The following is a 72089-nucleotide window of genomic DNA, read 5'->3' on the forward strand; positions in this document are numbered from 1 at the left end:
TGTCAATTAACATAGAAATAGAAATGTGAAAAACAATGTAGTATTCTTTTTGAGTCATGAATTGTTGCTGTTTCTTTTTCTGGAATGAAAGTGCACACAGAGATACGCTATGAGCACTAACAATTGGAGTACATAGCCTTTGTATGGACAGACGATCAAGTTGGATTACTATTTCTGGTGACTCAATGATAAACCTTCCAAGTCCTAGAATTGAGTCATGACACTCTGGAAGCTGCCATTGTTGTTATAACCATCGACTCACACTTGTAGAAGAACTATTTGTGGCAGTGATGGTGCACATGTGCGTAGTAGCATTTGAAAAGTTCCAGAAATCGTTTTCAGAAAGTTGTGTTTTGAGTGGTTTGGGCTTCTGTGGATCGTTTTGACTCCTGTTTTACCATTTGTCTTTGTTTTACCTCAGATATCAAGCAGTTTGGCCTACACACTTCCAAGCAGACTGGACCCTTGATGGCCCTGGACTACACAAACAACATCATGGTGATGTTCCGCTGCCATGGCCCTCCGATCCGTTTTAGCAACGTCCCGATCGGTGGTCTGCGCTACATAGCCAATGAGCTGGAGCGTGTCATTGGAGGCCCCGACACCGTCATAGTTCTTGGCATATGGTCACACTTCAGCACTTTTCCCATGGAGGTCTACATCCGACGGTTGATGAGCATCCGCATTGCGGTTGTAAAGCTGCTAGCCAGAGCTCCGCAGACTCTGGTCATCGTCCGAACTGCAAACCTCAAAGCTCTGACACTCTACGAGACGCTAACCAACAGTGATTGGTACTCAATGCAGCGTGACAAGGCACTCCGAGCCGTGTTCAAAGGTACCGGCGTTCGTCTAGTGGACGCCTGGGAGATGACGCTCGCTCACAACCTGCCACACAACCTCCACCCAGATCGTCCCATCATTAAAAACATGATCAATGTGCTTTTATCATATGTCTGTCCAGCAAAGGGTCGCTAAAAGCAGTTAATGCAATTAAAGTGAATACCTCTCATTGTTTAAACAAAACATAAAAACTTAGGCTATACTGGGCAGTATCTGTCTGTGTGGAGTTTGCATGATTGCTCTGCGCGTTTGTGGGATTCCTCCGAATTTTCTGGTTTTAATAATGACATTAACATTGGGTGTGTGTACCCTGAACTGACTGGGTGAAATGGAAAAGGAGATAGATGGATGTTTTGTTTGAAGTCAGTCAACTCCCAAAATTATGAAGTTGTGATTGCTGTACTATACTTAATATCAAACATCTTAACATTCTGATGAATGCTTAAATTTTAGTAATCTAAAGACCAAAAGCAATGCAATGCTGATGTAGGTCAGAATGAATGTACTCTTTTATTTGTGTGTGTGTGTGTGTGTGTGGGTGTGTGTGTGTGGTGTGTGTGTGTGTGTATGTGTGTGTGTTTTACTTTTTGCTTTGTTGTTGTCAGGAAACATCTTTTTAAATGTGTATTTATATTCTAGAATCTCTTTTCTGAGAGAGCAGTCCTTTGCATGGAATGCGACTAAGGATTAAATACAATTAAGTGACTTTTAGAAAGTAAGAGTGAGGATTTACTGTTGTGTCTGAACACTGCTCCGTAAGTGGGATGAGCAAAATATAATATAGGTAATGATGATGAGTAACGTTGTTTCATCTGTGTTTTCTGATCGTTGATGGCTTTGGCCATGGGTGGAAAAACACAAACACACACACACACACACACACACACACACACACACACACACACACACACACACACACACACACACACACTAAATATTGGATTGAGTTATGCATTACTGTCAACTGAAACACTACATGCACTATATGTGAAATCTGAACTCAGAATGTAAATTTTACCTTCTATCTATTGACTTGTGGGTTGTCTATTAGCTTTGTGGTTATTTAAATGTATGAAAGTTTGAGAGTATATAATCGATTGAAAAAGAAAGAACACAGGTTAACTGTTTGCAATAAAAAAAAGGAACAATCGAATGAACACCTGGACAACATTAGATTGGGTTGATGTTTAACTCACACACCTGAAGTAATTAGGTTACAGTGTGTTCACATGCTGAGTCTATGTGGACATGATCACACAAGCTCAAAGTGCAAACGGTCAGAATTTGGATCCTTCTGCACCTGTTCACTGTCGTTAACAATACGCGGATGTTTTTGCCAAAAGCGCTTCATTTTTCAGATAAATAGGTTACGCATTCATTTGTAAAAATGCTCTCTGTTCAACGGGAAGCGGCGACTTCAAAGGCTAAAGCATGCACTTGACTGAATCAGGCCGCTGGCTTTTAGGAAAATATATTAAAAAGTAAATAAATGTTTTATCCATTTATTTAATAATTAAAACCAGGCAACAATTTCTCGTATTCACTCTCTCTCTCTCTCTTTCTGACGGCGCGCATTCGTGCACATTCCTGAACTATTCGTGAACTAGCCGTGAACAGTGCGGGAGCCTGCCAGTTCGGTGACTCCAGATTGGCACGCCTTGCCACGACAACATCGTGGCAAAATTCGTGCAAGTGTAAACACTGGTTTAGGCTGTTTAGGAGGGGAGACGGTGCTCAGCAGCTGCAGGCTCTACAGTGGCTAATCCGCTGTGAGTCTCCCAGGAAGACATAGTATCAAGAGGATGAGAAGAGGTGCCGATCTAGGTCCTTGGCCTTCAAGGTGAATAGATCTGGTCAGACAAGGCTCCACATGGAGCGGCGCCTGACATCTTTGGCACCCCGCCAGGAAAGACTTTCAGGATTCTGGTCCTGGTTTGATCTAAGGATTTAGTGATTCGCTGTGATCTTTATAGTAGCAGTGATGATGTCAGCCTCCAGCCTGCAACTGGCCAACCACTGTGCACATTCTGAGGTTACCTGCTGTTTGGAGCAGGCGTCATGTGTCGTATTGCACCACTGTATTGGACTCCAGCTGTGACCGCATGGGAACAAACGCCATTGTTCTTTGTTCTTTGAGGAACTCAGCTGGCCACATGTTCACCGTGTGTGGACTCTTTATGTCCTTTCTCTTTGTGCCAAAATGAAGAGAACCCATGTATGATTTGTCCATCATGCTTCACCATGTGCTTGGTCCCAACAGACATGTATGGGACACCCTAAGCTTCGGCCCAGCCATACAGATTGTTCCGTTAAATGATGAGCACAACCTACAAACATCTTGCCCCAAGCTACCAGAAGAGGAACAACACTGACCACCCATACATCATTGAGGAGACCCCCCCCCCAACAGAAACAGACTAGCTTCGACCGAGTGCTGGGCCACAGTCAGGACATCACATTCCACTTCACTGAGGTCAATTTAAGTTCATCATTAACCGTCATCAATTAACCTCAGATGCATGTTTATGGACTACTGGAGGAAACTAGAGTGTCTGGAGGAAAATCCACCCCACCCAGGGAGAACAGGAAACTTCATATAGACAAGGGAATGGCCAGTATTCTAACCTGAACCTTCCCACTGTGATGTGAGAGTACTGACCACTGCACTACTGTGTAACAATAATCTTTTTCATTTTGTATCATGTTAAAAAAGATTCAGCACAATTTTTTTTGTGCTCAACTGAGGCTGAATATCAATTTATGACAAGAATTGCCTTCCTTCTTATTATATTTCAAGGATCTTCACACTTTAACTATTCTCCAAAGATTTGTTCATATTTACTTTGTCAGAGGGTTTGATCGTTGTTCTTAGAGTCTGTTTTGTTGCCTTGGAGTTGCTGATCACTGCTAGTATCGTGAGAAAGAGGACATTATGATAGAGGGTGGTTCCAGAAGCACTGCTGTCTGCGTCTGCCTCCATTCTACATCTGGCTTCTTTTATCTGATATTAAAATTTCATTAGCATGATAAACTCTTGGACTTCATCGCTTGCTTTCCACCACGTTCTGGTTAGGTAACACACACTGTATTCTTTTAACCTTCATAGATCTTGAAAATGAATTGTTGTTTTGAATATTGTCAAAATTGACAAAATCAATTTACTATTCTGAACCTTGACACTGATGTGGCAGAAGTAGGTTGCGTGATTATATAATTTTATTAATTTACAGGATTTTGTGTAAAGTATAAAGCTTGCGTATAAAATAAAACACCACAGAAGGAATTATCTGTTTAAAAAGCAATATGCACATGTCTTCTCAAACAAAAGTAAAATAGCATCATAATATATGGCAACTAACGATAAACCGCACTGAACTTGATGAAAAGTCTGAGTAATACAACACACTGATGCAAATTAGATGTTAGAGTTCAATGAATGATGAATATTAACACATGACACTTATCAAGCAAGTTAAAAACTACTCATAAATTGATATTTGTTGTAACGAAGAGATCTTTAACTTCAATGTTGTTTATGATGGTGGTACTTCAGTTTTATATGAAACTGTAAAAGTGTGTTTTATGTTTACTTATCAGAACAATGAGATAACTGGATATCAGGTGCGGATCATGTTGCCAGGTCCAGATTAGCACATTTTCGCTTGTTCCCTTTTTTTCCTGGAAAGCTGCTTGTAAATAATTCGAGATTGCAAAATGTATTCTGTAAAATGTGACTGCTTACTTTATGGCGGAGTTTCTCTCTTTAATACTTCACCACACCTGTCCAAAGTGCAACCATTAACATGTCTCAGGTCGAGTCATAAACTTCACTCTGGGAGGGCTCAAAGTGCTCAAAGTGATGTGCCATGCTAACCAGCACGCCTGTGAAACACACCACACACACACACACCACACACACACACAACACACACACACCACACACACACACCTTGTCAATGTCACCTGTGACCCCTGGGTGACCCTCAAAAGTATTAACTGCCGATGTCAAAAATAGATTCAGCTCCGACAGAATCCTAGCATTCTAAGTGACAGTGCGCTCTGATGGTCATCTGGGATTTATAGAATAAACTCATAACTTTCAATCAGTTTTATCCCTACTGACCACCAGAAGGCAGCGCTGAAAGCATGGAATGACTAATCCCAGTTTGGTCCCTTAATCCCAGGAAAACCAACTCACTGAGAAGCCTCTGCAGGGCGCGAGGACCATGCCTAGTGGATAGTGAGTGGTCAGGTTCCCTGTAAAACCTGGAACAAATGTTGGGGGCTCATCCGAGGTAATAAAGGTCACTTTCTGAAGATCATCCAGACAAGAATTTTGAGGATTAACCCTGAGGCCCGGCCGATGTACCTGGGCAAGGAGTCCTGGACAGTCTGCATTTGTAACGGTGCACAAATCAGCCAGTCGTCCAGGTATGGGAGCATTTTCATTCCCTGTGACTGCAGGAGGGAAGAGCAGCCTTCACGACTCGGGTGAAAACCCTTGGCGAGAGGGAGAGCCTGAAAGAGAGCACTGGAACTGCCAGTGAGAAACTGCCTGTACTGAGGTGCAATGGGGAAGATTTCTTACTGGTTCAGCTACACAACCGGACACTTGAAGCAAGTCTGGCAGGTCAAGTGGTGGGCCATCTTAATGGCACCTACTCTGCTGTGTTTTCTGTGTTTTCCTGTGTTTTTGCCAAATGTTAGTTTGGAAAAATATACGCAAAATATACTGAAATATGTTATTTATCCAGGATGAGGAGGATGAAACCGTGTCTGCTGCCCTCACAGAGGATCCAGAAAGTCATATCGAGGTACGTTACTGATTGTTCTCTTCCCATTAAAATTCTGAATACTCCTGTGGAACATAGAGCTCGACATTTAGCGACACTGAAATATTCACATTGTCCATCCTTTTTAACAGATCATGGCTGGTCAGCAGCAGGATGGTCCCTCAACTTCCACATCAAAGATCAAACTGTGAGATGATGTTCAGTAAACACCAGAGGTTCATTGCATTCAATTCATGTGCAGCTGTATAAGTTAATGTCCTCTATGTATTCCCAGTTACCAGTCAAAGAAATTTACAAAATCCACTTAACAAGATAGAGAAATCCCTTAAAGAACAGCAGCATCTGGACCTCCAGATGAAGAAGATGAAATTGGAAATTGAGATACTGGAGCACAGTTGCAGGTGGGTTCATGGTCACAGGTGAATTATGTTCACTATTGAAACATGAACTAAGAGACAAAATGGAATGTGTGTCATGTCTTTTATTTGCTGTGGTGGTAATGATGGTGGTGATTTAAACTCCTCAGTGCTCTGCATCTCCAGTGTTATATAAAAACTCCAATTTGCAAAGAACCGCAGCGCAACACACAATATCTGCTGGGATGTGAGTGCAACAACTACGTTTGATTATGTTGCAAATATGGACGGAAACGATTGTGAATGTAGCGGATGAGACGTGAAGCGGTACTGTTCATAAGGTAACTGTCCGGAAACGCCAAAACTATGCGCTGTCTGTAATAATCTCCCCACGAATATTCAGTTCACGCCGCAGTAATGCTGCTCCTTCATCAGCAGGATCGCTGATAAAAGGACATGAAATTTTGACAGCTACACAAAAACTCGCCTGCTGACTGAAAGAATGAAGAAATGGATCAGCGCGGTGTGGCTGAAAGGGGAGGAGAGCCGAGAGAAACTTCAGGGTTGACAGAAAAACCTGCTCCCGACCAGGTTAGAGTCACGGAGTGTGTTACTGCGGTAACTGAGGCGAAAGTTTAAGTTACCTCTCCTATGGAACAGGCTGGAGTTACTCCTCTGTCTCTGGTTTGAGTTCACTCCCTTTGTGTAATTGAAATCTCAGAGTTTCCTTCATTTCCGGGTTGTTCAACACAGAATTTTCTTAAAACCTGCTTGGTGAAATAGAACCCCTGATCTATAAAGCCAATTCTCTGTTTACTGGTTAATCTTAAGAGGGGCCCGTGCCCCGCTATCTGGGTCCGGCCCCGAGTGTGTGAGAAACTGTGCTCGCTGACAGGCCCGCCACTAGGGTGCGCGCTGCACTGAGGGGCCCCGGGGGGTCCGCCGCCAGACCTCCGGAACCAACTCGGTGCAACGCCCGGGGTGGGCCCACTGGGTACGACCGCTTGTCTCGGTCCCGCTGCTGAGCGGGTCGGCGGGGGGTTGGAGAGGCGGGGGGCGGCCAGTGGTGTGATCTGCGGTCGCCCGCCGCCAAAGCCCGACCGGGCCTGGAGGCTGGGCCGCCGGATCGGGGGAACCCACTGCCACAGCGCTGGGCGCCGTGCCGGACGGGGGGGTCCCCGCGTGGCAGGTCCCGGGGTTCGTGTGTGCGGTGCTTCTCTCCTGCTTCTCTGCTCTCTGACTAAATTTCGCCGAATTTGTCCAAACAAAATCATAAACGGTTGGTACTTGGACAAATAAACGACACACTTGGGCTCTATACGACCACTTTGTCGCCTAATTTTTAAAAAAAAAAATCTTGATGAAGTTATACATTGAAGAGTTTAGAGCGAAAGTGAAATCAGCTTTAGCAGGTCGATTTCGGCTCGGGGAGGAGTGCAATGCATTGTGGGTTATTATGTAGTATGCTGTAGTGTAAACGCTTTTCATACTGTCTGATGGAATGAGTATGCAGGATGCAGTATGTGCAGTATGAGTAGTATGGAAGGATGTAATAGGCAGTATGCGGTTTCGAACACAGCCATAGTTTTCCTTGAAGACACACGAGACAAAGAAATTGATGCATGTGTTGATGAACACATCTACAAATTGATGATTGAACTGTCAATGAAACTAATATTGATAACACAATGATGAAACAATGTCATCTTTTGATAGGTCAACTTACAGCAAAGTTCAACAGGGACATATCTGGACCTGCTGGTTACTATTACAAATTTATTTACAAATTTACTATTACAACTATTATTACTATTCACTAAGTGGCTCCACAGTGAAACTGTTCAATGTGCCTCTGCCATCAGCCAGTGCCTCAAAGACAAGGTGGTGCACATGTAGGAGGCTCTACAGTAAGGCAGAGGTTGGACTTCCTCTCTCAAGAACTATCAGGTAATTTCCCTGCTTTCAATTTAGTTGGTGATCTTAACTTTTATCTTCTCTGTTCTAATTCTTTTAGATCTCAGGGTCTATAACCTGCACAACATGAAGCAGTCTGGACTTTACGTGGCAATGGACTATGCCAAAAACATCTTTGTGATGTACTGCTGCCATGGCCTTCCTGTTCGTATGGCCCATTCACCAGTGACAGAGCTACATTATGTTGCCAAAGAACTCAATGGAATAACTGGAGGGAAGACCACAGAGGTAGTTTTTTGTGTCTGGGCACATTTTACCACTTTCCCAATCAAGAACTACATCCGTCAGATAATGAGCATCCAGAAGGCAGTGTTCCAACTGCTAACCCAGAGCTCCAGAGACTAGAATTATTATCCAGGACAGCAAACCTGAACAAGTACTGTATTCAAGGCCCTTTTCAGCACTGTTGTGGTGATTAGCCTTTCTGCAACTTGACAAGATACTCAAGACCATGTTTAAGGAATGAATGCTTATTTCATGGGTGCCTGGAACCTGGGAGATGACTGTGGCTCACTATCTAAAGCATAACATTCTGATCATTAAGAATATGATTTATGTTCTCATAGTGTCTTCAGAAGTTGTCTGATGGCTTCCTCAATGATCAAATGTTGACCTAATGACCAAATAGAGTCTACCTGAGTGAGATCCAATCTCAGAAACAAATGTAGCTGGTCTGTAATGGTCCCAATGGTCTGTAAGAGAAACAAATGCATTTCTTGTGTATTTGCGATACCGACAACCCCGCTCTCCGAGTCAATGGGTTTTTGTGCATTGACAGTCTATAAGATGATTTTGGCGCAGGGCCCCGGCAGATGTGGAAGCCCAGATGATCTGGTGCATACACCCTGCCGAACAGATGTGCATATGAGACACACGTGGTGGTTATTGTGCATATTGGACCACCTGTGTTGTCTGCACTACGATTCCAATAATGCCTTGGGGACCGGTCACATGAGCAAACAGTCGCTGTGCCCTTATAGCTAAGCTAGTCGGTTCAAACAGAATGGCAACATGAAGCTCCAGGCACATTATCCACCTCTAACCTGTCAGTCACCATAATCACACAGTTTGTCCTCCAGTCTCCCAAACAGGGAGCACGGCGTGCAAGTGTGCTTGCACAGCCAGCTGGCCATCCGCCTGCCTGCCATGTGGGAGCAGTGGCACAGCCGGCACGAAAAAAACTGTGCAAATCATGATTAAAAGAGGCTTTTGGCTAAGTTGGTAAGCAGCTTACAGTCAAGTCGGCACTGACCAACTCGGCCCTTTGAGAGCCCCCCACGTGAGTTTGCATGTGGCCGACTTGACTATGTGCCGACTTCAATATGTGTCGACTTTACTGTATTCCATTGGGCGGTGCCAAGTTGGATTTGGGGCCAACTTGACTGTGTTCCGTGTTGGAGGCATCACAGGTGACAAACGTGGGGCTCTCCAGGTCAAAATGAGCAAGCACAGGTGGAGAAGTCAGTTGTGACTTGAGCTGGCATACTGCGGCAGAGCATGCAGCAGACCAGGCTGGGGGGTTATCCTGTTTAAGGAGGGAACATAATGGTGCAGTGTTCTCGGAGTACAGGGGATGGAAGTGCAGGTAGTAAGCAGTCATCATCAGGAATGAAGACAGCTGTACAGGACAGGAGGGCTTGCACAGGCACAGGATGGCGTCAACATTGCAGTGTAGGACTCAGAACTGAGTGGAGGACTCAGACCTTCTGCAGTCAAGCAGAACCCCACAAACTTGATGACAGCAGAAGCGAAGCTGCACTTCTTACTACTGAGTGTGAGGTTATGACCTGCGAGCACTTCCAGTGCCCTGGAGAGGCGGCTATCATGTAGAGCAGATGGTGCTCCATGCACCACAATGTCATTCAGGTAAACAGCCAGACCAGAAATGCCTGCAAAGATGGTGGCCATACATTTCTGGAAGCAGCTGGGAGCAGAGCTGAGTCCGAAGGGCATGTGGGTGTAGCGTACGAGGGTGGACCCAAAAGTTCCCGGACTGTAGTTATAACTTTTTATTTTTAATCTTCGCAATTATTTGAAACTGTCACCTTCAAAATACTCCCCTTTGCTTGAATACAACGCTGCACCCGAGATTTTCACTGTTCAGAAGAGTCGCTATGACCGTGCGTAACTGTGTCGGAAAGATAGAACTTCGATTTTCCCTCCCCCGCCTGTATGCCTGTCTTACCTTTCCGCTGCCGCTCCAGTTTCACCTTTGACAACAAAAGCAGTCGTCTGGGGCCAGATCAGGTGAATATGGCGATGGGGAGGCTGGCTGGTCGCGGTTTTAGTCCAAAAATATGCTTACCGCACAACATTTGGTGCTATTTCTGTGCGTAACGGGCGTCCTGTGGTCTGCTGTCTGCGATGATGCGGCCATTTCCGGGTGCCTTCGTCTCCCTGCTTCTAATAACCGCCTGAGGATCATCTGTCTGGATCTCCACAACACCTCCCATCAGATCTGCATGTCATCAAAAGTCCTGCGTGGATCTACCAGGATGTCTTCTTCAGTTTTGTGACGTTTTCCTCTGTTCTGGAAGTGGATCGTTGTCCTCTGTGTGCCTGGTCTTCGTGATGTAATCTGATCGCTCTTAAAGGGCCCAAACCACTAAGACAACCCTAAGAATCCTTCTTAAAGAATGTCTGCAACATGGTGAGTGTTTCGGCCGCTGTTTTCCCAATAAAAAACAAAATGTTTTGACAGAGCGCATATCCTGGATATCCGCCATCTTGAAAAATCGAAGAGCGGGGTGTCACTCTGTCAACATAAATAGTGATTGTCAGCTGACCGCATCACGGGGGAAGACCAAACCTGGCACAGTTATGCATGAGGCTATCCTGTAGCGACCTCTAGCGGCCAAAGTCGGAAATTCATTGTATTTTTTTATTAATAGAATCAGTCCGAAACTTTTGGGTCCCCACCTCGTAAGACCCCAGTGTGGGTCACAAAGGCGATAAGGCTACAGCTGTCAGGGCGTAGAAGAGGAGTGTCCAAACACAGCTGATTGCAATGAGACTCGTTATTTGGCTTTCTGCTGGACTTGGCCATGAATCTCACGAGATTCAGGTGTGCTGAAGCTGGGAGACAAGGAAAACATGCAGGGCTGTGACCCCCAGGACCAACTTTGGACTACCCTTGTGAAGAGGAACCATGCAGGTAGCCCTGGTAAAAATCAAGCTTAGAGAAGATTGCTGAGCCATAGAACTGCACAACTGCACAGAGAGCTCCTCCACAGTGAGTAGTGGATAATTACCTTGGACCACAGCTTTGTGCACCTATCTGATATCAACGCAGAGGTGCAGACCACGCTTCTTCTTAGCCACCGCCAGATTGGAAGTCAAGGGCAGCGCGTCGACCTGTTTAAAGGGGAACGGTCATTTTTACAATCTGGACCTTATTTCACATTTGTCACAACAACATTTACTCACCCCTTTGCTTTCGTGTGATTTGCAGTTGGTTCGGAGATAATTAGATGCTCCCATATCCATATAACGGCAGTGGGCGGGCACCGACATGCAGCCGTATACAGACGCTCTTTTCTCTTATGTTTGTTGTGGGGTGGTAGATACATGTACATTTATTAAGTCAGCATCACTTAGCGCTATTGGAAGTCTGTAAAACGGCTAGATTGAGCAACTCTCCGGGAGCGCTGAAGCGATGATGTCATCACACTGTCGCCGCGGCGCACATTCATTCTGTTTGTTTACATGGAAGTAGCGTCTCTGCTCTGCAGTCAGACCACAGGCAATCTCCGATCGCTTTTTTAGGCAGTCAGAGTATATTTTAGCTGGTTGTAACTTTGGTACAATGGTTCCAGTGTGCATATATCCTGGCTGTGAAAGTGAAATGACAAGCTGGACGTCACTGAGCTCACAGGCTCCCACTTCGTGACCGGGATTTATTGAAGCTATGGCTAATAGCGCTCAACATGGAACTCAGCATCAAAGTTCCAACTTACCACATTTGGATTATCGGGGGTGTAGTGCCCACTTCACATCTGAGGACTTCTTCCCAGTTCAGGAATGAAATGAAGGCAGAAGATCCAGAGAATGAACCTCAAAAAGAATGCCATTCAGCGGCTGCAGGAGGAGGACAGGTTGAGGTAACGTGATGCTAATAATATTCATTTTTTTCTTTACTAATGTCTAGAGTTGGCTAGAATGTTATAAACTTGTTCCTACTTCTTTTGAGCAACAGTGTACAGAATAGTTTACTGTTTATGTACAACACTTGTCATTGACAAATATACTTGTATCATCCTATGTTGTTGCTCAAATGAACTAAACAGTAAACATCCCAGCCTCTAGACATTAGTAAAGAAAAAAATGAAGACCATAATAAGACCATAAGATAACAAATGATAATGAGCTTGCGAAAGGTTTTTTGAGGTTTCTGAGGTGCCTAACAAAATTATAACTGGTCAGGCTCTATTTGCACTTTTATAAAAAAGGAGAAAATGTCCAACCAAACCCTTGTAATCTTGCGCACAGGACATAACTATGCAATAGATTGGCTTCTGCGCTGTTACATTTATTACATATGGGTGACAGATCTTGATAAATTTTGCTCAGTTTCACCTTTGAATAATGTAATCTGTGAATAATTTTGAACTGTATTAATGTCAAAATTAAGAAAACTTTTTTGCTAAGTTTCATGAAAAATTGTCTTACTATAGCCTTACCACTTTTTCTAAGTCAAAATTAAGAAAACGTGTTTTGCTAATTTTCATGAAAAATGGTCTTACTATAGCCTCACGACTTTTTTAAATGGTGTCTTGCATTGAGGCTACATTGATTAACAAACTAAAATGCTCTTTCCCACATATCTCCCAAGATCCTCAACCCCAGTTCCTTTTCCCATTTCACTTTAATTGGTTCGATGTTCACTTGATCTAGATCCTCCATTCTCAAACTGTGGTACACGTACCACTGGTGGTACATGAGCTCCCTCTAGTGGTACGCAGGGGAATCAAAGAAATGTATCTATTCTTTGAAGATTAGTTAAAAGTCAGAACTTTCAGAAACAAATAAAACCACCAAAATACATAATTATTTCAAATTAAAACACGTCAAATCCACTGCAATTCACATTCAGTTTTTCTCTTCCAATATAATGTGTTGGACTGCGACGTGGTCACGTTCAGTCACGTAGTAGTCATCGACGATTAAACTAGCTTAGCTTCACCGTCATGAGCGTGCAGAGGTGAAATGAGAGGTCCGAAAACTCCACAAATGTGGCTCCAAACAGGAGCTATTAGGAAAAGAAGTGCAGAACAGGAGGAGAATACAACTAGCAGCCCTGCTGAAACTGAAGTTGACGACACTGAAGTGAACACGAGGGCTATCAGGTGGCAACGTAGCCTAAGCGTCACCGGCATCTGCTAGCGTTAGCAACAAATGACGCTGCATGAGTGCGCATGTGCGTGAGAGAGAGAGAGAGAGTGAGTGAGTGAGTGAGGATGTAAGTGAGAAGGAGAGTTGCCCCTTTTTGTGTGACAGTTTTAGTGTTATGCCTTTGCTAACTGTGGCTGACAGAATTAACAAAAGCAAAAAGACCAAGACTATTAGAAATATACCTGCTTCCTATGAGTGTTTTTTTTTTTTTTTTTTTTTTTTTTACTTTGGTCATAATGGTGGTGACTTGGAAAGCCTAATTTTTTCTGAGGTGGTACTCGGTTAAAAAAGTTGAGAAACACTGATCTAGATCCTGTAATCTTCCATATACAAATGAAATGGAATGCTTTTCCAGTACACTTTCACTAATGCAAACATCCAACTTATCTGGTTGAGCATATGACGAAATTGTGAAGGTGTGTTTTGACAAAATTCTGGACCTGAAGATACCTAAAGAAATCTGTCTTTGGGATTTCATAAATCTCCTGGAGCTGCTGAAATGATGCAAAGAGTGCCCTGAGACTAAAAATCTCCCACCCTACACAGTCCCATTTCCTTCCACTGATCAAAGCCTCCATCTGTAAGAGAGGGTGGGAATGCTGGGTTGGACGTTAAGGGCAGTATAAATGATAGAGATGTAAGCTTAAGTTGTTTGGAGATCTGTCGCCAATTGAAATAGTATTATGTATGATTAGGTTGTGATTATAAAGTGATTTTTTGAGACGGATGGGAGACAGCAATACAGCCCCGAGTGAATAAGGTAGCAATCTTCATGTTCTATAAACAACCAGTTATCAGAGGATTGTCTCGTCCAGAGCCAATAAGAAATGTAACAAATCTTTGAGGCCCAGTAATAATGAGTAAAGTCTGGCAAAGCCAATCCTCATTTTTCCTTCTGTTTACATAGGTGACCTTTTTTGATTCTGTGGGGCTTATTAATTCCAAATGAAAGGAAGAATTACAGCATCCAATTCTTTAAAGTGAACCTATTATGCTATTTTCAGTCACGTCATATCGGTCACGGACAACCTAAAAACAGTAGTATAAAAGTTTGTTTGCCCGAATTCATCCTATGTTCGGATTTGAGCATTCTAAAAAGTGGGCTCTGAGGAGCCTTCTGCAGAACAGCCTGTTTTTGACAGCCTATTTTCCGTGATGAACTTGAACGCATCTGGCCACGGCCCACCTCGTAAATTCGCTGTCCTTAAGAAAGCACCTTACTGGAAGTTACACCCGAAGTTTCAAAATAAAACACACAATGCACGACCTCACGGACGGTAAACTTTTTCCTATATGTTGTTATTACGCCGCCTCGGGAGGAGAGAATCAGCTCAACAGGGTCCCAGACAGCAGCAAACGTGGAAATTATCGTTTTTAGTATAGAATGAACCATACAAAATGAACTACTGGATAAAGAAAAGCACTCAATTTGAGATCGAAACATAAACCATATACTCATCCTTGCTGGAAGTCTATAAATTACAGATCAATGTGGCTGGACGAGCAGAGCAACCTTGCAGAAGTGAAATGAGGTGTGTTTTGTTTTAATTTTATTTTCTGTTTATGTCATGTGTTGTTCGTGTATATCGAGAGCACGACCGCCTCTCAGAGGAGCAGCCCTCTTCATCCAGATGGCGCTGCCGGTGTGTGTTGAGTTTGCGCCCCACGCGCAGTGCGCCTCCGCTGGGCTCCAGAGCTTTGCAGTGTCCCGGCGAAGAGAGAGGCGGCCCGAGCGGCCGCGTGCGAGCCGTGCGTCTCCGCCGGCTTCGTGAGCAGCTTCGTGGAGCAGCTCCGGGCCGTTTACCCAATCGGCCCCAACTCGGCTCCTGGAAGTCAGACGCCCGGGCGCTGTCACAGCCGCGGCTGACTCAAAGTGCCTCTCTGCTGGGGAGAGGAGCTCCGCTACGTTCCCATCCGAGCTAAATGTGGCTACGTCAGCAAAAACTGTCAGCTGGTCAGCTGACCCACCCGAAGACGTGGAGGAGCTGACTTTATGAAAACACTGGCGATGGATGAGAAAATACAGCCGAATGAGCGACCTATCCGGGGCCGCTAAAGGCTGGATTCTCTTGCGGGGGGGAGTGGTGTTCCTCTTCCTGACGTCAGAAAGAGGGAGATTTCAGAACCGCGTGTTTGAGTGTATATTTTCTTGAAAGTGGAGTGCACAATTGAGTGAGGCGACTGAATTTTTCACTTCTGGGGGATCATACAGAGGCTCTGGAGGCAATATGACTGTAAAGACACCTTTTTAAAGTGAATTTTGCATAATATGACTCCTTTAAAGAAACTTTTCCTTCAGACATATGGGCAGATTTTGAAAAAAATAAAGCAATTGAGGCAGAAAGATCATTTTGACTGCACTCACTCTACCTATCATTGAAATTGGCAAAATGTTCCAAAATTCTATCTTTGCCTTGAAATTTTCTAGTAGAACTGTATAATTGGCCTTGAATAGTAAATTATATTTCTTGGTTATTTGTATTCCTAAGTATATCACTCCTCGTGGGCTAGTTTAAATGGAATGTGTGCTAAGATATTCGGGTCTTTACAATGTATTGGCATAAGTTCGCTTTATTCCAGTTGACCTTATAACCTTAAAATGAACAGAACAATTCAGTTATATCCAACAAAACAGGAATTGATGACTTGGGCTGCGTTATATATAGCAAAATGTCATCTGCATAAAGTGAAATTTTATTTGATGTAAATTCCATGTTGTAACCGTGAAATTCTGAATGTGCTCTAATTGTTTCAGCAAGAGGTTCCAAGGCCAATGCAAACAACAGTGGACTTAACGGACACCCCTACCGAATGCCTCTATATAGTTTTAAATGTATCTGAAATATTCCGGTTGGTGAGGATTCTGGCATTAGGGTTGGAATACAGTAATTTAAATCCAGGAAATAATCTAGCTCCAAAACCAAATTTTCTCCAGCACCTCCAAAAAGGTAAGGCCATTCTACAGAATCGAAGGCCTTCTCCGCATCTAAACTCAAAATGAATAAAGCCTCCACTTCGGAAAGCTTGGGAGAGTAGATGATATTCAGAAGATGCCTAAAATTGTGAAACAGTTGTCTGTTTGGTATGAAGCCAGTTTGATCTGGGTGTATTAGTTTTGCCACATTTGGGCCTAATCTTTTTGCTAGGGATTTTGCTAATATTTTGAGGTTGGTGGTTAGTAAAGAAATCGTTCTATATGACCCGACGTGTTCGGGATCTCTCCCTTTCTTAGGATGAGAGTGATTACTGCTTCATTGAGAGAAGGAGGGAATGTATTATACATGAGGGCCGTATTATACATTTTCAGAAGGTATGGAGCTAAGATTGTACTGATTTTCTTGTAAAACTCATTGGAGATCCCATCTGGACATGGGCTTTGCCATTACTCAAGGAGTTGATTGCCTTAGTATTTCATCACATGTGAATTCCATATCAAGAAGGTTACTGTCCTTCTGAAGAGAGTAGGGAGATTGCAGTTCTCCAAGAACCGTGCCCTGACCTCTGGTGCAACATGGGCCTGTGAGGTATATAATTTTTCATAAAATTGTTTAAATGTAGAATATCTTTTTGTGAAAAAGTGCAGGGGCGCCCGATTCAGATTTTATGGAATATAATAATAATGCATTGGGTTTTATATAGCGCTTTCAGGACACTCAAAGACGCTTTACATTGCATTATTCATTCACACCATACTGGGTGGTGGTAAGCTACTACTGTAGCCACAGCTGCCCTGGGGCAGAACTGACGGAAGCGAGGCTGCCAATCTGCGCCATCGGCCCCTTCGACCACCACCAACCATTCACTCTCAACAACTTTCATGCTAGGCAAGGGGGGTGAAGTGTCCTTGCCCAAGGACACAACGACAGTTTTACGCCTGTGGAAGCGGGGATCGAAACGCCAACCTTCCGGTTATAAGACGACCTGCTCTATCAACTGAGCTACTGTTGCCCTGATAGTTGGAATGAATAGTTCTGTCATTTTCCCTTTCCGTATTGTCTTGCCCGTAATTTATGGGCTTATCACCAAATTCAAAATAAGACTGGTTATAACATGAAGGCCCTAGAGATCCTCTCTGAAAGAATTTGTTCAATTGATATTTAGAGCCGAAATTGTATTATGTTTCTCCTTAGATGGATGTACAGCATTTTCCTGCATCCAGCTTTTGTATTTCTTCCTCTAACGTGTGTCCATTTAATGTTAGTTTAGTTTCTTTTGTGAGGACTGGTAAGATATTACACACCCTCTTATGTACGCCTTAATGGTTTCCTATAGTGGAGACTGGGTGAAATATCATCCGTATCATTTGTTCGAAAAAAAATCGAATCTGTGTTTCCGATACTCACAAAATTTTCCCTTCATTAGAGTTGGGGATCCAACCTCCAGGGTCGAACAGTGAGAGTTGTCATTTCATGCATCTCCCAAGAATGGTGACAGGACAATGATCAGAGATGACAATATATGATATTTAGCATTGCGAACTGCGACATAAGTTTCCCATCCAGCAAGAAATATCAATTCTTGTTTAGACATATGCACCTGAGATGATACATAAGAATATCTGGTGTAAATGTACAAAAACCGGTTCCATTCAAAAGGTCAATTTCTGAACTACTTGCGTGTTTAAGCTTAAACTAAATGATTTTGAAACGGAGTGTTTCTGAAAGAGGGTCGATGTAAACCTGTTGGGGGCAACAGCGCCTTTCAGGTCTCCTCAGATGGCCAAACTGATGCTCCATGTAGCGGGGGCCTCCTCTGGGTTTGTGAAGAACATCTCTGATCCATTATGTGAGACTCGTAGCTTCCGCTGGGTACAATAGTCCAAACCTGACCCCAGGTCTGTCACGTAGCTGCTTCCTAACCGGAGTGAATGCAGCATGGCGTTTGACAACTTCCGGTGGAAGATCCCTGAAGATCTGTGTCCGTTGCCCTGGACAGTTTAGATCCTTCCGCGGACATCACTTTGTAATGATGTCCTCAAAGGTGTGAGAGTAGTGGATCCTTGCGATAAGGGTGCGTGGGGGCTCGTCATTTCCGGGCTTTCTCCGTAGGGCCCAAGTCCAACACCTCTTTCAGCAGCAGAGCCACGAAGTCCCGCGTCTTCTGTCCAGCTTCTTTCCCTCTGTAACTCCCAGCTCTGCCCTCTGGTTCTGTCTCTTGGAGCAACCTTCGAGATCTAGACATTTTCCGACAGAGTCTCCACTTGTTGCCATATAGTATCAGAAGCAACCGTTAGCCGCCTCGGCTAGCTCCTTCAGAGTGTCCTTTTGTGAGTTTACCTGCACTTTCAATGTAGTATAGCTGAGACATTCTCAGCTCTCAGCGTCGCAGTCTACCCCGTAACGTCGCTGTCACTTTGGAACCTCCACTTCGAGTCTTCTTACAGATATCCGACTTAAAAAGAGCCAGCTCCGAATGCAGCGACGATATTGCACCAAGTACTTCACTGATGTCTGCCTTTTGAGCAGCCTCACCTGCATGGCTGTCTGAATCAGTCCCAGGGTTGTCATTTGGGCCTACTCCGTCATCAGCATTCGGCTTCATTTTAAGTTTTTTCGGCATTTTCCACTGGTTACACACGGTTATATTGTAGTGGCTTTAATCTTCCTTCGGAGACACAAAAAATGTTTAAGTTGGTTTTGTAAAAATGAGTTTTAGATTAGAAATTGCCAGAGCTGCAAGGAGTGCGTCCTACTACCCGCTCATCGCTTGACAGCGCCCCTCTCGCTATGACATCATAATGCAGGGTTAGGTATAGCCTATGGCAGAGGCTGGATGACAGGGTGCACAACTGGGGTGGTTGAAGGCAGTGACACAGCTGAGCCTGGTGAAAATGTTGCCACCAGTGTGGTCACTGTCAAAATGATGGCACCTAAGGTTGTCAGTGATGGAGAATCCCAGTACACAGAAGAGGTCAACCCCAAGGAGATTGACACCATGACCAGAGCCCTGGAACATGAAGGCTGGGAGGACACTAGAGCCATTACATATAGAAAGGTGGCGGTGCCTATCATGTTGATTTCAGACTGAATGTGCCCATACAGCTCCTCTGTCCTGCTTTACATGTTGTGTTTGGGAAAGAGCTGGCGGACTGTGGACTCACTGGGAAGGGACCTGGAGCAGTTGTGTCTAGAAGCAGAGGTAAACACACACCATCCAGCTTGATTGTGCACCAGCTGAAAGGTTTAGAAGCAGAGCCCATGGAGTGGTTATTGGTTGGACTGTACGGGCAAAATGAGTGGTGCTGGGCTCTCGTAGCTGCGGGTAATGAGCGGGCACACTTTGGCAAAGTGATTCACTTTACGCATTGTTGGCAAATCTGTCCTGTGGCCTCTGCAGACTGGTGCACGTGTGTGGTGAGAAGACAAACCACAGTTCACGCAGGGTCAGAATGCTGAGAGATCTCATTCACCCGTGACATTAACCTTGAGCTTGTCATGATAAGTGGAGCCGGGAAGCTCAACGACCACGGCCACTATCTGTGCCAGCGAAGCTGAGTGTGAAGAAGCCGCGTTTTCAGCCGCCAGCCACGATGGTCTCAAGCAGCCAATTCCAGTTGAAATGCCATCTCCACTGCCTTAGACAAGAGCAGGTCATCCAGCGCCATGAGCAGTTTTTCACGGCAGTTTCAGATCAGCTGCATGTTGCACTAACTGATCACAAATAAACTCGTCTTCCAGATGGCCAAATTGGCTGGCTGGACACTGGAGGTCCGTGATGTGCTGGTGGACGGGCTCACCCGGTCTCTGCCGGTTGGAAGACGATCCACCGGATGGTAACACTCTGCAGAGCAGCAAAATGTCCAGCCAGTTGGGCAATACGTCTGCATACTTGTCTGCAGGTCCAAGTGTAATGAAAGATGCACTATCCCGTTGCTTCCAAGACTATAGATTAGCAACACCCTTAGTCTTTCATGGCTACCTTTGTTTCAAACTGGCGGTGATAAATATTTGAAAAGACTCATATCATCGGGCTTATCCCGGCAGATCGAGGAACTGAGGAAGAGGTGAAAGTGAAAGCCCCATCCTCGTTGTCAATACTATGTCCGGAATAATGATGCTGTACGACGGTGTTGCCTCAATGAATGAATGAGTTATTTGGAATACATTTCCCCATAAGCCAACAGGAGTGTGGGAACAGCGCCTACAATCCACGCACATTTTATGGGGTGACATTACAACTGAATGAATCACAGCACACCGCAGTCAAAGCCAACAAAACAGAGACTTGAGTTGACTCGAGTCCAAGTAACATTACTGAAGTCCCCATGTCTGCTAACCTACACTACATGAGTGGGGTTAGTGAATAATGATGTTACCAGGTCAAAGTGTGTTCTCATTATGAGTCGATGTGAACATGATCAAATAAGACCAAAGTGCAATGCAAGATCAAGTTGATAGTATGATTAATAACAATCATATCATACATGATAATACATGTGGAGTCCGATATGTGCACACAAATTCAATGTTAAACTTTGAGATAGGAGCTGCTGCAGCAATCAGAAATGTCATTCTCAGACTGGCTTTTGTTACCTGGGAGGTGTTGGTGCAACTGCTATATCCGTGAGAAGAGGACAGTTGTGACAGAGGGTGGTTCCTGCAGCACTGCTGTGTGTGTCTGCCTCTACTCTACATCTGGCTTCTTCCACCTGAAATTCAAATTCTTCTGCACAATACACTTGGGACTTCATTTCTTTTTTTTTCACCAAGTTCAGCCAAGGTAACACACACTATTTTTTTCTCATCATAGATCTTGAAAATGAATTGTCGTTTTAGTCACACCTAATTAATTTTTGTGTTTTTGTGCAATCCATATTAGTTGGACAAATATCCATTTATGTTGAAATACTTGACACTGTGCACAGAAGTAGGGATACAGTAAATTTATTTTCATTGTACAGGGTTTTGAAGTCTGATCCTAATTCTCATGAGTATGAGTACAGGTTGTGTACAAGTATAAAGCTTGCTGATAAAATAAAACAACATAGAAGTGAATTAGGTTGTGGAAAAACGTATGCACAGATAGCTTTCTATTACATAGTAAAAATCCAAACATTAATATTTGGAATTTAAGATGACCGCACTGAACTTGATGATCCTGAGCAATGTAACACAGTCTGAAGGAAAATTAGATGTTGGAATTCAATGAATAATAAATATTTACATATGGCACATAATCAAACCGTGCAAGAAGATAAAAAGTGCTCAAAACATTACTATTTTCTTTGTAACAAAGAGCTCTTTATTGGAGATGTTTTATTTTCTTCAAAATACCAGATATGCCGTTTATGATGGAGGTGGTTCAGTTTATATTAACCTGTAAGGTGTGTTGTTATGTTTACTTATCAGAACGAGTGAACGGATGAAATAGCAGGTGTGGTCATGTTTCAGGTCCACCTATTATTTTGAGCTTGTTTTTCCTGTGAAGTTGCATGCTGATGTTATGAGGTTGCAGGATGTATTTTCTGATGTGTGAATGCTTATTTTAGATCAAAAACTTGAAAAACTCCATGTGAAATCTGGTCTCACTATTCATGAAGACATGTCCACTGCTGACCTTTTTCTCTTCAAGAACATAATTTCTCATGCAAAATCTCTCAATACTTCTCTGGTTCATCTGCTCTAATGCAGGTAACATCAGATACTATTCTCCATTGTCAATACCATCTTTCAACCCTTGACTCACTACCTCCACCTGTTACTATCTCCTGTTTTTTAATGAAAAGATTGAACAAAATCCACCACCACCTGGGTTCCTCTGAGTCACCCTTGTCCTCTTCCATCCACTCCCTCACTGTCATCCTTTTTTGCCACCTAACCCTTCAAACTCCACCATCCCTCTGAAATCTCTGAGCTCATCACGAAGTCCTGTCAGCTGATGTCATTCTCACAGTCCTATCTTCCTTTTCTGCTCCCTCTCATATCAGCCATCATTCACTCCTCACTTTCCACTGGACTGTCACTGCTCTCTTCAATCTGCAGCCATCACACCATCTTGAAAAAAAACCTGGTTTAGACCCAAATTATTTCAATAACCTTCAACCCATCTCTCATCTTCCCTTCATCTCCAAGACCTTGAAAAATTGTTGCTTCTCATCTCCATTCACATCTCTCTCTTAACAGCCTCAATAAACAGTTCCAGGCTGGTGGTTGTCCCCGCCAGAGCACTGAACAGCTCTCTTCAAGATCACAAATGACGTCCTCATGGCAGCTGATTACGGTTTACTTTCCATCCTCATCCTTCTTGATCTGAGTGCCGCCTCAAACACAATATATCATCCCATTCTCCTCAGTAGACTCTCCTCGTTGGCATGACTCACATCGCCCTTGAATGGTTTCAACTCCAACCTCTCAGGCCGTATTCACTTCATACAACTCAAATCCTTCACCTCACAGCCCTCCCCTGTCTGTTCAGGGTACCCCAGGGGTCTATTTCACCAAGCAGGTTTTAAGAAAATTCTGTGTTGAACAACCCGGAAATGAGGGAAACTCTGAGATTTCAATTACACAAAGGGAGAGAACTCAAACCAGAGACAGAGGAGTAACTCCAGCCTGTTCCACTAGGAGAGGTAACTTAAACTGTCGTCAGTTACCGCAGTAACACACTCCGTGACTCTAACCTGGTCGGGAGCAGGTTTTTCTGTCAAACCCTGAAGTTTCTCTCTGGCTCCGCCCCCTTTCAGCCACCGCGCTGATCCATTTCCTCATTCTTTCAGTCAGCTGGTGAGTTTTGTGTAGCTGGTCAAAATTTCATGTCCTTTTATATCAGCGATCCTGCTGATGAAGGAGCAGCATTACTGTGGCGTGATTTGAATACTTGTTGGGAGATTATTCACAGACAGCGCATAGTTGCTTTAGCGTTTCCGGACAGTTACCTTTATGAACGGTACCGCTTCACGTCTCAATCCGCTACATTCACAATCTTTTCCGTCCATAGTTTGCAACATAACCAAACATAGTCGCGCACTTCACATCCCAGCAGGTATTGTGTGTTGCGCTGCGGTTCTTTGCAAATGGGATTTTTTATATAACACTGGAGATGCAGAGCACTTTGGAGTTTAAATCACCACCATCATTACCACCACAGCAAATAAAAGACATGACCACAATTCATTTTGTCTTCTTTATTTCCTACAATAATAATAATAATAATAATAATAACAATAATAATATAATAATAATAATAGAATAATAATAATAATGATAATCATACTAATACTAATAATAATAATATAATAATAATAATAATAATAATAATAATAATAAAGGGTTTAGTTCATGTTCCAATAGTGAACATAATTCACCTGTGACCATGAACCCACCGTGCAACTGTGCTCCAGTATCTCAATTTCCAATTTCGTCTTCTTCATCTGGAGGTCCAGATGCTGCTGTTCTTTAAGGGATTTCTTTATCTTGTTAAGTGGATTTGTAAATTTCTTTGACTGGTAACTGGGAATACATAGAGGACATAAATTATACAGCTGCACATGAATTGAATGAAATGAGCCTCTGGTGTTTACTGAACATCCATCTCACAGTTTGATCTGTGATGTGGAAGTTGAGGGACCATCCTGCTGCTGACCAGCCATGATCTGTTAAAAAGGACGACAATTTAATATTCAGTGTCGCTAAATGTCAAGCTCTATGTTCCACAGGAGTATTCAGAATTTAATAGAAAGAGAACAATCAGTAACATACCTCTATGACTTTCTGGATCCTCTGTGAAGGCAGCAGACACGGTTTCATCCTCCTCATCCTGGATAAATAATGCTATGGACAATAAGCAATTTTTAGTAAGCATCTTTGTCGATCTTCAGAAAGCATTTGATACATTAGACCATGAGATACTTCTGCAAAAATTATACAAATATGGTATCAGAGGGGTAGCACATCAATGGGTCGCAAGTTACCTAAAAGATCGAAGTCAGTTTGTGGAAGTTAATGACACAAAATCCAACTTTTGCAATATAACTTGTGGGGTACCACAGGGCTCAGTCCTTGGACCAATTCCTCTTTCTCCTCTATGTGAATGATATTGTGTCTGCTTCAAATGTACTAAAATGTATTTTATTTGCAGATGATACCACATTGTTTTACATGGGGAAAAAAACATAAATGAGGTGTTACAAACAGTGGAAAATGAAGTTTGAGAAAGTATTACACTGGTTTAATGCTAACAAACTATCTATAAACATTAACAAGACAAAATTTATGGTCTTTACTTGTAAAGAAAAAGATATTGGTGCAAGACTTTCCATTCAAGGGTTAGAGATCGAACGAGTGCATGAAGTAAAGTTCTTGGGTGTTTTAATTGATGAACATTTAACATGGAAATCACACACAGAACAGTTGAAACAAAATTATCCCAAACTATTGCTGTGTTACACAAGGTTAAATAGTCTCTCAATAGAATGCTTTATTACTGTTGTATAATTCCTTAATTATTCCACATTTGACTTACTGTATAGAAGTGTGGGGAAATGCATGTAAAACCTACCTTGATCCAATTTGCATTTTACAGAAACGTGCTCTTCGTGTTGTAAATGGCAGTGGATACAGAGCTCACACAAATCCAATTTTTTTACAATTAGGAACATTAAAATTTAATGAATTGGTTGAACTTAACGTTCTCAAATGTATGTATAAAGCTCACCAGAAGACATTACCAGAAAACCTGCAAAATAGATTCAAAAAGAAAGAAAGTAAGTATAATTTAAGAGGATCAGATTTTTTGTAAACCTAAGTTTAGAACTAAACCAAAGGAAAGGTGTATCTCAGTCCACGGTGTGAATCTATGGAACAGCCTTGAGTGTGAAATCAAAACCTCAAAATCTATCCATTGTTTTAAAAAGAGTGTGAAACTAATTCTGATGGATAGATACAAAGACGCCATGTAGGACATCTCTGAAATTTGTGTTGTATGATGACAACTTGTTTTTTTGTTATGTATTGTTTCTTTGTTATGTATTGTATATAGCGCGCACATCGGAAGTTTAAAGGATTTCTGAATTGACAAGGGGCAGATATTATAAGCTGTTGCTTCTTTCTGTACCTTTCATTCATATCTGTGCTGAAGTAGCAGATGCAAGTATGTTGCATTCACTTTTGTTTTAATTTTAAATGAATGAATGAAATACAATCAATCAAATCAAATAACATCTTTCAGTATATTTGCGTATATTTTTTCCAAACTAACATTGGCAAAAATATTCTGAGTACTTCCTGCTGACAGTTTCAGGTTGGTTGTAGCATGAAGGAGCTCCAGCAGGCAGATAGACCTTCACAATCTATGTGCCAAAGAAGAAAAGAACATGAAAGACAAAATAAATATTTGTATCATACCATTTTTTAAATATTATACTCAAATAATAGAGAATAATATAGATTAAATAGGATTAATTATTTAATATAACATGATTAGATGTATGATATAAAACAACTGCACAGTCCATCAGCCACGTAGTATTTATGCTACTTTACAATGTTAACATGCTTAAAAGATGTACCTCACTGAGATTATGCCGAGGTCTTTTGAACAATGTTTTTATATTTCATCTTTAGCTGCTGCCATGTGCGCGTCTTCCCCGCGGGTTACACCAAAATGAAATACCTTAACTGGTGACCATTCAAACAGTTTCCCTGTAATAATATTTACATTAAAAATATTCTGATTTAAACTTACTCATTGACATGGGCAGCAATTTCTGCCACGGCATCTCCCTCTCTTTCACTGCTGCAGCGTGTTGCATTTTTTTCGAAAAATGTGTTCCAGCTTCTATATGTTCTCTGTCGCCATGGTGATTCGTCGAATCGGTGCTCCATTAGTGCTGGCTTTTATAGTTGTCGTGCATGTGCTAAACTCCAGGTGAAACTACTTGAAGTTGAGTAATACAACTCAAATCAGCTGTTGTGTAACCAAAAACCCAGCGTTTTCCCTTTCTGAGTAGATCAACACAGAGTTCAGGATTAATCTCAGAGTTTTTTCAACCTGCTTGGTGAAATAGACCCCAGGGCTCTGTCCTGGGGCCATTCCTCTTCATCATCGATCATTTTCCACTTGGTAACATTTTCTGTAAATTTAGGATCCACTTTCACTGCTTTGCTGATGACACCCAGCTCTAACGTCCACTAAGTCCAGCTTCATTCTCTCATCGCCTCTGAGAAACCCACTGTCTCTCAGAAATAAAATCATGGTTCACCTCGAACTTCCTCAAACTGAACAGTAACCGAAACAAAATTCCTTGGTCATTTTTTCAGATTCAAGTGTTCTTGTTTGGTTGTTTGTTTTTTGTTTCTTTCTTTTTGGGAATAGTTTTAAAGGACCCATTAAATGCAGTTTGACATTTTAAAGAACACCTCCATTTTGAATGATTTAATGTGAATTTCTTGGAGGGTGCAGACAGTCAGGAGGTAAATACATAAGTGAACCAAAGAGAGTGATACAGAAATCATGTTACATATTGAGTAGCTGAAGCAAGTAATCTGGAGCATTATCAGACTCGTGACTAAAACAATTTTTGTTTTTGGATTTTTGTCCATCCGAGTTTAAAAGAACATGAAACCACTAAGGTGCAGGTGAGTGACTTAGCTTAACTGTACTAAACCATTAGTCGCACTGGATGACTGATGGAGTTAATTTGGAATCTGTTGAATAGCTTTTCTGAAATATATTAACATTTTTTTATTTTACAGTTTCATGATTTACACCTGCGTTTTGTCTTCCTTAATTTGTTCTTTTCTTTTCGTCAGATAAACTTGGAAAATACAATAATCATGGACAGAACTGGAAAGGACTGCTGAAGTCTGGCATCATCTTTCTGACCTTGAGTCTGTTTGTCTACATATTTATTACATCGACTTTCTGGAGGTGAGAACTTAGAAAGCATTTAGGATCCTGAGGTCTATTTCACCAAGCAGGTTTTAAGAAAATTCTGTGTTGAACAACCCGGAAATGAGGGAAACTCTGAGATTTCAATTACACAAAGGGAGAGAACTCAAACCAGAGACAGAGGGAGTAACTCCAGCCTGTTCCACTAGGAGAGGTAACTTAAACAGTCGGTCAGTTACCGCAGTAACACACTCCGTGACTCTAACCTGGTCGGGAGCATTTTTTCTGAGTCAACCCTGAAGTTTCTCTCTGGCTCCGCCCCCTTTCAGCCACACGCGCTGATCCATTTCCTCATTCTTTCAGTCAGCTGGCGAGTTTTTGTGTAGCTGTCAAAATGTCCTGTCCTTTTATTCAGCGATCCTGTAGATGAAGGAGCAGCATTACTGCAGCGTGAATTGAATATTCGTCGGGAGATTATTCACAGACCGCGCATAGATGTTTTGGCGTTTCCGGAGGGTTACCTTTATTGAACGGTACCGCTTCACGTCTCAATCCATACGCTGCATTTCACAATCTTTTCCGTCCATATTTTGCAACATAACCAAACATAGTCGCGCACTCACATCCCAGCAGGTATTGTGGTTGCGCTGCGGTTCTTCGCAAAAGGGAGTTTTTTTGTATAACACTGGAGATGCAGAGCACTTTGGAGTTTAAATCACCAGCATCATTCCACCACAGCAAATAAAAGGCATGGCACACTTTCATTTTGTCTTCTTTATTTCCTACAAATAAATAATAAATAAATAAATAAATAAATAAATAAATAAATAAATAATAAGGGTTTAGTTCATGTTCCAATAGTGAACATAATTCACCCTGTGACCATGAACCCACCTGCAACTTGTGCTCCAGTATCTCAATTTCCAATTTCGTCTTCTTCATCTGGAGGTCCAGATGCTGCTGTTCTTTAAGGGATTTCTCTATCTTGTTCAGTAAGTGGATTTTGTAAATTTCATTGAAAGGTAACTGGGAATACATAGAGGGCATTAAATTATACAGCTGCACATGAATTGAATGAAATGAACCTCTGGTGTTTACTGAACATCATCTCACAGTGTTGATCTGTGATGTGGAAGTTGAGGGACCATCCTGCTGCTGACCAGCCATGATCTGTTAAAAAGGATGACAATGTTGAATATTTCAGTGTCGGCTAAATGTCGAGCTCTATGTTCCACAGGAGTATTCAGAATTTAATGGGAAGAGAACAATCAGTAACATACCTCTATGACTTTCTGGATCCTCTGTGAAGGCAGCAGACACGGTTTCATCCTCCTCATCCTGGATAATAACATATTTCAGTATATTTGCGTATATTTTTCCAAACTAACATTTGGCAAAATATTCTGAGTATTTCCTGCTGACAGTTTCAGGTTGGTTGTAGCATGAAGGGGCTCCAGCAGGCAGAACCTTCACAATCTGGGCCAAAAGAAGAAAAGGACATGAAAGACAAAACATATATTTGTATCAACATTTTTCAAATATTATACTCAAATAATAGATAATAATATTAGATTAAATAGGATTAATTATTTAACATAACATGATATAGATGTGTCACATAAAACGACTGCACAGTCCATCAGCCACTTGATGAGTTGATGCCGAGGTCTTTGAACAATGTTTTTATGTTTCATCTTTAGCTGCTGCGCTTCTTCCCCGCGGGATTACAAATAAATGAAATACCTTAATTGGTAACCATTCAAACAGTTTCCTGTAATAATATTAATATTCAATAATATTCTGATATAAAGGACTACATTTAAACTTATGCATTGACACGGGCAGTGATTTTCTGCCACGGCATCTCCCTCTCCTTTGCTGCGGTAGCGGTGTTGCATTTTTTTCAAAAAATGTGTTCCAGTCACCATATGTCGCTCTCTGCTTCTCTGTTGCCATGGTGACTCGTTGAATCGGTGCTCCATTAATGCTGGATTTTTATAGTTGTCGTGCACGTGCTAAACTCCAGGTGAAACTACTTGAATTTGAGTAGTCCAACTCAAATCAGCTGTTGTGTAACCAAAAACCCAGCGTTTTCCCTTTCTGAGTAGATCAACACAGAGGTTCCAGGATTTCCCTCAGAGTTTTTTCAACCTGCTTGGTGAAATAGACCCCTGGAGTTTAGCACGTGCACGACAACTATAAAAATCCAGCATCAATGGAGCCCCGTTTCGACGAGTCACCACGGCAACAGAGAAGCGGAGAGCGACATATGGAAGCTGGAACACATTTTTTGGAAAAAAAATGCAACACCGCTACAGCAGCGAAGAAAATTGCTGCCCGTGTCATGAGTAAGTTTAAATGTCGTCCTTTATATCAGAATATTATTGAATATTAAATATGATTACAGAGAAGCTGTTTGAATGGTGACCAATTAAGGTATTTCATTTTGGTGTAACCCCGCGGGGAAGACGCGCACATGGCAGCAGCGAAAGTTGAAATATAAAAACATTGTTCAAAAGACCTCGGCATAATCTCATTGAGGTACATCTTTTAAGCATGTTTAACATTGTAAGTAGCATAAATACTAAGTGGCTGATGGACTGTGCAATTGTTTTATATCACACTCTATATCATGTTATGTTAAATAATTAATCCTATTTAATCTAATATTATTATCTATTATTTGATTATAATATTTAAAAAATGTTATTGATACAAATATTATTTTGTCTTTCATGTTCTTTCTTCTTTTGGCCCAGATTGTGAAGGTTCTATCTGCCTGCTGGAGCTCCTTCATGCTACAACCAACCTGAAACTGTCAGCAGGAAATACTCAGAATATTTTTGCCAAATGTTAGTTTGGAAAAATATCAGCAAATATACTGAAAGATGTTATTTATCCCGGATGAGGAGGTTGAAACCGTGTCTGCTGCCTTCACAGAGGATCCAGAAAGTCATAGAGTATGTTACTGATTGTTCTAATACTCCTGTGGAACACAGAGCTCGACATTTAGCCGACACTGAAATATTCAAATTGTCGTCCTTTTTAACAGATCATGGCTGGTCAGCAGCAGGATGGTCCCTCAACTTCCACATCACAGATCAAACTGTGAGATGGATGTTCAGTAAACACCAGAGGCTCATTTCATTCAATTAATGTGCAGCTGTATAATTTAATGTTCTCTATGTATTCCCAGTTACCAGTCAAAGAAATTTACAAAATCCACTTAACAAGATAAAGAAATCCCTTAAAGAACAGCAGCATCTGGACCTCCAGATGAAGAAGACGAAATTGGAAATTGAGATACTGGAGCACAAGTTGCAGGTGGGTTCATGGTCACAGGTGAATTATGTTCACTATTGGAACATGAACTAAACCCTTTATTATTTATTTATTTATTTATTTATTTATTTATTTATTTATTTGTAGGAAATAAAGAAGACAAAATGAAAGTGTGCCATGCCTTTTATTTGCTGTGGTGGTAATGATGCTGGTGATTTAAACTCCTCAGTGCTCTGCATCTCCAGTGTTATACAAAAAAACTCCCTTTTGCGAAGAACCGCAGCGCAACACACAATATCTGCTGGGATGTGAGTGCGCGACTACGTTTGGTTATGTTGTCAATGTATGGACGGAAAAGATTGTGAAATGCAGCGTATGGCTTGAGACGTGAAGCGGTACCGCTCATAAAGGTGACTGTCCGGAAACGCCAAAGCAACTATGCGCGGTCTGTAAATAATCTCCTGAGGAAAATTCAATTCACGCCGCAGTAATGCCGCTCCATCATCTACAGGATCGCTGATAAAAGGACAGGACATTTTGACAGCTACACTAAAACTCGCCAGCTGACTGAAAGAATGAGGAAATGGATCAGCGCGTGTGGCTGAAAGGGGGCGGAGCCAGAGAGAAACTTCAGGGTTGAGTGAGAAAAACCTACTTCCAACCAGGTTAGAGTCACGGAGTGTGTTACTGTGGTAGCTGAGCGACAGTTTAAGTTACCTCTCCTGGTGGAACAGGCTGGAGTTACTCCTCTGTCTCTGGTTTGAGTTCTCTCCCTTTGTGTAATTGAAATCTCAGAGTTTCTCCTCATTCCCGGTTATTGAACAGAGTTTTCTTAAACCTGCTTGGTGAAATAGACCCCTGTTTGACATGTCAGACTTTAAGTGATGTTGTTGGATCTAAGAACCACTGGAAATAATGTGTTTAAATCAAGCATTCAGGGAAAAGCCTCCATTAACTGAAAATACCTACTTTGGTTCTGCCAGTTTCAGAGAACACCGATGCCTCCATTCAAGAACATAAGAGGTTCCAGTGATCCAGGCTCGAATCGAAACTTCTGCACCCTCCGACCTTTGTCTCCCGAGGAGATTGATGAGGAAAACACTCTTTTAGATTCCATAGCTTGGCCAAATACTCCATCTGTGCCACCTCCTGTTTCACTGGATGACACCAGCAATGCAGCCCACAGCAATTTTGTCATTCTCCCAAGGCCAGGAGGTGGATCGTGGCTTGTGGGGGATCAGCTGGAGGTCATGATCAAGATGTTTGACTTTAAGGGTCGTCCCAAGAGTCATGGAGGAGATTTTTTATTGGCTCGGCTGCACAACCGGACACTTGAAGCAGGAGTGGCAGGTCAAGTGGTGGATCATCTCAATGGCACCTACTCTGCTGTGTTCCTCTTACCCTGGGAAGGAAAGTCACAGGTTGAGGTAATAAGTTCAGTCTGGTCGAACAAATGTTGACGTCAGCTTTACCTTCATGACAGCGCATATAACATTTGCAGTATTATCACACCAGCCCCTTTTCCACAAGCCTTTACTCGGCTTGACTTTACTTTTTAGGCATTTCCATTAGTGCTGTGACGTTCAATGAACAAACAGTTTGTTTGAACAGCTCTTGTAAGTGAACGACAAGAGCAGGTTCACAGCTGTCTGAGACCCATTCCTTTGTGCAAATTGTTCTCGCTTCCTTCACGTGTCTCCTGAGTCCAGCTGTCACCGCTGCCTTCATGTGAACAACCGAGTTTCAGTTTTCCGCAGCTCGCTCCAGTCACCAGAACGCAGCAGCTAACTAGTGGAGGAGGAGTCTCTCGAAACCGGAGTGGAGCCGGTGTTTGGAATAACTGGTTTCCTTATTAACTGGCGACTGGGTTTCTCTCACGTCCCTTGTTGCTGATAGATGTTAAAAACTACACAAAAAGCCATGTCAGACCTTTTATGAGTTTGATTTCAACATCTGCTGTTAGCAGTAGGAAGTGCTAAAGAAAGTCAGTCACCAGTTAGCAAGGAAACCAGTTAATTTGAAACACCATATTGACCGCTTTATCAGAGATTTTAGCAAAGGAACACACACACACACACACACACACACACACACACACACACACACACACACACACACACACACACACACACAACACACACACAACATAAAATGCTCACACACCATAAAATGCTCAGTTAAAGGACACGTAGCAGCATTTTGAAGCTCTTTTCTGAGGACAGCGTAAACGTAAACAAATTAAAGCACCAGATAACAACTCATAACTGACAGCAAGGTGTCAGCTGTCAGAAAGTAACGGATTGACTCCACACTAATTAGGCTAATATCTCTAATAGAGTCACGTGACGTTCGTCAGGGAGCCAGTATTTTGAATGGCTCTTTCAAATGAACGGCTCCTCAGGAGCCGGCTCCCTTCAAAGAGCCAGAAATCCCAGCTCTAATTTCCATTATGTGTTTTTACCTGATCCCAGATGATTTTCTAGGACCTACTTGGCTGTGGCTCCAAATAAGCTGAGCAGAGCTGAAATGTGATGCTGGCAAATGGATGGCCACAGATTGGCCAGGGTAAATGGTAATGGACTACACTTATATAGTGCTTTTTACCCTGCACTGACAGAGCCCAAAGCACTTTACACTGCAATATCACATTCACTCATTCACACTCACATTCACACACCAGTGGAGGCGGCTGCCATGCAAGGCGCTCAATCCATCCACTGGGGGCGATGTAGGGTTCAATGTCTTGTGCAATGTCAGTTTATATGTTAGGAGAGTGTCTCATCCATAACAGTCAACCTCATTGTTTTTAACAAGCAACAACAACAAGAATGATCATGATCAGAGGTTGATGAACAGAAGCAACAACTGATGATGGATTCAGCAGGAGCTCGACAGTGACACCTGCATTGTGTTGCAAAACAAATTACATCACTAGAAATCATTTATATGGTGATGCGGTCATATTGGTTAGATTATATCACAACCATTATTGATTTCAGTTTAGGACATAAAGTAATAATTCAATCATTATTCACTGCTTTTTGCTTCACTCATTGAGCAAATGCTTAGTGATTGGCTCTGAATGGCTTTGGTTCTGTGTTCAATCAGATAACATTGGTGAATCCCAGTGAGGCAATCCCATTCCTGCATTGGTTTGTCGGTGAAAAGCCTAATGGAGTGGATTTCTACAGCACTTTTCAATCAGGCTCGCTGACTCAGACTACCATATGCAGCGGATGCCTGCCTCCAACCCAGCAGCCACAGTGTAACTACACTGACCTCAATACAGGTGAGCTGTGGTTCTGCTACAAGCCACAGAATCTGAGCTGTGATGCCAGGATCAGCCACTTCCACATGAAACAAAAACTACCCAAGGTCAAGGAGGACATACTCTTTAAAAAGTGAGTAGTTAATATGTCGATGACTCTTGAACTGAAATGACAGTACCTTTGATGAAAGGCCAATCATAACACGTTTTGGGCAAGAGTCTTCTGAAAACTCAAATTTCAATTGATAATTTTGCAGCACTGGTCTGAACGAGGGTACAGCTATAACTTCCTAAATAGTTTTCAAATCACAGAAAGGCTTTTTGTGTTGTACTATAAACATTCTGATATGTTTGCTTTGCTTCAGTGGTGTCACCATGAATGTTGGTATTCCAGCTTCAGGACCTGCTCATGTCACTGTGTTTCCTAAAATGAAAGGTAAATTCAATTTTTATTTGTGGCAATATGCCCTGATTACAATCTAATGTCTAAAAATTGATGCATGTGCTGATGAAAACATGAAAATGACTGGATTATCAAATTAAACTAAATATTTAATTTTATAAAGATGTAACCATATATCAACACAGTGTCATCTTTTGATAGGTCAACTCTCAGCAAAGAGCAACAAGGACATACCTGGACCTGCTGGTTACTATTACAAAGGTCTGTGGAGTTCACTGAGTGGCAGCACAGTTAAACAGTTCAATAGTGCCTCTGCCATCAGCCAGTGCCTCAAAGACAAGGTGGTTCACATGTATGGAGACTCTACAGTCAGGCAGTGGATAGAATTCCTCTCTTCAAAGCTATCAGGTAATTTCCCTGAAAGAAATGGTCACATTTTCAATTTGATTGTCAATCATACGTTTTTTCTGCTCTGTTCTAACTCTTTCAGATCTCAAAGTATATAAATTGCACAACATGAAGCAGTGCGGACCTTACCTGGCTCTAGACTATGTCAAAAACATCTTTGTGACATTTCGCTGCCATGGCCTTCCTCTTTGCATTGCGCCTGCAGCAGTTACAGAGCTACATTATGTTGCCAATGAACTCGATGGAGTAACTGGAGGGAAGACCACAGTAGTAGTTATTGGTGTCTGGGCACATTTTACCACTTTCCCCATCAAGTACTACATCCGTCGGATAATGAGCATCCGCAAGGCTGTTGTTCAACTGCTAGCCAGAGCTCCAGATACTCGTGTTATTATCCGGACAGCAAACCTGAAGCAATCTCCAACGCCCTATTCAATACTTTTCAGTGACTGGCCTTCACTGCAACGTGACAAGATACTGAGGACCATGTTTCAGGGAATGAATGTGTATTTCGTGGATGCCTGGGAGATGACTGTGGCTCACTATCTCAAGCATGACATCCACCCACCCCGTCCCATCATTAAGAATATGATTGATGTTGTGTTGTCATATATTTGTCCTTCAAAGTAAGGGTGGACATGTTGTCTTCTTATGAAAAAACAAAAAACAAAGAGTTGTAATGAACATGCTTTTTAATTGTGGGGGGTTTATATGCTGAAATAAAGGGTTATTTGCAGAATTTGTGATCAAACAAGACATTGAGCACTAACAGTCTTCCTCACTTGTGACAGCCAAGGACTTTTTACCTTCTGCTAATTTGACCAATTCAGCTGCCAAAAAGGCTCTAAACGTTCACGTAATGTGCAAACTATGTTCCAGTCATGGCTTTGTCTTGCATCTTCAATCCAGTTTCCTGACAACCATGTTACAATTCAATATATATGTATATTTTGTTAATGTCAAGCCATCGCTGGCCAGTGAGGCCAACTGAGTCCTGTGGTTAACCGTGACCATTGACTGCCTCAGCAATATTTGAGCATATTGTTTCTCACTGTTCTTTCCTTTATCTTGTCAGTGCCATCATCCAATGAGACACCATGTGTGTTTATTTTTAAGTACTTAACTGTAGATGCTTTGTGTTAGAAAATTATGCAGATAATAAACTGCTGCAGTGAATCTGTTCATTATCCAGTTATTTGTGCCACACACACCCCTTCATGCAAACACAAACGTGAATGCACACACACACACACACACACACACACACACACACACACACACACACACACACACACACACACACAAATTGGGTTTCCCATTCTTGTGGGGACCTTCCATTCAGTGGTGGGCGCAGTCCACTAATCAGCTAACTGCTAATTAGAGAAGCTAACATTTTCATTTGTGGATTAGCTGTTCAGATAACTTTGAAAAACATTAGCGGACTAATTAGCTTCCGCTAAATTTACACGCTAGCGACTCTGGTTTCCGAGGGTACTTGAACGCCTCTCGTACGTGCTTCCTACTGTGCAAAGTAATGAAAAGTCTCTTCTTTGCGTTAAAAAAACGCTGAAAAAACATGGATTTTGTTATGCTTATAACTCCTGATCCGTTTGTCCAATTGAAACAATTCAAAAACTGTTAGAAAGCCCCGGAACTCAAGATTCCGAGGATATCTGAATGACTTACATATGTGCTTGCGTCATGGCGCGACGTCAACAAATAATCTCCTATGCGCTCTCGGCGCTCGGGACTCGCGGAGAAAATAGGAGCAGAGCGGGCAGAGCGCGAGCTGTTCTGCTCGCGGCGCTGCCCCGCGCCTATGAACCGTCAGATAGGAGCTTGATCCGAAACTCGGTGTGCGGCGCTGCCGCTTCCGCGCATGACGCGTCCTTTGTGAACCAGGCATTAGCGGTTATTGTTAGCTTCAGCTAAATCTTTTAGCAGTTTATCGGTTTAGAGTTATCGAAGCTAACTTTTCAGTTAGCGGAAGAACGGTTATCGAAGCTAACTTTTTGGTTAGCTGTGCCCACCACTGCTTCCATTGACTCCCATTCATGTCTAACTCCTAACTCCTAACCCTTACCCTAACCCAGACCAAAACAACGCCTAACCCCAAAGAAATGTTTTTGCACTTTTGCTTTTCTCAGTAACAACAACATTGTCAAGAAAACACTGTTTCCCCTCATGGGGACCCAAAAAATGTCCCCAAAAATTACACTGTGCCTGGTTTTCCTATGGTTGTGGGGACATTTTGTCCCCTCAACCATAGGTTCTTCTGCATTCATTCCAATTATTAAAACACCTCTGTGATGTTAAAACCTCAAAATTCAAAGCACAAATGTAACTGAAACAATTTAAAATTTGAACTTCTTTCCTGAAATTTTAATTCTGATCTCATCCTCAACATGAACTGAAGGGTGCAACAATGGCTTGGTCAGTCAATGAGTCCAGTTTTGAGCCTTCTTTTATAAACATTACACAGTACTGACAAGTAAAACATCTCTTAAATGATTTAACTCAGAAGAATTCATGTTTTTTTTTTTTTAGCCATGGAATATTTTGACTTGAAGTTCCAGAGACAGTGCAGAAAGGCCACACTGCCCTGACCACTGCTGCTCACTGCATGGAAGGAGAACTGCACATTTGGGGTGGGCGGATCGATCCAAATATCGATAGTATCGATACTACAGTTAGTACTGGTATCGGATCGATATTTAGCACGTTGAGATCGATTCTTTTGTTTACTGCTCCTAGTAGAGTTTGTTAGCGCAGCCTCTCTGTTGGCCCTTGTGTGCAAAAAGCTCACTTCGGCACTCTGTACCCCACCCCTGACGGAGAGAGAGAGTAAGAGAGAGAGAGAGCGATGGCGGACAGAAAAAGAACAAAGACATTGCATCACCACCAAACGTCCATATTTAAAAGCAGCTCACCAAAAAGAGCATGGAGAGCTCTAAAGTAAACTGAGGGAGGAGGAGGGAGAGCCCCAATGGAACAGACCCCCGACACAGAGATGGAGGTCTCTGCCTGAGGCATTTCAACAGGGAGCTGGGTAACGCTTCCTTTTACAGTACGGTAATTACCATGTATTAACATGGTAATTGCAAGGTAAGTACCATGTAATAAGGAGAAGTTACTGTAAAATTACCGTGTAATTACAGGGTAACTATGCTGCTAATTACCTAGTACTTTTAGAGTAATTACCAAGCCAATTCCAGGCAAATACCAGGCAACTACCTGGTATTAAGTATTAATTACTGGGCAATTATAATGTATATAGCAACTATGTCGGTAATTGCCAAGTACTTACTAAGTAATTGCTAAGTAATTACCATGTAATCATTGGGAAATGTAGACTTTTTACTAGGTATTACTCGGTACTGCTAGGTGTGTACGCTATGTATTTCCCTAGTAGTCAAGTGTTTTTTACTACTTACCTGGTAACTTCTTAGTATTTCCCAGTAACTACAACATTTACCTGGTAATTACGGTTGAACTGTAGACTATTGCAAAAAGAAGTGAGGCCTGTTTCCACACTATTACCTGGTAACTACTTATTCATTACCCAGGAACTGCAAAAATGCCTACCTGGAAATTACATAGTTATTAAAGTGGATTTGTACTGTAAAAGGAAGTGAGGTCTGTTTCCATGTTATTACCTGGTAATTACTCAGTATTTAGCCCGTTACTAGGAAACTTTCACATTACCCCACAGACTTGCACCAAAAATGCAGCAAACCCCATCAGTGTCTGTGATACAGTCTCTGAACAGCACACTGTATCTGTCAGGAGATCAGAGTTTCCATCAAAACCACCATCACCAGCCATCACATTACATTAAGATGAACGCATTATTATTACACTTCCTCACTCCAAACACCTCACTGTGACAGACATGCAAAAACAAGAGAGCTGCCAAAGATAAACATTTTAATCAAATGGAGTTCAACTTCTTATAAAACAATTTACAAAACAGTGCACATTTTTAGAAGTCAGCCACCTTTTTTTTTTTTTTTTAAGAAACAGAACAGATTTCTTTTGCAAAAAATAAAATACAAATAACAGTGATAAACAATCACTATGAATCAACATTAATAAGTACACTGCTCCAGTCTTGTGAATTCACATCATGTGTTTTCTGTCGACCCGTCTGGTCTACAGGAACCCTTGATCTCCATCATTCCGAATACCCAGGACCGCCGTCGCCAGGTGTTGTCACGTAGTCCACGTCCAGACTTGTACCTCCCTCAGTGTGATGGAAATGAGGACAGCACAACTGTTCCTTCTTAATGCTCAGGGTTTATTCACTGTAACACCCAAACCCCAAACATGAGAGCTGAAAACACACAAATATACATATTAATAAACAGAAACTTACACAATAAACAGATATACACATTGCACAAAACACAAATATATTTAAACCTTCAAATATACACATGAAACCGACATTACAACCAAAACATTCACCCAAGCCTGAACATGAGACCACAACCATCCAGCACCAGCTGCAGAGCCACCACACTACCACCACGATAATGATCAATAAAACACCAAGCAGAACGGATATATACACACCTCACTGGCTGCATCACATTGTAAAGGAGGTAAGCCGTTTGTTTTTGCTCTTTTCAGGAGTTTTTAGAACTTATCTTCTCTCTCCACGTTTGTCTGTGCACCACTTAATGTGGTCCTACCCGGAACGTTCCGCCGTAAACACGCTTTCTCTCAATAGAGGTAGGAACCGAAATTTAATTAAATATAAATATCACCATATAATCAAGTGGCGAAACGTCTGCAGACATCTGCATAAATAAGCTTTCTCTCAGTCGAGGTAGAACCGAAATTTATTAAATAGAAATATCACCGAGTGGCGGAACGAACCGTCTGCAGACGTTCCGGGTAGGACCACATTAAGTGGTGCACAGACAGACGCGGAGAGAGAAAAACGCTCCATAAAGTATGTAAAAAGAGCAAAAACAAACGGCTTACCTCCTTTACAATGTGAAGCAGCCAGTGAGGTGTGTATATTTCCGTTTTGCTTGGTGTTTTATTGATCATTCTAGTGGTGGTAGTATGGTGGCTCTGCAGCTGCTGCTGGGTGGCTGTGGTCTCATGTTCAGGCTTGGGTGAATGTTTTGGTTGTAATGTCGGTTTCACGTGTATATTTGAAGGTTTAAAGATATTTGTGTTTTGTGCAATGTGCAGAGGTGGAAAGAGTACAAAAATATTATACTCAAGTACAAGTACTGTTACTCTGATGTGATTTTACTTAAGTACAAGTAAAGTTACCTGTCAAAAAATTTACTCAAGTAAAAGTAAATGATTTGAAATGTACTGTGAGTAAAAGTAAAAAGTTACTTTTTAACAACGGGTGTTTTCTGCCTCTATTGTGTTGTGCAAGAAGGAAACGAGGACGTGCGTATGTATATATCAATTAAACTGTTTTATTTACAGGTAGTCAAGCAAATTCAATTAAATACATGAACTGTCTGAATATATACTCGCTCCACCACTGAAGGTTAATGAGCCCACCACAAATGAAGCTCATGACAAGTTTGTCCACTGTTGCCTGTGGCACACATCTGCCATCCTGCCATCATGTCGTCCTGTTCAGGTTGTTTGGGCAGCATTCCTGGAGGCTCCAGTGTTTGTTTCCGTGTTGCCACACCGTCACCAAAGGCCTTGAGCTATGATGGATGTCTCCTCTGAAAACATAAATATACAAATATTTTCATTACTATGTAAATCACTACTTTATTAAATACTCAGCATTTTATTTATTATACTCTTAGATATGTTTATACAGCTAATGCATTTGTGCATCAGAATGCAAAATTTGGTCACAAAAACATGAAGTATGAGGTACATAATAATAAACAAGAGAAACTGTGATCTAAATGATGAATGTACACAGTGTGTCTTGGTCTGGTTCAAATAACGACCTAATAAAAGAACAGATAAAACTTAAACAATTGTGATTTGTTAATTCATTTTGAGGATGCCAATGGAAAAGATTTAGGGCTCCCACTCTGGCATTAAACGTGGAGACTTAAAAAAAAAAACTGCAGTTTGGCGTTTGCATGTCAGCAGAGAAAAATGGAGACTGGCTTTCAGAATCAATGCCTCCATCCACACTGTCTGCTGGAGTGTGAGCAAAGTTGTTTTGGAAAACGGAGGGAAGAAAGTGTCCGTTTATGAAAAGACTGCATCATGACTTACTATGCTTTCTCAGCTGTAGGATTACTAGGTTAAGACAGACGCTAAATAACTAGCTTGCAAATGTGCATTTATCAGGAGGCGATAAAAGAGTTAAAAAGCTGCCAAATCCTGCCTGGACTGTACAGACCACAGGGGGAGAGCAGCTGAAGGATGTTTGCTGTGGTACCTGGAATAATGATCACGTCAGGTTGCAAGCTAACTTGCGCACATGATAAGCCAGCCGAATAACAGCATAAGTTAGCTTGTTGGAAAGAAAACGAGAAACACGACTTGCCTCAACATGCTTGCGCACAGGAGCCAGGGGTGCACTGTAGTTTTTGTATCTGTGTTCTCGACCTCTCCACGGTAGTTCACCACAACGCCTTTGCCTGCCTCCACGTTCACCATCGTCTGTGTGTGAGACTTGCGCCATGTCTGTCTCTGCTCGCACCAATCAACTCTCCCTCCCGTGATTCGGCACCAGAACGCGTTTTCTCTTCTGTTTCAGCCTTTTTTCCTTTTCTTTTTTTTTTTACTCAGTAATGTTTGTGATGTAAAATGTACCGGAGTATATTACTTAGAAGAAAATGTACTTAAGTAAAAGTAAAATTACACTTTTTAAAAAGTACTTGAAAAAGTATAAGTACACAAAAAAGCTACTCAATTACAGGAACGCGAGTAAAGTAATTTGTTACTTTCCACCCCTGGCAATGTGTATATTTGTTTATTGTGTAAGTTTCTGTTTATTAATATGTATATTTGTGTGTTTTCAGCTCTCACGTTTGGGGTTTGGGTGTTAAAGTGAATAAACCCTGAGCATTAAGAAGGAACAGTTGTGCTGTCCTCATTTCCATCTCGCCGAGGGAGGTACAAGTCTGGACGTGGACTACGTGACAACACCTGGCGACGGCGGTCCTGGGTATTCGGAATGATGGAGATCAAGGGTTCCTGTAGACCAGACGGGTCGACAGAAAACACATGATGTGAATTCACAAGACTGGAGCAGTGTACTTATTAATGTTGATTTATAGAGATTGTTTATCACTGTTATTTGTATTTTATTTTTTGCAAAAGAAATCTGTTCTGTTTCTTAAAAAAAAAAAAAGGTGGCTGACTGCTAAAAAAGTGCACTGTTTTGTAAATTGTTTTATAAGAAGTTGAACTCCATTTGATTAAAATGTTTATCTTTGGCAGCTCTCTTGTTTTTGCATGTCTGTCACAGTGAGGTGTTTGGAGTAAGGAAGAGTAATAATAATGCGTTCATCTTAATGTAATGTGATGGCTGGTGATGGTGGTTTTGATGGAAACTCTGATCTCCTGACAGATACAGTGTGCTGTTCAGAGACTGTATCACAGACACTGATGGGGTTTGCTGCTTTTTTGGTGCAAGTGTGTTGGGTAATGTGAAAGTTTCCTAGTAATGGGCTAAATACTGAGTAATTACCAGGTAATAACATGGAAACAGACCTCACTTCCTTTTACAGTACAAATCCACTTTAATAACTATGTAATTTCGAGGTAGGTATTTTTGCAGTTCCTGGGTAATGAATAAGTAGTTACCAGGTAATAGTGTGGAAACAGGCTTCACTTCTTTTTGCAGTAGTCTACAGTTCAACCGTAATTACCAGGTAAATGTTGTAGTTACTGGGAAATACTAAGAAGTTACCAGATAAGTAGTAAAAAACACTTGACTACTAGGGAAATACATAGCGTACACACCTAGCAGTACCTAGTAATACCTAGTAAAAAGTCTACATTTCCCAATGATTACATGGTAATTACTTAGCAATTACTTAGTAAGTACTTGGCAATTACGACATAGTTGCTATATACATTATAATTGCCCAGTAATTAATACTTAATACCAGGTAGTTACCTGGTATTTGCCTGGAATTGTCTTGGTAATTACTCTAAAAGTACTAGGTAATTAGCAACATAGATACCCTGTAATTACACGGTAATTTTATAGTAACTTCTCATTATTACATGGTACTTACCTTGCAATTACCATGTTAATACATGGTAATTACCGTACTGTAAAAGGAAGCGTTACCGGGAACTGTTTTATAGAAGTGACGTTAAAGCGGAGTTTCTGTTCGTTTCCAATGTATGTATAATTTTTTAACAGAGCTTCAATGTGTCAATCTGGTTCGATACTATAATATAAAATTAGCATAAAGCAATATAAAAATTTGTATATGAGCTCTGCCTTCGTCTCATAGACCCCCATGTTATCCGAAAAAGCGCCAGTCAGCGTCAGCCAATAGATTTCTAGCTTCCGCCTGGTCGGCTGTCAATCAAAGTGTGCACGAAGCCAGAGAGCATGCGCACTCGCCCAGGCAGAGGTGAGTTAGCTACGCAGCAGCCGCCGCGCTTACCTCGGATATATCCATGGTCTGCTGAACATCCACCGTAAACAGCTAAACGTGTAGGATGCTGGAGGACTCAGAGGCACTCATTTTCACCCGACAGGTAATTCGTGTGCACAATTAAAGGGGCGTGGCTTGGTCGCTCATGAAAGCAGAGGGAGGGCGGAATCTCCAGATGTTGGATTAAAAAAAACCTCTCTCTTTCAGAACTTCGGACACGAGCTTTAAGGTTTTGGTATTTACAGCACAAATTGATGTTGCTTTTAAGGTGCAAGTGGTGGTCAAAGATGTCATTTTAACAGTGAAGCAACATTCCCATCCATGAGCAAGATTGCAAAAAAACTTCAGTCCCTGCAGAAAGAGTTTTCAGCAAGTCAGGACAACCAGTTCATCAAAGAAGAAGCGTAATGAAAGGAAAAATGTGAACATGTTACTCTTTCTTGATCAGAACCTTTAAAATATTGAGGAAAATATACAAAAGGGAACAATAGATTATTCAGGGAATAATTTGTTAAGGGCTTTGAGAGCAAAGAGTCAAAGGTGGTGGTGAATGACAGCCAACTGTAGTTTACAGCAGTCGTTTAAATCATGTTACTCTGAACCAGATGCTGTGTGGTTGTTTTTACCCAGCATGTGTGTTTTAAAGTTTTGTATTTATTGTGTTATTTGCTGTGCATTTTTAGGTATTTTCTGTTACCAGTGTTATTAAATACTGGGTATTTATTTAACTACTCACTATATCAAGGGCCAAAAAGGGGACCTCGGGGCATAAGCTCTTTGACAAAAGAACAAAGAGCCAATAGTATTTTGCACCTTATCTGCACTATTTTTCATAAATACCTATGGGTAATAGTATTTTCTGTTGCACTGCTGATATTGGTACATTTTTATATACTGTTTTATTTTTAGTATTGATATTTTTAGTGTGAAAAAGGCAAAAGGAATTATTTCATATTGAAATGCTGACATTGTTGTAGTATTCTTGTTTTAGCTAATAAAACTTGTTCCTTTATTTGGTTAAAATCTTCATCCCGTGCTTAATTGTCCTGGTAAGGTAATTACAAATCACGCTCTCCTCTCTCTCCTCACTCATTCTCAATGTGCTCCTCCCCTTGTGCCGCTGATCAAACAGACAGACTGGCTCATTAATGGCAACATTAAGATGAGGAAGAGGAGCAGGAACTTAGAGGTGTCCCCGACTAAGGATTTCTATAGTCGAATCTGATTCGTCCAAATCTGCCAATAGTCTACTGATAGTCGAATCTTTCATCTTGTTTGGAGGAGCGGGGGTGGGGGGGGGGGGGGGGGGGGGGGTGAAGTGTGCCTACACAGGTGTCGGAGCACAGCACAGTGCAGAGCGGTGCTCACGGGCGCCTATGCCTACAGTCGGCCCTGATTGCACTAATAATAAAAAAAATTAAACAAAAAAAAAAAAAAAAAAACAATGAAAAAAAAACAGCGCAGGCAGGTAAAACAACACTTATTTTTTTCCTACACACTGAAACACAGACTGGAACAAAGTGTCGGTAACTCTAAACATCAAACAAATGAAGTATAGTTCAAATGACCAGAACCAAACCCTCTTCTAACAAACGGGCTAAAGCATGTCATTTATTTATATCTATAATCTCTGCAGATAAGATCACATTTTTTGGCTAAACAACTTCTTACATTATCTGCTCAAATTAAATGAAAGGCTTAATTGCACTGTGTCGGGTCGTTTCGCAGCGCAGCATCCATGCAAAAACAAACACTAAATTAAATAGAATTAGCCTTTTAGATAAATAAAAATAATAATATAATAATAACCTAAAATAAAATATTACAATTAAACGAAATAAAAGTCAGCATTAAAAATGAGAAATGAGTAACAGAACCGTCTTTTATCAACCCAATTATCTGGCTACTGACCCGTTTCAGGCGGAAAGCCATGTTGTTGTGAAGTGATATGAAAGGACACAACTTGCATTTGACTTTTTTTTTGGATCATCTTTGACTTGGTTTGAAGTTCTGTTTTTTTCCGACTTTGTGAGCCTTTTAAAGTTCAGCCAAATCACCACCGAGATGCTGCTCTGTGACGGAGCTCTGCGCAAAATCGGATTGTGCCACTCACCATGGTGGTTCATTCACAAACACTAAATAGATAGAATATTGAATAAAAGTACAAGTACATTTTTCCACAGTATATTTGATAGGCTAACATGTATATCAAATAGGCTTTATATCATGTTTATTTGGAAAAAAAAACAAGCAATTCTATGTAGAATCAGTCATTCAGCACCCCCATACAGCTGTAATGGAATGGTCCTCATTTAATAACCACATTTTTTCGATGCTTCGACTGCGTGATTGGTAGTCGAATCAGGCCCCTTCGAACGAATCGTCGAATCGTCGACTATCTGAGGACACCCCTACTAATTTCTATTATCACTCTGTTCAGTCTATTTAGAAAAACCTTCTCTTCTGCAGTGTCAATAGACCAGTGGTGGGCCGTCAGGGCCTGCAAAGCCTTCTCTGCTGGCCTAAAAATTACCTGAATTACAGACTGATGTAAATTATATTTTGTCCGTAAATAATTAATAAATGATTCCAAACGGTATGTTCATATATCCAGTTCCTTTCATAGTTTTCCCGTGGTTGCGCTGCTTCCAGACATGTTTTTTTCATATTAAATCATTTAACCAATCAGATTACAGGCATCATCTGTTGCTAGGGTAAAAAGAAATCTGCCTGAGGCCTTCACTGTCCGTTCTGATGGCCCAGTAAAGTAAAGTAAAGCGTCAAGCAGACAGTTGCTTCAACCAATCAGATTTCGAGTTGGCGACTCAGCGCCTTCTAGCTAGCGTACACTAACAACAGAAGATCCAGGCCTTCTGATTTACATTCACCAAGAGATACAGTAGGTGGCGGTATGCACCTAAGTTGTTGGTCGCCACCCGCAATTATTCCAAAGAAGAAGAAGAAGAAGAGGCAGAAGAAGACCTGAAGAGAATTAAAACTTATGCCAGAAATACCACAGGGCAAGCTGGACTTTCAGCCCTGGCTTTGATGGCAATGGAGAAGGATCTGCTGATTGAACTGAAACGCACGGATAATCTATATGACAGAGCAAATAAACTCTTTTTGAGGAAGGAAAGGTGGATGGATTTTGTTTACAAATAATCGGGATTTTCGTGAGTAAAATGTTCCTGTTTTCCTAAATAATATTGCTGTTTTATTAAGTTGATGCTTGGTGTATGTGCACAGATGCAGTAGGAGACTTGTGCCCTTCAACAAAGGCATTTATTGTGGCTGCACAAGTATCTATCTGCTGTGCAACAACTCTTTATATGCATATCTGCAAAATAAGATTTTTTTTTTTATAGACATAAAATAGTTATTGAGGGGCGGATTGGTTCAGGCGAATATGTTCTGAAGGCCTTAGTGTGAAATGCACGGTCCGCCACTGCAATACACGCATAAAAAACACAGGAATTAGTCCAAGTAGAAACATTGTTTGGATCATAACTGATAACTTGGCTGTATAGAAATTATGAAGCATACTGTTTGCCACTTTTTTATCAGTTATATCAACAAGTGGATTTCTCATAAAACAGGGTAATCTCTTCCAAATCATAAGTAAACAAAATACAAAGACCAGTTTCTCAATATTTGTCCATGGTGTGAATCCTGCCTTTGCTTTACTTGATTGCTCCAAGATTCCTGAGGATAAAAATGAGGTGGATTAATAATGAAAAGGGAGGGAAACAACAAAACAACAGACACTTATCTGAGTTTGCATTGGGCAGAGAAATCTACCACCCATACCTTTCCCTTCCATCACATTCCATACTCAAACACCTAAAATACTTCGCAGCCATGTACCCCAGAACATCATGCACTGTACAAAATCTTTGGTAAGTGGTCTCTGTTGTTCATATTATAATTCAAGACAGTGTGCTACAAAGTTCATTTGGAGTGGATTAATTATCAACCTAACCTCACTGAAAGCCACGCTCAATGCGTGAGACTTGATTGTTATTGCAGTTTTTTTTTTACTTGGCACTTGGGTCTTTTCCCAGGGCTTGGTGTGGACGGTTGTTGGCAAAGTGATTGTTCCTGTTGAGCTTGCTTCGCACTCACATAAGAGTTAGCCAAGTCTTTTGTGAGTTTCACCAGGAAGTTCACCCGTCTGTCCTTCTCCACAGTGCATGCCTGACACAGAACATAAGCATTCAGCGCTGCCATGTCTATCATGATGAACACGGCGACTGGCCAGCGCTGTGTTCCTCTGCGGACAGTGTACTCCCGCATCATCTAATCCATCACATCCACACCACACTCTGTGGTGTTGTGGAGGGTGATGGTGTTTGGCTTCCTCTAGGTCAGTGTTCCTCAAACTACGGCCCACGGGCCGGATATGGCCTGCCTCCACATTTGATCCAGCCCCCAGAGAGCATTTTAATTTTTTTCATATACCGTATTTTCCGCACTATAAGGCACCTAAAAGCCTCAAATTTTCTCAAAAACCAACAGTGTGCCTTTTTTGTGGAAAATACGGTAATAAAAACCACCCGGTTGTCGGTCTGAGCTGTTTGACTGCGCCCGCCGCGACACTGAGAGCGGCCGCATTGGAACCACCTAGATCACCAATATGTATTTCGCTCATACAGAACGTGGATAATTTTTTTCTCCCTTTTTATACTGGACTGGACGCTATCGCGATGTCTCCAGAATGTTCCTGTTCAGCGTGTGGCTGCACACATCTTTAAAGTTACCTTCAGTGTGAACAGGGCAATGATAGTAAAGGTGGCTATTATCTGAGCGTCTGAATAAAAGAAACAATAATATATGCATCGTTTAATGTAAGGGGGGCGTGGCCAGGCGACTCACATTGAAATGTATTAGTTTAAAAAGAGGCGTGGGACACAAAAAACTGTGCAAAGCACTGCTCCTGGACAGGATTCAATAAATTAATTTACCTGACTCAGAGCATGAAATGCCGTGAGACTGGGTTGTCTGTTCTATGGGCCTTATAATGCGGTGAGTCCTATGTATGAAAAAAGTAAAAAAAAAAAAACATTCATTGACAGTGTGCTTTATAGTGCGAAAAATATGGTATGTGTATTTGTATTTAATAATAAAGTTGGACTTTTGCAAACTGACCCCGGCCCCGGCGTCAAGGGGGAGCCGGGGTCAGTTTGCGTTGCCCCCTCACGCAGACTCCCCCTCCCCCTCAGTCAAAGTACAGTATTTCATTAAAAAAATAAAGTTTTCAGTATATTGCGTGCTCAAAAAACAACAGAAAATTCTGCTGGCTTGGTCAAATCAATATGAAGTGTTGTTCTATTCAAAATTCCAAAAGAAAGAGGAGACTCCAGCTCTACTAAAGGTGAGAGCTGGTTATTTTATCATTTGTTTTGTTACCATTTGTGCTTTTTAGCAATGTGGTTATGATCGTTGCGTTGCAGTTAGATGGCAAATTTCTGCTGGTTTATCATCTGACAGACTTGCTTCAGCTAGGTGAAAAGAGCCCTCTAGTGGCTGGTATCCGTTAACAACGAACTGGAAAGCCAGGAATTTAATGTGTTTATATGTAGTAGGGTTGTGCGATACTCCAAATTTTGGTATCGATCCAATGCCATGTAAATACTGGGCCAGTATCACCGATAATGATACCAATCCTTTTTACTATTTATTTTTCACATTTTTAATTTTATTTTACATACATCACATGTAGCGGTTTCACTGTCTGATGCTATGAAGTAGTTCCTGTAGAGGTGTCCCCGACTAAGAATTTATACAGTCGAATCTGATTCGTCCGATCCTGCCGATCGTCGACTGATAGTGGACTCATGTATCATCTCTTTTGGCAGGGGGGAGGGAGTCCTACACGGGGCGTTGGAGCAGCGTGGCACAGCGCGGAGCGGTACACGGCACACGGAGTATCGGGGCACCCCCGTGTACGGCCACGGCAACCTCCCCATTCACTGCGTGCGAGGCAGCCGCCTAGTTCGCCTATGCCTACAGACGGCACTGATTGCACTATTTAAAAAAAAAAACCCAAAAAAAATAGCGCAGGCAGGTAAAACTCCTACTTTTTTCCTACACAGCTGAAACACAGACTGGAACAAAGTGTCGGTAACTCTAAACATCAAACAAATGAAGTAGTTCAAATGACCAGAACCAAACCCACCTCTAACAAATGGGCTAAAGCATGTTATTTATTTATATCTATAAGCTCTGCAGATAGGCTCAATTTTTTTGGCTAAACAATTTCTTACATTATCTGCTCAAATTAAATGAAATAGGCTTAATTGTGCTGTGTCGGGTCGTTTCGCAGCGCAACATCCATGCAAAAACAAACACTAAATTAAATAGAATAAGCCTTTTAGATAAATTAAAAAAATAATATAATAACCTAAAATATTACAATTAAACGAAATAAAAGTCAGCATTAAATTGAGAAGTGAGTGACAGAAACATCTTTCATACACCAAATTATCTGGCTACTTACGTGTTTAAGGTGGAAAGCCATATATATAGTTGTTGTGGAATGATAAGAAAGGAACTGCTGACACAACTTGCATTTGGCATTTTTTGGATCATCTTTGACTTGTTCTGAAGTTTTTTTCCGACATTGTAAGACTTTTAAAGTTAAGCCAAATCACCACTGAGATGCTGCTCTGTGACGGAGCTCTGCGCAAAATGGGACTGTGCCATTCACCATGGTGGTTCATTCACAAACACTAAATAGATAGAATATTGAATAAAAGTACAAGTTAAGCAAATTTTTCCACAGTATATTTGATAGGCTAACATGTATATCAAATAGGCTTTATATAACATTTATTTGGAAAAAAATAAGCAATTCTATGTAAAATCAGTCATTCAGCACCCCCATGCAACTGTAATGGAATGGTCCTTGTTTAATAACCACACTTTGCATGCTTCGACTGCGTGATTGGCCATTGAATCAGGCCCCTTCGAAGGAATCGTCGAATATCTGAGGACATCCCTACTGGTAACAACAAACATTCAAGTGAACATGCAGTGTTTTTCATTTCAGAAAATATTTTGCATTCACATCATGTTGAACCCCTCATGGGTGCTGTTGTTTGTTTTTGTAATGAGGGCATACATACATGCCCAAAGAGAACAACATACCGTATTGACCCGAATATAAGACGATGTTTTTTTCCAGAAACTGCATCCTAAAAAGTGGGGTCGTGTTATAATCGCAGACTTACGGTAGATGGTCAATACGCATCCGCGCCGCTAGATGGAGCCAAAGTATCACTGACCAGAGAGCGAGTGGAGCGATGAAATGAGATCAAATGATCTGATGAAAAATGGCGGATCATCTGGAACAAAGGGGCTGAACGCTGGACAACTGAGCAAACAACAGAGGAGAAGTTATGACACCAACTTTAAACTGATGGTGATCAACGCAGCAGAGTCATCAAACAACTGCCAAGCCGCCAGGAGATCTGGTGTAGCAGAGCGCCTCGTTCGATATTGGAGAGCACAGAAAAAAACGCCCACAGAATGCTAACGCTATGAGAAAAGCTTTCCGTGGTCCCAGAGCGGACGCTTCAGACAGACTGATAGAAGGGTGAGTGAATACGTCTCTGAAAGACGGAAAGACGGAATGTCCATCACCAGAGCCGTGATTCAGCTGAAGGCGCTGGAAAGTTATTTACATCATTTATGCAGTTTGGACTCCTTGAGGCTTCTTATTTTTTCATTTTATATCTCGTGAAATGTTATCTCAGTAGTGAGTTTTTGAGTTTATAATAATTGTATAATAAAAATGTATTTTATAGGTGACCTTATTGTCTTCAGCATTTTTTTTTCCCAAAATGATCTTTAAAAAATAGGGTAATAATCGTGTAATAATCTGAGTTGTCTTATATTCGGATCAATACGGTACTTTAAATGTTAACAATCAATAGAACATTCAAAAGGATGGATGACCATGCTGGATTGATGTTATGCATTACTCTCAACTCAAACACTACATGCTATATATGAAATCTGCATTTGGCATTTTATTCTTATTTTTTATTTTACATTCTGTGGGTTACTCTTACTTGTGGGTTGTGTCTTGCTTTGCAGTTGTTTAAATTTATCAAATTTTGTAAGTATGTAATTGGCTGGAAACAAATAAAAAAAAAAACTGGATGCAAATAGACCGATTGGAGATGATAAACACCTGGATGACAATAGAAAAGGTTGATGTTTAACTCAACACACCTGAAGTAATTAGGTTAGAGTGTGTTCACATGCAGAGTGTATGCGGACATAATCACACAAGATCAAAGTTCAAAACGGTCAGAATTTGGATCCTCTCGTTCCCGTTCACCATCGTTTACAATGCGTGGATGTTTTTGCTAAAAGCGCTTCATGCTTTATTATAAACAAGTTACACATTCATATGTAAAAATGCTCTCTCTTTTGAAGTGGCGACCTCAAAGGTTAAAAGCATGTACTGGACTGACTTACTGAATCATACCTGGCTTCATAACTGGCTTTTAGAAAAATTAAATTAAAAAGTAAACACATTCTTTTTTTTGTTTTTGTTTTTGTTTTTTGGTTTTTTTTTTCCACCATTTCCTCTGATGAGTGCCAACTAATACATTTACAGGTGGGGATCTCCATCCACCTCAGAACCCATAGATTTTGGACACGAATCTCCTGCAACAGGAGCAATCCCAGTACATGAAAATCCAAAGCACACTGACTGATAAATAACAAAAAAGATACATGGACAACTGAAGCGGTCTCTCAGTCTAAAGTATTCACAAAATGCATGGTCTACAGGACGCAGTGGCGAACAGCCTTGTGTTGCCTAACGCAGCTAATGAACTCACGTCCCAAAAACTCCGGCTCAAACTCATCCGAGTACCAACACCCACGGCAGCTGTGAGACATGGCAAAAGTTTCTCTGCATGTTGGTGAAGCTTCGTCCTCTTCCGGTTTCTTTACTGCCGTTTGTGAACATAGGGCAGAGCATACAGAGCAACCTGGAGGTGAACATAAGAACCTGATTGTCCAAACGGCTACATTACTATATATATATGTATATATATACATATATATATATATATATATATATATATATATATATATATATATATATATATATATGTATGTGTATATATATGTATATATATACATATACATATATATATATATATATATATATATATATATGTGTATATATATATATATATATATATATATATATATATATATATATATATATGTGTGTGTGTGTGTGTGTGTTTGTGTGTGTATATATGTTTGTATATGTATACATACAAATATTAGGGCTGTCGCGGTATACCGGTATTGATAATAATCGTGGTATTAAAAAATGAAATTTCAATATCGTGTTTAAAATGTGCATATGATAATATTGCATAGAGGATCTAGCGCCACTTGAAACATGTCGAAGTGGATTTTCAAAATCCGCTCCTGTTCTTCCGCCCTGCTTTGTCTCCCTCCTGCAGCACCCCAACCTCTCCCCCTCTCCTCAGATATAAACACAGCAGAGCAGCGGTAGCAGCACGGCTCCTAGCTAGCGTGGCTCCCAGTTAGCGAGCGTCATGAGTGAACTAAACATGTCAGCGGTGGCTGACAACAACAGCGAGACGCTCTATCCTAACCCGAAAAAAGTCAAGTCGGCAGTGTTGGAGTTTTTGGGTTCCTAAAAGTGGAAGCAGACAAGTTTGACGACACACCAATTCGCAAGAAATGCCTGAGCTAAAGCATCTGCGAAGGGGGGTAACACTGTGGATCCTCTGTTAATCAGTTCATCAGATTTTAATTGGTTGAGTGTAACTACACTTTTTGTTTGCAGTTGTACAGTTACTGTTCTCATATTGTTTCAACTCCTCATTTGACAGGTATTCTGATGGTAATTCATCTGGGAAAAGAGAAAACAAACAAAAATGAAATTAAAGATGAATCTGAATATTTGTACCATTATTAGTTAAATTTTTGCTGATATCGTGATAATATCGTAATTGTGACCTTTTTGGCCCATGATAATCGTGAAGAGAAAATTTGATATCGTGACAGCCCTAATGTCTATACGTATACACACAGCAAGTGAGCCTTCATTTGACATGAGTGGGAAACCCAGAGCCTCTGTCCAGCCATACAGGTTTGTTCAGTCACATGATTAGCCAATACAACAGGCATCTTGCCCCAAGCTACCAGAAGAGAAACAATTGTAACCACCAGTGCACCACTGAGAGACCCCACCCACAGAACAAATCAGCCTCAAAAGTAGGGTGACCATACGTCCTCTTTTACCAGGGTTTATGCCCACTTTTTACGTCCTGTCCGGGGCGTCTGGGCGGGTTTTTTTAAATTCAAGGAGATTTCCGGGGTTCACTGTTTCTCATAGCACATAAACGTAAATTGACCAGCGCTTTGCACACAATACTATGATACTTTGTTGTGCAACGTAAGTACCGAGAGGCGGTTTTGTGAGCCGATCTGCGCAGCGCACGCACACACACACACACACACACACACACACACACACACACACACACACACACACACACACAGAGACGGAGTGGAGCAGACGGGGCTGTTCAGACAGCGGAGCGCTCCTTCTTCTTCTTCTTCTTCTTCTTCTTCTTCTTCTTCTTCTTCTTCTTCTTCTTCTTCTGTGTTGTTAACGGCAGATGGCACCAGTTCAATATGCGCATTACCGCCTCCTATCGCTATAGAGTGGGATCACAGAACAATCTAAATTCTATTTATTAGCCCCGTTAGCACGAAGTATGAGATCAATGCATTCCGACTGTTTACAACACTATTTATGGAGAACTGATGAATTCCTTCTCTACTTAATTCGACAGCGGAGCAGGAAAATGCCAAAGCTTAAGAGTACCTTCTCAGATGAACTGCAAAAAAAATTTCCAACATACCAAGATGAAAAATAGAATGTAGAAGAGAAGCAGGATGAAGAAAACAATTAAAGATTTAAAGTCTGTATCTTTTTTGTTTGTTAAGTTAGTATTTTGGTGAGACTCTTATATTCTTCTATCATATTACAGTTATTAAGAAATATATTGCTGAAGCTGGATTTTCTAACATAAGTGTTCATATTTAGAACATTATTTAATATTTATAAAGAATCTAAGAGAGTTGTTATTTTGTTACAAGCTTTTACATTTCATTTTATTTTGTTAAAGAAGTTAAATTTAAAGCATGTTCATCAACCTCCGAGAAGCCCACCTGCATTTGGTCCTGGTCCTGTTTTTTGAAATTCTAAATATGGTCACCCTACTCAAAACAGTACTGACCAATAGTAAGGGAGGCACGTCCGACATCATTAGGGTCATGTAAGGCCATTAATTAACCTCACATGCATATTTCCGGACTGTTGGAGGAAACCAGAGCGCTTGGAGGAGCCGGGTGGCCAGGACTGGGATGCAGAGTGAGTTAGGAGTGGTGTCTGTACAGGACACCAGACTGGAGACAGAACACAGAGTCAGACAAACGTATCAAGAACTGAGCGCTGAATCACCAGTCATACACTGACTGGGGTGAACGATGCTTTACACCCACGCTGGGTGAAGTCTGTTAAATGGAGCCACTGCCTATCAGGGAAACGATCCTCACCCGGCACCACTGGTGATACAATTCACAGCGATCAGCAACAGCTCTGTAAAAACAACTTGGCACCGCCTACCTGAACATGACACCAAATGACAATTTATGACAAGAAAACCTTCAGTTTCATTATATTTCAATGATCTTCAACAATTTAAACATGCATCTAAAGATTTGTTCATATTTACTTTGTTAAAGGTTTTGATTGTAGTTCTCAGACTCTGTTTTGTTGCTGGCAGGTGTTGATCAACTGCTGTATCCGTGAGAAGAGGGCATTTATGACAGAGGGTGGTTCCTGCAGCGCTGCTGTCTGCGCCTGCCTCCATTCTACATCTGGCTCCTTTTATCTGATATTTAAATTCTGACAGCACGATAAACTCTTGGACTTCATTGCTGTTTTCCACCACGTTCAGCCAAGGTAACACAACCTGTATTCTTTTTCTCTTCAAGAACTTGAAACAAATTGTTGATTTTAAGGCTGTAAGATTTTATCTTGTGATTATTTTTTTGTGTTTAGATGTGTTCAACAAAATCAATTTCTATTCTGAATCTTGACACAGAGGTGGGTTGAATGAACAGCAAATCTATACTAATTTTACAGGATTTCAAGTGTGATTCAGATGCCTTAAAACAAAAAAGCACATTCTTGTACAATTACAATGCTATTTTTTTTTTTTTTTTTTTAAATTAAACATCACAAAAGTGAATTATCTGTTAAAAAACAGTACGGACAAATATTAACACATGGCACTAATCAAACAAGTTAAAAACTATTCATAAAATTGATATTTTGTTTGTAAGAGGTCGATGGTGGTGCTTCGCTTTTATATGAAACTGTAAAGGTGTGTTTTATATTTAGATTAGATATCAGGTGCTGATCATGTTGCCAGGTCCAGATTAACACACTTTGGCTTGTTCCTTTTTTTCTGGAAAGCTGCTTGTAAACAACACAAGATTGTAGAACGTGTTCTGTAAAATGTGACTGCTTACTTTATGATGAAGTTTCTCTGTTTAATACTTCACCACACCTGTCCAAAGTGGCATCATTAACATGTCTCAGGTCAAGTCATAAACTTCACTCTGGGAGGGGCTCAGCCACTCACACCTTCATTTAGTTGTTTTCAATGCCCTGAAGTCTGAGATTGTAAGAAATGGCTCATTTTGGTATGCAGCAGAAGTTTGTTTTATAACATAAGATCATGCACATGAAAGAATTGCTAAATTCTCAAAGGTTTTTCATTTTTGTATGAAAATATCATGTAAATACAGCCTTTTATTAGTGAACAGCACTCTTTCTCTGCTTGAATGGTAGCCGTGAAGAACAGTTTGTCCAAGCTTAATCCAGTAAAACTACAAACGGGGTTCCACCTGACTGGGTAAACAGGTTTGACATGTATGAATACAAAGTGCACATTGTCATTTTTGTCACAGTTCAGACACAGTTCATCTTTTTGTTTGTTGACATGGTCACTTTTCAAATGTTGAAACTGACTGAGCTGCTTGAACAAGTCGCCGTAGCATGATATGTGTCCATCTCGCCTGGCAAAACTGGATCAGAAACCCGAGTGGCCAATCAGTGCACTCCAACAGCATTATAAGTGTGCTTGGCGGAAAAATGGCCACCCAACGTGATGCATTGGGTGGTTGAAATAACTATATATTGTGGTGATCTCGACGAGCAGCCGAGTCAGCGAAGGAGGACTCAGTCTGCTCTTTAGTTTCACACAAGCACAGGAGTTTATTGTGAAAACAACCAACCCACAGTGCACACAATAGCGCCCTCCCCAGAGGCGCGCAGGCCATGTCAAACAAAATAAAAACAACAAAATAAAAGAACACAAAAACAGTGGCAAACAGCCAGTGGCGGATTTAACAAATTTGGGGCCCAAGGCAAAGGCAGGAATGGGGCCCTCTGAAATGAGAAGACAACACACACGCCATTTTGATACTCACTAGTTGCTCATCTCCACACGTCGACAACTGACCTCCCAAACAGGTGTCGACGTCGCCGTTACACTTGCTGGTTGTTGTGAATATTGTATTTTATTTTGATTCATACTAAGTTTGAACATGATAAATACCATGAACAGTAAAGCCTCAGCTGCAACATCTGTCTTATTAAAAGCATCTGCACATAGGCGTCAGTTTAGGGGGGACGGGGGGACGTGCCCCCCCCCCCCCCCCCCCCCCCCCCCACACACACACACACACACACACAAGGATTAAAAAAAAAATAATAACCTGCGGCTGCTCTAAATGTGCTCTGTTCAATTGGAACAGTTACTTGGGGCCGAGTTGGTCGGGGGCCGACTTGGCTTGGGGCCGGCGAGGTCAGGGACAACTTGGATTGGGGCCGTGGTGGGTTGCTGCTGCGAGCCGCTGCCAAAGTGAAGTATGTATGTTGTCACTTTGGGGCATTTTGAGAGCAGCTTTCTGCTTTCCTCCTTTTTCCTTCTTTTTTCAGCACCGCTGGCATAGCTTCTTTTCATCGTCTTTTTCTTTTCTGTTCTTTTCTCTGCTCTTCTCTTGTCTTCACACCGTTTGTTTTCGTATGTTTTGCTGCTCTTCCTGGATCCTCTCTGCACATGCGCAGTGAGATGGACTGATCCAATGTAGTGGAGACTGAAGGGGGGGCCCCGAGACACACATAATACAGTAAGCATTCTGCTGGCATTTTAGCGACAGGATTTCAATCAAAACATAATTAATGTGTACAAATAAGTAATAACTGTATTAACCATAAGTGTATGAGGAGTTTTATGGGGCCTCCAAGAACTTGGGGCCCGAGGCAACTGCCTAGTTTTGCCTAATGGTAAGTCCGTCCCTGCAAACAGCACACAATAATAAACAAACAATCACCACAAAAGGAAACACAGACAACCCCCCAAAACACACACAAACAGGCCCTGAACGGCCCCCGAACTCAGTCCCATTACCCATGGTGCCTTGTGGCGAACACAGTCAACAGGCAGTGGCCCTCAGAGCCCCTATGGCCGCTACAATATATTTTCTAATATTTAAGAGGATAATATGAACTGGGAGGTCTCCTGAACCATGAAAGGTTTATTATTTTCGAGTCGAGCTTGTTTATTATTCTTTTTTTTGTCCAGTGGTCACAATTTTTTTGATGATGTTAGTTTTTTGGTATCCCATCAGTCGGAAGGGCTAATTGTCATGGGTGCAGGTGGAAGGACCCACGCGCAGGCAGCCAGGTGGAGTTCAAACTCATTTATTTTCAGAAACAAGAACACAGGAACAGAGGAATACAGGAATGCCGAGCCGACATGCAGGCAAGGACACAGAAGCACACAGACAGACCTAAGGAGCCGACAAGACACACCAGTGGAGCAGGACTTAAATAGAGGGCCAGAGAGGTGCAACACATTAGGTTGGTAACGAGGCAGGAGAAACAGGTGGGGCAGGAGCAGCACAGGGGACAAACAAAACCATAACCGGCCCTGAGCACCCCCACAAGGCTGCAGGGACACAGGGCATGACACTAATATTTTCCTCATGATTTATTCTAAGGAATCTTTTTATGTTGTTGGCTGACAGGAGCAGCTCTGACCGCAGTCTGCACGAGGTTTATTTACTTCAGCAGGAAGTTTATATTATAATCCTTACACTCGTATGCACTGTATACTTTTAAGGATTACTATTGCAACAACACATCATCAGTAGGGTAAAACTAACCTGTCTCACGACATCACCCCCCCCCCCCCCCCCCCCCCCCCCCCCCAACCACTTCTGATGTGATACAAACACAAATGACCCCAAAACAATGTATTCTGTCACACTTATTTCATGCGACACGTTTAATAGTAATAGAAGCCCATTCTCAGCTGACCATTTGGTTTACTTAAGTTCAATAAATTCAGAAATATAACACTATTTTTTAAACCAGAAAAAGAATAGTATATAGTGTATAGTGATGCTATTGGGTTTGGGTTTAGGTTTGGGTTAGAGGAAATGAGACAGGTGTGGGCTCCTCATGAGAATTTCCTGCTCCGGTTGAGAGAAGTATGCCACTCTGGCTGTCATGGTGAATGTGTGATTCTGTTATCGATCACAATGGTCTATTTGAGAAATTGTGTGTGCATGCTAATCCAGGATTGGTTTCACCTGGCTTGATGAATCTTTGTGTTCTCGTCCTGGCTCAGTCTTTAATGCAATCAATTAAGCCTGGGCCGTCTTGTTTTGGATTGGATCAGCCTGAATCAGTCTTTTATCCTGGATGAATAAATCCTTCTTTCGCGCAACAGACTCCTGATGTTATTAGGTCAAAGTGTGTCCACATGATATTGGGTCTGTATCAAAAAAATCACATAAGACCAAAGTGCAATATATGAATCAGTGTTGATTTTATGGTTGACAAAAGTAAGTAAGTAAGTAGTTTATTTATATTGCACCTTTCACAGAGAAAAAGCCACAAAGTGCTTCACAGCATACATAAATAAGACAACAATTAAATACACATCGATAAATAAGCAACACTAAAAATGAGATCAAAACAGGCCCGAAAAACTACACAAATGCTTGAGAGAATAAGAAGGTTTAAAAGTGTCAACAGTCACAACTGAAGTGAGAGTGGGAGATCGTTCCAGAGCCTGGGAGCAACGGCCTGGAATGATCGGGCTCCTCTTGTCTTGAACCGGGTACGTGGCACCTTTAAAAGATTCTGGTCCGCAGACCTTAAAGCCCTCCCAGGGGAGTAGGGCTGGAACAGGTCGCGAATATAAGAAGGAGCTTGTTCGGGCAAGGCCCGAAAGGTTAAAACCAAAATCTTAAAGTTGACTCCATAAGAAACTGGCAGCCAATGAAGCTCCTTCAAAATGGGAGAGATGCGGATCCATCTGTTTGTGCGGGTCAAAATTCAAGCTGCAGATTTTTGCACAAGTTGCAACCTCTAAAGCTCCTTCTTATTCAGGCATGAGAACAAGCTGTTGCAGTAGTCTAAACACGATGAGACAAAAGCATGAATGATGAGCTCCAAATCATTGAATGAGACCATTTTCCTAAGTTTAGAGATTTTTCTTAGTTGAAAGAAACAGTTTCTCATCAGCTGCTTGCAGTGCTGCACTAGAGACATGTCTTGACCTTATTAATTAAATTAAAGAACAGTGATATTCTCAATGCATTATAATTTAACAAATACTTAACTTTACTCATCACACCAATATTTCTACATATTTTCTTCTTTACGTGTCCAATATGTGACTTCCATTTCAACTTTTCATCAATGAATACTCCCTAAAAACTTAAATTCAGACACTCTTTCTATACAATTTCCATGTAAATTCAAGTTTACAATTTCTGGACATTTTTGATTTGAAAACATCATAAACTTTGTTTTACTTAAATTTAATGATCATTTATTTTTAATAAACCATTTCTGAAGCAGGACCATTTCTTCCTCAATCTTTTTTATTAATGTTTTTAAATTATTTCCAGACACAAAAAAATTTGTGTCATCTGCAAAAAGGACAAAGCACAACACTTTTAAAAAATCACAGAGGTCATTAATATATAAAATAAAAAGTTTGGGCCCTAATACTGAGCCTTGTGGAACTCCACACTGAAATGTTTGTAATTTAGATTGATAACTTGCAAATTCAACATATTGTTGTCTACTTTTTAAGTAACTAGCGACCCAATCTAATGCATTCAATGCCTTATGAAAAAAGCAGGTTTGTTTATGAATAGAGAATAAATGGTTTTTGCAAGAATCATGCCAATGAAATATTCCTTTGTTTATTTTTTCATACATGTGAATAGGCCCACAATTAATCAAAATAATATATAGGATAATTCACGGTATACTAGGTGCAGATATTCATAAATGAGTGTTTCACCATTTGTGAACCTCGTCACACCTCACTGTACTCCACAGTGGGTTTGCCACTCAGCATATCTGTAGTGTTAGAAAAGATGGTACACAAAGGAAATTTCTGCACCAGGAACCAACGTCCAGAAAATCCTTATAGGGAATGTATAAGATTGTGGTTGCTGAAGCCTAAATCCTTGCTGTGCATTCTTTGATTGAGGAAAGAAAAAAGTACCAAGAGATCTCACTTCAAGTTTACATTTATTCAGCTATATACGAGGGGGGACTCAAAAGTCCCCGGACTGTGGTTATAACTTTTAATTTTTTTATTTTCACATTCAATCAACACTGTCACCTTCAAAGTACTCTACTTCGGCTTGAATACAGCGCTGCAGCCGGGACTTCCATTGCTCAAAGCAGTCGGCAAACTCGTGCGTAATGATCGCTTTAAGAGCGTTCTTTGATTTTTTCTGCACCTCTTCCTCATCATCAAATCTCCGGCCCTTCTGTGCCTTTTTCATTCTTGGGAAGAGACAGAAGTTGTAAGATGCTAAATCGAGGGAATACGGCGGATGGAGCAGCAGGGCCATGCCGTTTTTCACCAGGAACTGTTTAACGCGCAGAGCCCTGTGCGCTGGCGCGTTGTCATGATGAAGCCACCAGTCCCCTCTCTCCCACAACGCCGGCCGCTTCAGCCTGACCGCCTCCCGGAGCCGCCGCAGCACTTCAAGGTAAAAATCCTGGTTGACGGTTTGCCCGGGCGGCACAAACTCGCTGTGGACAATCCCTTTGACATCAAAAAAGCAGGACAGCTTTGATTTTGTGGACATTTTCCTCTGTGCGGGAGGTGGAGGGTCGGCCGGAGCGAAGCGAGTCTTCGATGGACATCTGACCACTCTTAAAGTGCCCATAGACCTGTGTTCTCCCCAGAGCCTCATCTTTGTATGCGGTGTGAATCATGGTGAGTGTTTCTGGTGCCGTTTTTCCCAGTAGAAAACAAAATCGCGTTCCGCCATTTTCGGATTTTTCGAAGAAGGGAGCGGGACTGTAATAACATAAACATTGCCTGTGAGCTGTCTGTGCGTCTTTGGGAAGTGAAAATTTTCACAGTTATGCTTAAGGCTATACTATAGCGACATATAATGGCCAAAAGTCTGAAATCTTTTTTTTTTTAATTTTTTTTTTTATAAGTACAGTCCGGGAACTTTTGGGTCCCCCCTCGTACAACAACAACACCTGGAATGTCTTCACCTAAATTTGAGCATTCTTTCTCCTCCAGTGTCTCCCTTGGTCCTGGAACAGAGAGCCGATCCTCTGGCAATTCAGCTTAAAGAGCTTGTGTGAGGGCCCGCCTTCATGCATAGTTTATTACCTGCATCCTGCATCAACATGAGTCATCTGACTCCATCACCAGATGGCCTCATGTTTTCTATGGCTCCATGTTGGTCATCCTCTCATCCTGATTGTCCTTGATTATCCCCCCATAAACTTTACTGTAGCATCAACACAAAATATTTCATGTTCCCAAGAAAAACAGCTTCTTTCCCTTATCTTCACACACACAGCCCTCTCCGCAAAAACGCTGAAAGTTTAACCACCACTAACCCATAACATGCTGCCTTGTGTATCTATTTAGCATTAACGTTAGCTAATGTATACCAAATGCAGAGGACATATTTGACCTGCAACTTACTGTGTATGAAGTGTTTTGTCAAGGGATTTAAAAAACTCAATAATTGTTATTTCACACTTGAAAAAACTTCTCTGTATCGTTAATTTATTGCCAATTGTCTGGAGGGTGCAAACGTGCACCAGGCAAATGCAGAAAGTGAACCAAAGACAGTGACACAAAAATCGTGTTACATCTTGAGCTGATGAAGCAAACTTATCTGAAGCATTATGGAACTCATTGTCATAAAAACTATTTTTAAATTTGCATATTGTCCATGCAAGTAAAAAATAAACATAAAACCTTTAAGTTACAGGCGAAGAAGTTAGTCTAAACAAAGTGGTCTCAACTGGATTAGTGAAGAAATTCATTTGGAATCAGTTAAAACTGTTGAATATCTTTTCTGAATAAAAAAAAAAAAGTACTTTTCATTTTTCATTCTGTTGTGTACCTCTGGTTTGCCATCTTTAAATTTGTTAATTTCTTTTCATCAAATGAACTAGGAAATCTGAATCCACCATGGACAGAGCTTGGAAAGGACTGCTGAAGTCTGGCATCATCTTTCTGACCTTGAGTCTTTTTGTCTACATATTTTATCACATCGACTTTCTGGAGGTGAGAACCTATAGTAAGCTTTGAGGATAGTGACTGCTATGTTGCACTTGAAGCAATATTATCAGATCTTATCAATCTTATCACACTGTACTACTGGATAAAATGTGTTTAAATCAAGCATAAAAGGAAAATTAAGTAACAATACTTTGGTTCTGCCAGTTTCAGAGAACACCAAATCCTCCATTCAAGAAAATAAGAGGTTCCAGTGATCCAGGCTCTAATCAAAACTACTGCACCTTCCGACCTTTGTCTCCCAAGGAGATTGATGAGGAAAACACTCTTTTAAATTCCATAGCTTGGCCAAATACTCCATCTGTGCCACTTCCTGTTTCACTGAATGACACCAGCAATGCAGCCCGCAGCAATTTTGTCATTCTCCCAAGGCCAGGAGGTGGATCGTGGCTCGTGGGGGATCAGCTGGAGGTCATGATCAAGATGTTTGACTTTAAGGGCCGTCCCAAGACTCATGGGGGAGATTTCTTCCTGGTTCGGCTACACAACCGGACAGTTGAAGCAGGGGTGGCAGGTCAAGTGGTGGATCATCTCAATGGCACCTACTCTGCTGTGTTCCTCTTACCCTGGGAAGGAAAGTCACAGATTGAGGTAATAAGTTCAATATTGTTGATATTTTTTGAATTTTTTGTGAATGGAAACATCTCAATCTGCTTTGTTTCTACATCTGAGAAAGTTTTTTTTTTTTGTTTTGTTTTGTAACCTTTTGGGTGATATAACTTTAACTGTTGTCAGAATATCCACCCCCTCACCAAAAGTCTACGTTGAGTGATTGCATAATACCGTTTACCTCAGATGGCCATAAATCCATGCCTTAAACTGGAAATAAATGAAGCCATAGTTAGGCCGTACAGCAGGGGTGCTCAATCCTGTTCCTGGAGAGCCCCTATCCAGCATGTTTCAGTTATCTCCCTGCTTCAACCCACCTGAATCTAATGTTTCTATCATTGCCAAGCACCCAACAAACTCAGTGATGAGCCTGTCATTGCATGACAGCCTCATGCCTGTTATGCAATGACAGGTATGAGGCTGTCAGTCCTATCGCCATGTCTTCCATAGACAAAACAGAGGCTAAGGTCTCAGAGGTGGACTCATCCATCACCCACGTTGAAGTCACTGAGGTGGCAAGGCACCGGAGGGGTGGATGAGATTCGGCTTGACAATCTTTAGTCTCTGAATGTGCAGGCACTGTCTTGGTTGACAAGTCTCTGCAACATGGCATCATGGTTGGGGACAGTGGCTCTGGATTGGCTATAACTATAGAAGGGTCACACTACTCACCCTCCCCAGGAAAGGCTATTCTAAGGTACTGGAGAAGAGGTTCAGACCAATAATCGAACCTCGGTCTTCATCCTGGTCATGGAACACGAGACCAGCTCTATACCCTCCATATGGTGCTTGAGGGTTCGTGGCAGTTTGCCCAACCAGTCCACATGTGCATTGTGGATTTGGAGAAGGTGTTCGACCATGCTCCTCATAGTACATTGTGACGGGGACTTCGGGACTACAGAGTCTGGAGTCCGGGGCCCCTTGTTGAGGGTGGTCCGATCTCTGTATAACCGAAGTTGGAGCCTGGTTTGCATTGCTGGCAGTGAGTCTGACCTGTTCCCGGTGCATATTGGACTCTGGCAGGGCTGCCCTTTGTCACCAGTTCTATTCGTAATATTTTTGGACAGAATTTCTAGGTGCAGCCAGGGGCCTGAGGGGGTCCAGTTCGAGAACCAAAGGATTTCATCGCTGGTATTTTTCAGATGATGTTGTCCTGTTGACTTCATTGAACCCGGACCTACAACATGCACTGGGAGGAGGAGGGGTGGGGGGGGGGGGTGTTTGCAGCCAAGTGGGAAGCAACAGCACCTCCCAATCTGAGGCCCTGGTCCTCAACCACATGAAGGTTATCTGCCCTATTTTGTGTTGGGTTACGTCACACCACAACTAATATGGATTTAGGTCTTGGAGAGAAAGTCACAAATCAAGAAATATTCATTGCTTAACTGCTAACTGCAACAACAACTTAGTAATTGCTTCTGAATATTTTATTTGGTTTTCTGTTCAATCAGGTAACATTGGTACATCCCAGTGAGGCAATCCCATTCCTGCAGCGATTTGCCGGTGAAAAGCCTAATGGAGTGGACTTCTACAGCACTTTTCATTCAGGCTTGCTCACTCAGAAAACCATGTGCAGTGTGTGTCTGCCTCCAACCCAGCAGCCACAGTGTAACTACACTGACCTCAATACAGGTGAGCTGTGGTTCTGCTACAAGCCACAGAATCTGAGCTGTGATGCCAGGATCAACCACTTCAGCATTTACCAAAACCCCCCCAAGGCCAAGGAGGACATACTCTTTAAAAAGTGAGTAGTTAACATGTCGATGACTCTTGAGCTAAATGACAGTGCAACTGAAGGAAATGGATAAATGGACCATCAAAAGTTTGGAGCAACAGTTTCTTGAGAACTGAAGTTTCACTTTGTTTATGCAGCACTGGTCTCAAGCAAGACACAGGTGCAACTTGCAAAACAGTTTTCAAACCTTTGAAATGCTTTTAGTTTTGCTGTCCACCAATTTAAATATGTTTGCTCTGCTTTAGTGGTGTCACCATGAATGTTGGTATTCCAGCTTCAGGACCTGCTCATGTCACTGTTTTCCCAAAAATGAAAGGTAAGTTCATTTTTTAATTCCAAGCAACATGCCTTGCCAACAATGTATTGTTAAAATGAAATGGACAAAGTCACAGTCACAATCAGTACTGTACTGGAATATATATTAAGAGGATTATAAATTCCATCCATCCATTCATCTTCCACCACTTATCCGGGACCGGGTCGCGGGGGCAGCAGTCTCAGCAGAGATGCCCAGACTTCCTTGTCTCCAGACACTTCCTCCAGCTCTTCCGGGAGGATCCCAAGGCGTTCCCAGGCCAGCCGAGAGATATAGTCTCTCCAGCATGTCCTGGGTCTTCCCCGGGGTCTCCTCCCGGTGGGACATGCCCGGAAAACCTCCCCAGGGAGGCGTCCAGGAGGCATCCTAAACAGATGCCCGAGCCACCTCAGCTGGGCCCTCTCGATGTGGATGAGTAGCGGCTCTACTCCAAGGTCCTCCCTGGTGACTGAGCTCCTCACCCTATCTCTAAGGGAGCGCCCAGCCATCCTACGGAGGAAGCTCATTTCAGCTGCTTGTATCCGGGATCTTGTACTTTCGGTCATGACCCAAAGCTCATGACCATAGATGAGGGTGGGAACGTAAACTGACCGGTAAATCGAGAGCTTCGCCTTTCAGCTCAGCTCCCTCTTCACCACAACGCACCGATACAGCGACCGCATTTTTGCGGCCGCTGCACCGATCCATCTGTCAATTTCGCCCTCCATTCGTCCCCAACTTGTGAACAAGACCCCAAGATACTTTAACTCCTCCATTTGGGCTAGGGTCTCTCCACCAACCTGGAGAGGGCAAGCCACCTTGTTCCGGTTGAGGACCATGGCCTTGGATTTGGAGGTGCTGATCCTCATCCCTGTCGCTTCACACTTGGCTGCAAACCACCCCAATGCATGCTGTAGGTCCAGGTTCGATGGAGCCAACAGGACAGCATCATCTGCAAAAAGCGAAGATGAAATCCTGTGGTCCCCAAACCGGACCCCCTCCGGCCCCTGGGTGCACCTAGAAATTCTGTCCATAACAATGATGAACAGAACCGGTGACAAAGGGCAGCCCTGCCGGAGTCCAACATGCACCGGAAACAGGTCCAACTTACTGCCGGCAATGCGGACCAGACTCTTACTCCAGTCATACAGAGACCGGACGGCCCTGAACAAGGGGCCCCAGACTCCGTATTCCCAGAGTACCCCCCACAAGGAACCGCGAGGGACGCAGTCGAATGCCTTCTCCAAATCCACAAAACACATGTGAACTGGTTGGGCGAACTCCCATGAACCCTCTAGCACCCCATCGAGGGTATAGAGCTGGTCCAGTGTTCCACGACCAGGACAAAAACCGCATTGTTCCTCCTGGATCTGAGGTTCGACTATCGGTCAAATCCTCCTCTCTAGTACCCTGGCATAGACTTTCCCAGGGAGGCTGAGGAGTGTGACCCCCAATAGTTGGAGCACATCCTCTGGTCCCCCTTTTTAAACAGGGGGACCACCAATCCAGAGGCACGCCCCCCGACCGCCACATGATGTTACAGACACGTGTCAACCAAGACAGTCCCTGCACATCCAGAGACTTAAGGTACTCAGGGCAAATCTCGTCCACCCCCGGTGCCTTGCCACGAAGGAGCTTACCAACAACTTTGGTGACTTCAGCTTGGGTGATGGATGAGTCCACCTCTGAGACCTCAGCCTCTGCTTCCTCCATGGAAGACGTGGCGACGGGATTGAGGAGGTCCTCGAAGTATTCCTTCCACCGTCCTATGATATCCCCAGCTGAGGTCAGCAACTCCCCACTTCGACTATAAACAGTGTTAACGGAGACCTGCTTTCCCCTCCTGAGGCGCCGATGGTTTGCCAGAATTTCTTCGAGGCCGACCGATAATTTTCCTCCATGGCCTCCCCGAACTCCTCCCAGACCCGAGTTTTTGCCTCCACAACCAGTCGGGCTGCAGTTCGCTTGGCCTGCCGGTACCTGTCAGCTGCTTCTGGAGTCCCATGAGCCAACAAGGCCCGATAGGACTCCTTCTTCAGCTTGACGGCAGCCCTTACTTCCGGTGTCCACCACCGGGTTCGGGGGTTGCCGCCGCGACTGGCACTGGAGACCTTATGACCACAGGTCCAGGCAGCTGCTTCGACAGTGGAGGTGGAGAACATGGTCCACTCGGACTCAATGTCCCCAGCCTCCCTCGGACATGAGAGAAGCTTTCCCAGAGGTGGGAGTTGAAAACCATGCTGACAGAGGGTTCCACCAGACGTTCCCAGTAGACCCTCACAACACGTTTGGATCTGCCAAGTCTGTCTGGTTTCCTTCTCCGCCAGCGAATCCAACTCACCACCAGGTGGTGATCGGTCGACAGCTCTGCTCCTCTCTTCACCTGAGTGTCCAGAACACACGGCCGGAGGTCAGATGAAACGGCAACAAAGTCGATTATCAGCCTCCGACCTCGGGTGTCCTGGTGCCAAGTGCACTACCCCTTAAACATGGGACGTCATATGGACGTCCAGATCATGTCCATATTGCGTCGGTCCGTCCAAGACCAATTATCGACCTATTTTGGACGTCCAAAATAGGTGCGGTATTTGGACGTCTTATTATTACCCAATTTCGACGTCCAGATGACGTTGAAGATCTGGACGTCGAAATTAGGACCCAATATCGACGTCTACATGCAGTTGAACATTCGAAAGTCGGGGGAAACTTTATGTTCCTTGATTAAAAGTGTTTACCATCTGAAAGAGATGAGATGACGTATTATGTATGAAACGGGTTTTGATGTATTTTATTTTTGTTTTATTTTGAAGGGCGACAGACAGGAAGTTCTGTGTCTGTGTTCACTTATTGGCTGCCATAATGTATATTAGCTTGACTGAGTGAACCCGGAAGTGGAGGTGTGTCAGATGTGTACGCTTTACTGCGAAAACCACGGAGCTGGAGACACTGCTGTCGGGCTAATTAAGTGTTTTTCCCTTAATCGCTGGTCCAGCGGTTGTCGGGGAACCCTGATTCCTGTTTTGTGGACCGACGGTAGTCTGGATCCACCTTGGACCGGCCGGTCACAGTCCCTTTTGAGGGCAGTCAGCACCATAGCATGCTGGCACAGTGGATGGAGGAAGAGTTAGCTGCAGATTCGTCACTGGTCCGGTATTTTGAGTACTGTGAAGTTTTCGCAATAAAACCTGTTTAAAAAGAATTGGATTGTGATCGTAGTTTCCTGTACCTGTGAATTTTGCTGTACCTTGGCTTGTCAAGAGGTTGGATGCCGTCTTTATGCATTTCGAGTTAGCATCTGCTGGTGATTGATTCAAATGAAGCAATAGGAAAATAACCTTGGGCTCAAAACAACGTTGATAGTAAATGGTTGAAGTTGTGTCGTAAACTCACTGTGGATTCAACATTGAAATATCAACATTCTTCAGATGTATATACTCGTCAGTATTTTTAAAATACTTATAAAAATTTTCCTGAAATATGTCAGTTGAAAAACAACGTTATTTCAACATCCAGACAACGTTGATAATTTACCATTGGAAAAGTGTTTATGTGAATGTTAACCCCGCCTTGTATTTATTTTTCTTTGAGTCTGTTTGTTTTCATTGTCTCGTAAAGATAGAATTATGTCTAACAAAAGAGCGGCCCAAGCGGTTAAATTTAGTACGTAATTTCATCAAATTGTGAACTTTGGAGAAACACATATACATTTTTAAAACCACCACTTTATTTTAGGATAAGTAGTATTCCGCAAAATAGTGGTCACCCTCCCGTTTACAAATGGTTTGCTCAATAAACTAACAGCTCAACAGGTAAGGCTGAAGATCGGCGAACAGTAAGTCATGAGTTCGAATCTCGAGTGTCACCCGTCTGTAATAACTTCCTGAATGAATATGCCGCGAATTCGGTCCGCAAACCCGGAGATTAGGTTTTGGTCAACTTAAATTATATTTTCCCCTCTTTTTTTGGCCCTTGTCTGAAGGTCCTGGTGACGTCGATACCCGACGTCGAAATTACGTAAAAAAAAAGACGTCATCTGGCGTTACATTCTGCACCTTGTGGGGACGTTGCTGGGACGTCCAACAATGACCTTAAAAACACGTTGATTCAACGTCTTTTTGCTCAGTGGGTAATGGACACCCCTGTGCTTGAACATGGTGTTTGTTATGGACAAACTGTGACTAGCGGGTGCCTAGCGACCCGATCCTCAGACACAGAGACTCGCTCTGGGGACATGGAATGTCATCTCGTTTGGGGTGGGGGGGGGGGGGGGCTTGTGAGGGAGGTTGAGAGGTACCGGCTAGATATAGTCGGACTCACCTCCACACACAGCCTGGGCTCTGGAACCCAATCTCTCGAGAAGGGCTGGTGCTGGACAGTGCTCCGACTGGGGACTCCACTGTTCTACTGGGGGACTTCAACGCCCACATGGGGAGTGACAGTGAGACCTGGAGGCGGTGACTGGGACACACGGCCTCCCCGATATGAACCTGAGTGGTGTTTTGTTATTGGATTATAAATTCACTTTTCAAAAATATGACCCAGAAAAACATGAATAAACCTCACCCAAAAACATGTTTTCTGACCTGGCCATGAAACAACAGACCGACTCTTTACTCTCTCACAGATTATCAGGAGTTCATGTCCTTTTGTCCTTTATGACTATAATAATACATTTTATTTCAAAGCGCCTTTCAGCGAACTCAAGGACACTTTACAAAGTCAAAACAACAATGAGAGGAACAATAATAATAATAATAAATAAATAAAATCATAGGTAACAACACAGCAAATAATGTCGGTAAGGAACTGAGAATAGTAGGAGACAACTAAGTGGAGTATGCAGATCTGAACAGATGGGTTTTAAGTCTGGACTTGAAGAGGGGCAGAGAGTTCAGATTACGGAGGTCCGGGGGGAGAGAGTTCCAGAGCTGGGGAGCAGAGCGGCTGAAGGCCCTGCTCCCCATGGTGCTGAGGCGGGCAGGGGGCACAGTGAGGTGGATGGAGGAGGAGGATCTGAGGGAGCGAGCTGGAGTGGAGATGTGGAGGAGGTCACACAGATATGGGGGTGCGAGGTTATTGATGACCTTAAAAGTGAACAGTAGAATTTTGAAATGAATCCTATGCTTGACCGGGAGCCAGTGCAGGTGCTGGAGAATGGGGGTGATGTGGTGGTGAGAAGGGGTCTTTGAGATGATTCGAGCAGCTGAATTCTGGACCAGTTGAAGTTTATGGAGTGATTTCTGAGGGAGGCCGAAAAGGAGAGCATTACAATAATCGATACGGGAGGTTACAAGGCTGTGGACAAGGATGGAGGCAGCGTGAGGAGTGAGGGAGGGACGGAGGTGATTGATATTGCGGAGGTGAAAGTAAGCAGACTGAGTAATGCAATTTATGTGAGACTGGAAGGACAGAGTGCTGTCGAGCACTATGTCTCCAAGATGTCTTGTGGGCGGTGCTTTGGGAGTATAGCGTATCGAAACTGCTGCTGCACGCTATCGGTCTGTTTACTCAGCATTATGCCTGACTTGTTCAAGGAGGGCACTGGACTCCCCCAGTAAGGCTGGGCAATTTTATCGATTCTGTGATATAAATCGATATTTTTTTTCGCCAGAAAGTATCGATCTTTCAGCCGCAAGTATCGATAGATTAAGTCTCATTCAAATCCCGCTTGTTCCGTCCTGCACTCTGCTCGCTGCCCCCTCCCCCTGCTCCGTCTGCTTTGCAGGAAGAGCAATTAGGTCAGCCAGCCACTGGTGTCGCTGTAGCACTTCTAGTAAGTTACCCACAGAAGAAGAAAGAGCAAGAAGGATCGAGAAAATGGCAGAGAATTTAACTCCAGCGCCGCCGTGTCTTAAACCCGAGCGCCCCCCAATTGGGGGCCTGGCAGCAAGCATTTCAGAGATTGTCTAATAATATGGATTATTTCTCACAGAATGTCATGATGCTTAAACAGCAGAACCTGGTCTAACCGAATATATCAGCCATTATAACATTAACGCTATTATAAGGCTAAATGAATTATGAACCATATTCGTGATCGTGTCAACCCACTCGCCGAAATATTGATCGTAGCGCTATGAAACATGATACAATTCACACAAACAGCCTCTCAGACGAGAGCTGAGACTCCGCTGGTTACAACCATACCACTCAAAGCCGTCTAAAACCACAGAATCTGCCAGAAAATGCCACTAAAACAGCCAACAGCAAGATCGCGTTTTCAAACTGCGGTAAAAAAAAAATCGCCTCTTACCTGGACTTTTGTCCATATAGAGTCCGAATTATGCGGTTATTGTCCATCGGGATCACTTAGCTTAGCCACTTAGCCACCTCTGACGTCAATCCGGGCGTAAAACTGACCCCCAGTTAGCCTCAAGGAGCTCTGTGATTGGTCAGCGCCATACAGTTTGTCTGCGCCATGACGGTGTTTTGCTTGTTCTGATTGGCTAACAGAGCTGTCAATCACATGTCGGTGACCCCTGCTGCATTCTATTGGCTCAGACGAATCTAATGACGTACGGGGTGTCTGTATTCATGAAGCCGCTGCGGAGCTGGGAGCCTGTATACAGAGGAGGCTTTACGCACGGAGCGTCCTGCTGAGCGTA

The 72089-nt window shown here is 42.3% G+C and overlaps 2 protein-coding genes and 1 pseudogene across 6 annotated transcripts in view; all 3 read left to right on the plus strand.

Moving 5' to 3' along the window:
* Positions 1-999, plus strand: part of LOC115404716 (NXPE family member 3-like) — a 17414-nt pseudogene extending 16415 nt beyond the window's left edge.
* A 30462-nt stretch (positions 1000-31461) lies between these two features.
* On the plus strand, positions 31462-35172 carry LOC115404718 (NXPE family member 3-like). The gene is made up of 5 exons (XM_030114107.1): positions 31462-31890; positions 33572-33864; positions 34097-34167; positions 34348-34542; positions 34625-35172. The coding sequence occupies exons 1-5, from the start codon at positions 31462-31464 to the stop codon at positions 35170-35172; spliced, it is 1536 nt and encodes a 511-aa protein (XP_029969967.1).
* A 19868-nt stretch (positions 35173-55040) lies between these two features.
* Positions 55041-72089, plus strand: part of LOC115404562 (NXPE family member 3-like) — a 21148-nt gene continuing 4099 nt past the window's right edge. For 2 of the 5 annotated variants that reach the window (XM_030113956.1, XM_030113961.1), the window contains exons 1-5: positions 55041-55143; positions 62722-62833; positions 62993-63436; positions 64906-65198; positions 65435-65505. In XM_030113956.1, the coding sequence (XP_029969816.1) occupies positions 62738-62833; positions 62993-63436; positions 64906-65198; positions 65435-65505 (904 nt within the window). In that variant the 5' untranslated portion in view covers positions 55041-55143; positions 62722-62737. Of the gene's footprint in view, positions 55144-61854; positions 62834-62992; positions 63437-64905; positions 65199-65434; positions 65506-72089 lie in introns of those variants that run through there. The other 3 variants (XM_030113959.1, XM_030113958.1, XM_030113957.1) reach the window with 3 other exon arrangements.

This window comes from Salarias fasciatus, chromosome 17, assembly GCF_902148845.1.
Source record: "Salarias fasciatus chromosome 17, fSalaFa1.1, whole genome shotgun sequence".
Classification (NCBI taxonomy): domain Eukaryota; kingdom Metazoa; phylum Chordata; class Actinopteri; order Blenniiformes; family Blenniidae; genus Salarias; species Salarias fasciatus.

Bases quoted from the DNA above. Each gene is read 5' to 3' on its own strand.
- LOC115404718 (XM_030114107.1), top strand. From the start codon at position 31,462: ATGCCTCCATTCAAGAACATAAGAGGTTCCAGTGATCCAGGCTCGAAT. The intron at 31,891-33,571 runs GTAATAAGTTCA...GTGTTCAATCAG, and splicing joins AAGGAAAGTCACAGGTTGAG to ATAACATTGGTGAATCCCAG. The intron at 34,168-34,347 runs GTAAATTCAATT...GTCAACTCTCAG, and splicing joins TGTGTTTCCTAAAATGAAAG to CAAAGAGCAACAAGGACATA.